General features: G+C 36.0%; 4 protein-coding genes and 1 pseudogene across 4 annotated transcripts in view; 2 read left to right on the top strand and 3 right to left on the bottom strand.

The window, feature by feature from the left end:
* Positions 1 to 23,574, bottom strand: part of LOC142543016 (endoribonuclease Dicer homolog 3a) — a 24,701-nt gene extending 1,127 nt beyond the window's left edge. Inside the window, 24 exon segments of the mRNA XM_075649974.1 lie at positions 319 to 645; positions 790 to 1,059; positions 1,511 to 1,978; positions 2,532 to 2,741; positions 2,832 to 3,067; positions 3,434 to 3,528; positions 3,600 to 4,114; positions 4,221 to 4,492; positions 4,581 to 4,846; positions 4,975 to 5,177; positions 6,402 to 6,417; positions 6,522 to 6,682; positions 6,754 to 6,946; positions 7,060 to 7,165; positions 15,092 to 15,221; positions 15,508 to 15,657; positions 16,096 to 16,227; positions 16,332 to 16,398; positions 17,401 to 17,468; position 20,140; positions 21,095 to 21,228; positions 21,606 to 21,721; positions 22,303 to 22,484; positions 23,303 to 23,574. Coding sequence (XP_075506089.1) covers positions 319 to 645; positions 790 to 1,059; positions 1,511 to 1,978; positions 2,532 to 2,741; positions 2,832 to 3,067; positions 3,434 to 3,528; positions 3,600 to 4,114; positions 4,221 to 4,492; positions 4,581 to 4,846; positions 4,975 to 5,177; positions 6,402 to 6,417; positions 6,522 to 6,682; positions 6,754 to 6,946; positions 7,060 to 7,165; positions 15,092 to 15,221; positions 15,508 to 15,657; positions 16,096 to 16,227; positions 16,332 to 16,398; positions 17,401 to 17,468; position 20,140; positions 21,095 to 21,228; positions 21,606 to 21,721; positions 22,303 to 22,484; positions 23,303 to 23,415 — 4,431 coding nt within the window. The 5' untranslated portion in view covers positions 23,416 to 23,574.
* A 14,000-nt stretch (positions 23,575 to 37,574) lies between these two features.
* Positions 37,575 to 39,743, bottom strand: LOC142543015 (uncharacterized). The gene is made up of 6 exons (XM_075649973.1): positions 39,476 to 39,743; positions 39,337 to 39,396; positions 38,938 to 39,091; positions 38,272 to 38,369; positions 38,110 to 38,175; positions 37,575 to 37,909 (listed from the first exon to the last, which is right to left on the bottom strand). Exons 1-6 carry the CDS (start codon positions 39,602 to 39,604, stop codon positions 37,871 to 37,873), a joined length of 546 nt encoding a protein of 181 aa, XP_075506088.1. The 5' UTR covers positions 39,605 to 39,743; the 3' UTR covers positions 37,575 to 37,870.
* A 5,090-nt stretch (positions 39,744 to 44,833) lies between these two features.
* Positions 44,834 to 47,061, top strand: LOC142543014 (aspartyl protease family protein At5g10770-like). Its single transcript, XM_075649972.1, has 2 exons — positions 44,834 to 45,089; positions 45,604 to 47,061. Exons 1-2 carry the CDS (start codon positions 44,933 to 44,935, stop codon positions 46,869 to 46,871), a joined length of 1,425 nt encoding a protein of 474 aa, XP_075506087.1. The 5' UTR covers positions 44,834 to 44,932; the 3' UTR covers positions 46,872 to 47,061.
* A 5,804-nt stretch (positions 47,062 to 52,865) lies between these two features.
* On the top strand, positions 52,866 to 56,838 carry LOC142541804 (aspartyl protease family protein At5g10770-like; annotated as a pseudogene).
* A 1,175-nt stretch (positions 56,839 to 58,013) lies between these two features.
* Positions 58,014 to 59,234, bottom strand: LOC142543012 (protein ENHANCED DISEASE RESISTANCE 2-like). The gene has a single exon (XM_075649967.1). The coding sequence runs from the start codon at positions 59,067 to 59,069 to the stop codon at positions 58,173 to 58,175; it is 897 nt and encodes a 298-aa protein (XP_075506082.1). The 5' UTR covers positions 59,070 to 59,234; the 3' UTR covers positions 58,014 to 58,172.
* Between the last annotated feature and the right edge of the window lie 216 nt (positions 59,235 to 59,450).

Genomic DNA, 59,450 nt, shown 5'->3' with positions numbered 1-59,450 from the left:
TGTAGAGCAGTAGTCCAAGTGCCATATTTCATAATTGTGCTGCATAGTCAAGTCACACAAAACAGTAGGATCAATTGTTTCCCTCCATAAGTTACCAATAGGGGTACTTAAGGTGGTAATAACATGACAACATGCCCAAAGAAGTTGAGGTACATGTAGCATACAGCGACAAAATATGCATCTTGCAGATACTGTATTACCTCTGTGCTCTTTGCTTACTGCATTCTAGAGTTGGTAGAGTAGGAAAATGTGAAAATTAGAAAATAAATTATAGTATTTTGAAGAGTAAATTTTTTATAAATTCAAGCAGAAAACAACCTCTAATTTCTTCAACAAACGAAGAGCTGCCATCCCCCTTGCAGCTTTCCTGTTGGGCCCAGAACCTTGCCCATTCAAGAGCACATCTTCAAGCAGTAAAGTAAGTTCTGCATGTATGACATCTCCTTTTGGAGGATAATTTTCTTTGACAAAGTAACCAAGAGAGTCGCATAACTCAATTAGCTCGCGGAAAGGAGGAAGTTCGAGCTTTTCGGGAGTCACAATCGGTGATAGAAGCGGTTCAACAACCTTCCAAACTTCATCCAAATCTAGTTTAGAATCAATAAGAATAGCCCCAACTATACTTTCAAACAAGTCGCCAAGTGCCTAAGACAGAAAATGAAAATAGTCAAGAAATTAGTAAAACAAATGAGAATAGGTTAGATAAAGATCAAACAGTAAAAGCATGTTCTGATGATTGGAAGTCAGTATTCATTAGTCATTAAAACTTTTACATTAAATAAACCTCACCTTAGGAGCTATGTTTTCCGGTGTTAATGTCATGCTGCTCATACCAGAAACAGACTTGACAAATGATGATATTTGATCTCCGAGACACTCTGAACCATGCAGAAGGTGTGGATGAAGGTTGTGTCTCACAGCGGCAAATGCAAAGTTGTTGTTATTCACAGATGCGGAACGTAAATCTGTCAACTCCCCTGGATCGATATCTTTATGATTCTCATAAAGGTGCCTCGTGACAAGTATGTCCAGTACAGAGTCACCCAGAAATTCCAGCCGCTGTAAATGTTAAATAGCAGAAAACATAGATTTTAGAAGATTTAGTTGTGATGTAAATTCTCTATAAGAAATGTTGTGTTACTTTCCACAAAATCTTTTCAGAAAATGTGAGATATTACGATGAGTTTGAATTTACTAAAATGTGTATTTTAACTTCGTTGTTTCTTATTCTCAACTAGTGGTAAGACAATGAAGATAAAGTAATTCGGTAAAAAAAATAAAATGAAACTTGAATTTGATGACCCTACTTCTATAGGTCACCTTGTTCAAATTCCATTTTTCTATCATAATGCTATATCAACACAGGTTTAACATTTAGGTAAGTTTCACAAGAATTATCTGGCTTTTAACATATTTTCTTACGGGATAACTGATATCAAAGCAAAAAACTACGATAACAATCAGAGCGCACAAGACATTATATATATATATATATATTTTGGATTCAAACCTGGTAACAACGGTCAACACCTTTAGTTGCATGAGTTATGGCCTCTAGCAACAATCCCTTGACATTAAATTTATAGCCAATCTTCGACTCTAGAATGTTGATAGCTTCAATATGTGGAGCATAAGAATGTAGAGAAGCGGCTTTAATGGCATCATCTATCAATGAAGGCTCGTGTCCAGTCTCTATGCCTAGCCACTTCATCAAACTAAGGGCAGCAGTTAACCCGCCACCAACATAATATGCTCCAATTAGAGCTTCAACACAGTCGGATATGGTCTTTGAACCCATCCATCGATGACCTCTATTGCACGTGTTTCCAACCATTATTTTTACATCCTCGGTGAAAAATTTGTCATCCAAAGGAACCTCCCTTGTATCCACACAGTGATTGCATGGAGAAGGCCATATTGAGCGTTGTCCTGGAGCGGTCCACTGACGTGGATCAAATGCACAATCTCGTATATATTCCTATAATAAATTAAAGAAACAGTGCACAATCTCTCATATATCCCTATAATAAATAAGAGAAACAGAAAAATAAATGAACCGACAACCAAAGTATAAAAACATAAAACTTGTTCGCCACCTCCCATGAGCACAAACTTTTAGAAAAAAGATTCCGACATGCACAAACTTTTAGAAAAAAGATTCCGACATGACATTAAAACCAAGAGATCATAAGTTCAAGACCATTACAGCACAATTCCCTTTCTCTTTATCGAATTGGTCTTGAGAGATTATTTTTAGGCATTTAATGCCCAATGTCTGACTAACATCCACATGACACCTAGAATATTAATTTCAAAATATATAACACGAAGAGCGTATTAAAGCATAAAACTATTTTTTGGTCACCTCTCATGAGCTTAGACAATGTTTTTCTATGTTTCCGAGAAATGTTTTCATCTCCAGGAATAATAAAATACACATTTTTCTTCAAATTCTTCCACAAATATATTTTCATCTTACTTTCATAGTTCCCAAAAGCTAGCAGCATATGACAAAGAAAATTAAGTTCCACCTGCAACTTGCGATCGACTCCGAATTTATGAAGTGCTGAGTTACTAACAATCTTGGAACGATGAGAAGATAATTGTCCTTCGTGCTTCTTTGGATACTTGAGAAAGAAGTGGCAGCTTACAGCATACTTTAAAAATGCATCTCCGAGTAATTCCAACCTCTCCATGGAGAAACGTTCCATACATCTTAGTGTAGTGAGAGCTTCCAAAATCTGATCATGAATGAAATTATTAGATTTAATCATTAAATACCAAAGGAATTAGCATAAAAGTCAATCATTAACAGCTATACAGGCACATACCACCGAGCTAGGTATATTTAATTCGCCAGTATGATGTGCTATTTCTTCCCTAAGCTGGCTGGCCAACATCAAAGACCCCATTCGGTACATTAGTGAAGGTAACAAGTAGAATGACTTCATTACATCTGTTCTGAGGTCAGTTCCAACGAGAAGTTCTGGCGGTATGCGTGCAGGTTGTTGTGGCTTTTGCACGACAATTTTCCCACCACCTTTTGGTTTATGTTTACAAAAAGCAACTGAAAGTTAAGAAAATTCTCACAACGGAAGTTGCAAAAAGGTGTATGAATAGTTGATTGAAGTATATTCACAGATCTCAAAGAAACTTAAGCAACCAATAGAAAAATGCAGATAGGGTCCAGGTTAAAATTTCCAAAGTTTAATCAGCTAGGGTTATGGTCATAAAGGAAACAATGAGGAAAAGAGCAATGTAGTGATCCGAGAACATACTAAACAGGAAAATTACAGAAAAGGAGTTAGAGTGGATCTTTCAGTTCATGAAGTTCTAGCCACACAGCAAATGAGTCAATTCAAACATACAAGGAAACCTACAAAATACCATAAACAAGTAAGTGGTAAAAGTTGCAACGAGAAACTTCACAAACCTTCGTTTCGAAAGTCCACAAGAAGATTGTGTGAATTGTGGCTCTGCTTTAGAAGTAACAGAGGCTGCTCTGGATATTTTAGAAGAATTTTATACCTGATCAAAAGTAAGAGTAAATAATGGGAAACTAAGTGTGGAATAGAAATATCAAATCACTACAGACCCACTTCTTCTTATAATAATCAGCAAAAGATAAATAGTTTGTGTCAGAGCCTCTCTCAAATGGGCTTTCAGCAGACGTATCAGCAACTGCATCCAAAATAGAATAAATTCTTCCAGTATGGATGGCAACAACTATCATCCCCTTGAGGTTGTCCACTGAAGCAGATCTGTTGGCCAAGTGAATCACATTGCCATCTAATTCAGTAACAACCGAATCTCTCATATGAGCTGATGAGCTTTTGTAAATGGCTTCAGATTGCTGCAAATTTAACCAATCATTTTTTTTCAAAAATTCTACTGCTGAAACACAAGAATCAATCCCTGTCCAGTTAATCATCACACATTCCTGACTAGCCTTATCCACTGAGTCCAGGGGTAATAGTAAATAATTATTAGACAAATCCCATAAGGATTCCTCGTTGTTAAGCAAAACCCTCCTCTGTCCGGATGATGATTTAACAAACAGTTTGCCAAATAAACTATTAAATATCAGTTCTTGAAAGCATTTTGCTTTTCCCACCTGTTGGAAAAACATATTGTTACTAAATTGAATTGGTGGAGTAGAACAAATAGTGGAATGACCATATAGATAAAGATGGAAATTATTTCAGATTTAACTTAGAAACCTGTTTAGCATCCAAATTTGTAAGACCGGAAAACGACACAGAAGATCTAACAAATTTTGCAATCAAGTACAATTCCACTTCAATGTTTCCCACATCACCGTCAAGCTTTGTCTCCAATAGAAGCACAAAACTGGAAAATTTTTCTTCAGTAATGTTACAAGAAAAGTCCATTTTGTAAGCATAAAAAGTGGCATCATCAAGTTTAACTCCCAAAGTTCCAGACAACAAGCGTACGCTAACTGAACCGTGTAACTCCTTTCTCTTTGTTGTTCCTAGCGCATTGCAAATTTGCAACAGGCACAAAAGGCATTAAATACTATAAAAAAATTAAAAGAAACTTAGGAAATCAAGTAACCATACCTGGCCCTGAAGATATTCCTTTGACATCAGTCATGCAGTCTTTCTTCGGAGAGTCTTCACTATAAGGAAGAAGATGATCATTAAGATCTCCCATCACGTGCAACTTCTTACACGCATCCAAGCAAACAAGCTGTTTAGACATATGGCTATTGCTAGCTTCAGGGCCAATCATAGTTTGAAAGGCCGCATTGGGAGGTAAAACAAGTTTACACCTGTACAAGTTACCCTCCTGCAAAAACTCAAATTTTGGCTCTGGAACGAAGTATCTGCACAGGATTTATGAAGTTTAACCCAATCAATTTATGTCATAAATGCGGCACAATGATGAAACCAAAGCATAAAATCAGAAATTCTCCATTTTGATTAAAAAAAAGGAAAAGAAGAACTTCCATACTTATCTCTGGGGAGTTTTTTGCAGTATCTATCTATAAGACTGATGCTAGAATCTGCAGTCACCGATGCCCCAGTCACATTTACAGAATACATAGCTTCTTCATTCATAATAGAAGTTTCTATCACGCAACCATCAGGATCCCTATTCATGCCTGTATGTGCCGTAGAAATCTCACTCCTGGTAATGTAGGACACATGATCGATGTGAGAGCACATTTACCCCAGAGCCCAAATACAAAACCCCAAAGCCCAGCTCATTTGCTCTTATTTATTAATTAAGTAAAAAACAAATAGATATAAAATAATATAAAAAGGAAAAAAAAGATCAGAAGCGCTTTTCTCTTTCCCGTAACTTCTGTCCGTAAAAGTCAAACGATTTTCATCAGGATTGGATTCTACGAGAAATCCTTAAGATATTTCAGTGGTAAATTAAGTATCAGTTGAGGTATGCATGAACTGTTTTATTATGACGTCTATAGTGATGTGAAATGACGTTAAGTATTATGTATGAGTTGTGGCGTGTTTTATGTGCTTTTGTGAATAACGTGATTGCATTCACACATTTATTTGAGTTGATCTTATTAGTGCATAGCATTTCGAGCCGTGACTCCTTTGATTGCTATTGACATTGATATTGATCTATCGAGTTGTTGCGTCATCGATGGAGCGGGTGGGTAGGATTAGCACTCCTGATGACTTGCATGAGGGCTGAGCGGGAAGCTCCCATACCCTCGATGCTACGTGCATAGATGAGCGGCGGCATGATATTATGTTGCTGCATTCCTTGCACGGGTGGTCACTGTTCCTGTTGCTGATGCGTTTCATTTGGACTCCGCTTTGGTATCTGTTATCGGTTGTTACCTTTCACGCATTGCATTACATTGCATTGCATCGCATTTTACTTGATTTTATTTCATTTCAGTTATATTTGTCATAATATTTCTGGTTCGTCGTACTGGAGCCCGACCCCTCGTTTCTTTTTATGTTGTGGTTGTTTTTGATGCCATAGCAGGTTATCTAGGAGGATTTGACGCGTCTGGTGGAACGTCAGTTAGTGGTGCACAGTCGTCGAGTCATGGTTGAGAGTTCATACATTTATCGGAGAGATGCCCCGTGTAGCTGTACTGTTACTTTTACGATGTTTTGAATTGATAGTTGTGTGATTGAGCCTTGCCGACTCTGCATGTGTTTAGTCCTGGCCAGTGCGGCTATAGATTGTGAATTGATGCTATGACTTTATTTCGAGTATATAAATATTATTTGTGATGTTTTGATTTTTTTTTGGGATGTCCTATTTACGAATAGGTCATGCTGAAATTTCTGTAGGCCCAAAATGGAAAATTTTAATCGCTTTCGCTGTTTACATTAATAAATCTTGGTTGTTTGGTCATTAAATATTAATCAGGAGCACGGACCCCCACAATCGATTTGCTTGTTGTTTCCTCTAAAACATAAAAGCATGGTTCTTGCTTTCAGTATGAAGTAGCCACATATTAGAAGTCAATACCATGATCAAAAAGCTTGGAAAATCATGGATCATTATGTCACCTTTCAAGCAAGATGATGTATTGAGAATCCTTTAGATGAACTTCTCCCGGTGATTGAACATAACTACAAAGAGTTTTTGGTAGATCAAAATAAATGACATAGGAGCACTTGGGCACTTGATATCCCTCTTCAACCACATCAGTTGAAAATAAAAAATTGACCTAGAAAAGTTTACACATTAACGAGAAAAAGATAGAGAATAAATCGAACTTTCTAAATCTAAAATGACTACCTTCCCAGAATGAAGTGATTCTAGTGCTTCATTCTGTGCTTTTGGTGAAAGTCCACCAACTGCAGAGTTACTTCCAGTTATATATGTAACATTAACATGGGACAGATATGTAACCTTCTTTATCGCTCTTTCAATCACTTCAGCAGCAATTATTCTTTCAAAAAATACAATACAAAGGACTTCTGCTGCTTTTCTGCATTCGTAGATGAAACAGTGTGAAAAGCAAAAAGGTAAATTTTACATCGAACAGATTAAAATTGGATACTTATTAGTACAGATAAAGAATAAAACTGCTAGACTTGTTACCCAAATGTTCTAAATATTTCGAGTAGCTCGTGTAGTTTTGAAGATATTAGGCCAATGTCTGCAGCATCTGACCCGCCATTTACAACATCTACAAGCCTCTTATGCTCTGAGATGACAATAATAAATGAGAACAGTGAGAATCAATGAGCCTGGCCCTTCCTTTCTTTGGTTCTTAATGTCCGAAACTTAAAAAATAAGGTGATATTTCATATTTTCAGATGCTAACTTTGAGAGGACAATCTCCATCACCATCGGACTAGTAATCGAGAAATTTTTTTAAAAAAATGCTCATCTCGTCCATTTCATATAATTAGCTTCAAATTTTCCAATTTATCCACCACAGGGAAGCTACCATCTTTTGAACAAAAGCAATATATATCCCTTCAATGAAGAGAATTTTCAATTTTGAGTGGAGCATCCAAGTCGTACAAGATTTAGAAGTCAGGAAACACACATGAATGATATTCACAGCCGTACAGTGACCAATTAATTTGAACCACACTTAAGGGATGTGGTTTTACAATTAAGCATCAAAATTGTGTATTTTTCGAATTTCAATGCCCTTCGTTAAAGAAAGCCCTAATCTCTTCCTTTCTTGCTTGATTCTTCTAGTTACTTCTTCACTTAATTCTTTTTTTTCGTATGAACTCTGCAATAGATAATATCTGAGACGTAATCCATATTTCTTAATCTATGTCTCTCTTTCCATCAATAATGTTCAGTATACATCTTCTATTGCACCATTTTGCTTCACGCCGGACAAGCTTGACTTAATGGGTGTCAAGATGTTTCGGTTTTAGACCATTTGATTGATATGTGTGAGAACCCAAATTTTTGGGTCCGTAATTAATTAAATATAGACATGTATAAGAATTTATTTTCGAGTTATAATAAATTCGAAAATATAAATAATTCATGGAATTCGAAATCCAGTGTAAGTTACACGATAAATAAGGTTGGATATCCAAATTTGAACGGAAATATTACATACAATGTAGATTTTCTCAACAAGGAAGTATATCAATATTTATGGAATGATTATCTCAAATTTATGGAAGGAGCATATCCAAATTATGGTAAGATATCAATCGAATTATGGTAAGATTTTCACTTCACCCCTATAAATAGGAGGACCTCCCATTCAAATTTCACACCTCAATTTTCGAGTTTTCTCTCTATATTTTCGAAATTCCTCTCAAAAATTCTGCACGAGTCATCAAAGTTCTGTCCAAGTTCAGAAATTCATTTCTCTCGCTCGGATGCTCGGAATCCGATCTCCACTGTTCAGAATATGCTTCTATATGTTTTAAATAACATATCCAAATTTCGGCCAAATCCAACGGTTAGTTTTTTGTTTATTGACTTCTCAAGAAAACTGCTCAGATTTTAGGCGAGAAACAGCATATCCACGGTTTTTCGTCCATAAGCAGGTTAAAACGACTTCCAAACTCTATCTCCACCGTTCATAATTTACTTAACGTACTTGTGAACGCACTGTAAAATTTGAGCCCGATCCAACGGTCCAATAAGGTGCAAGGAATTTTACAAGACGGTTGATTTTTCGATAGATGTGCTGTTGATTTTTGAAGCATGATTCTTCTATGGTTTCCGAGTTCTTCACGTTTTATTCTAGTCTAAGGTAAGTGGGCTTGTTTTAAAATATGTTACGTACAAATTATTTCGTTTTCGAAAGTTTCGGTTGAGCACCTTCATTCTGTTTCTACGTTCTTTTTTTTGTACGATTTTGATACATTTATGTGTTGGCACTGTGAGGATTCACCGAAAATGGGTGGGAATCCTAACATATGGCCCTTCATGGTGGGATAGAACTTTTTTATGGTCTCGCCCCCCTAGAAGATTAAAAATTAGGGACTGATATCAGTAAACCATAGAAGATGGAAAAATCACAGTGCTGCTATGATATGAATATGATGATATGTTATGAAAAGATGATATGTTTATGTGTTATTTTTGAAAATTGTGTAAATATTTTATGTTTTGCTCGAACGGCCCCCACTTGCTGAGTATTTCCCAAAATACTCACTCCCTTACTCTACCCTTCTCAGATAAATCAGAAGAAGAAATAGAGAAAGAAGAATCGGACACCAGTTTTTGGACTGATAGTGGACGCATGTAATAATTTTAATTAAGGATATGTTATTGTGAGTTTTTAATTCAAGTTATAAACGCTTTCGCAGATTTTTATCGTTTTCAGAGTTACTATTGTAAAGACGATTCTATTTTTATGGTATTTATGATATATAAACTGGTTTTGGTTTATACTATACTACGAGGCTTGTTGTTTAGCAATTATGTGATTGTCGAATAACGTCGGTGTCGACTAACCCCGGTCTCGGGGCGTGACATTTAAGTGGTATCAGAGCCGCCAGGTTCATAATCCAGTTGAGAAGAAAAATTTGTCAGATTATGGCAAAAGGCTGATGCAGTCCCCTTCAGAACGACCAACGAGTAATATCACAACTTTTTGTGAGGCCTGGTCCGAAAACGAAAAATTCCTTCATTTAGACCTCCGAAATTTTGTTTTTGCTATTTTAGGAAAGTTTCATAGAACTCATAAGTTTTCGTAGGGAACTCAAAGTTTAATTATGTCAACTATTCTAGAATCATCTCGACGTATTCTTTCTATCCATGGGTCAATGTCCAAAGTTTCTATTTTTGGAAAAATTCTGGAAAATTCCCGCTCAACGCATTTTTGGTACCACTTGTCGAATTTTTATGGAATTGCATTATGAGGACAATTAGTATTTGTCTACATTGTTGGGAATATACATATAAGAGATATATTGACATAAGCTTTCAATTTAAGATGAAATATTTGACTCGGGAATGATAAGTTAATTATGAAAACTAATATGAGAAAAGTTGATATAAGAATTATATCATAAGTTTTGGGTACTTTACTATAAAAGTTGATTTTGTGTTAATAGTTAATTGTGTGGGCATTAAGTTTGAGTTATTAAGAATGCTAAGCGTTAGCTTTAAATATATAGGATCTTGAAATATCTTGTATAAAATGAATGCGCGAAATAATATCTCCAGGTTAAGAAATTTATATTATTTTGGGATAACTAGTAGGCTATGATCTTATGTAAATAAAATAAGTGATGAGATCGTGGTAGAAATCAAGAAAGGTATAGTACAATAAGTTTTGACTTTTTGTGGTACTAAGAATGATTAAACAAGAATGACATTCAATGAAATCTTTTGTGTTACAGCGTGATAGGCTCATAATCTTGATGAAAGTAAGATTTAGTAAAAGTATAATTATTTGAGGTAACGATTAGGTTATAATTTTCGGGATTTAAGTCAATAAGCTATAGATCGATATTGAGTTAAGTTTCAATATTCTATATGAGTTTTAATTTTTGAGATAGTAATCAGGATAATTTCAAGATAGAATAAATCAGTATCTATTCGCATATGTTTAGCGTCGACTTGATTCAACTCACTTCGGTAGATTTCGACGTCATCCTAGGGATGAATTGGTTATCTAAGAGTCGCGCAATAGTAGATTGCCAGAGTAAGAATGCCAAACTCTGAACCCCGAACCAAGAAGAAATCAGATACCATGGCAATGCCAAGGAACAGAAATACATTTTTCCATTTCCCAGACTTGGAAAGCAATAATATCAGGTGAAGAAATTTACCTAACAATGGTAAACAAAGTATAAGAAGTTGGAAGATATTCCAATAATACAAGAATTTTTGGTCGTTTTTCCAGAAAGGCTTCTTGAATGTTCTCGGACTAAGAAGTAGAGTTCGAGATAAATTTGGTACTGGTGATGCACTAATCTCCAAAACACTGTACCGAATGGCTCCATATGAACTCAAGGAGCTAAAAGAAACCCTTCAAGAGTTGTTGGACAAAAAGCAGATTAGGCCAAGTGCATCCCTTTGGGGAGCTCCAGTCCTATTTGTAAAGAAAAAGATGAAAGTATGAGATTGTGTATAGATTATAGAGAAATCAATAAGATCACAATCAAGAATAAATATATTCTTCAGATAATAGACGGTCTTTTCGATCAACTTAAATGAGCTACAGTCTTCTCTAAGCTTGACCTGAGGACATGCTATCATCAGCTAAAGATCAGAGCAGAAGACACCCCGATGTCAGCATTCGGAATAAGGTCATGTAAGATCGAAATCAAGAATATCGGTGGAACAAAGATAGTAGAGGCAATTCTAGATTAGCCGAAACATAAGAATGCAACTGAAGTTAGAAGATTCTTTGGATTAGCTGAAATTCGTCGAGGGCTTCTCTTCAGTAGTCGATAGTATCACTGAAGAGACTTGAACAAAAGAACTACGAATTCAACTGAAGAGAAAGATGTGAAAAGAGCTTTCAAACACTAAAGGAAAAGTTAGCATTTACACCAATGTTGGTATTATCTACTGAGGACAAGTATTTTACCATCTACAACGAAGCATCAAAGGAAGATTTCAGAGGTGTACTCATGCAAGACAGACAAGTCAACTGAAGCCGCATGAGCAAAACTACCATACTCACGATCTCGAGTTGGCAGCAGTGATCTTTGCTTTGAAAATTTGGAGACACTATCTCTACGATGCCAAGTGTGAAATATTCACTCGCTGGCCACCAAATCTCAAATATTTGTTCATTCAAAAAAAATTAAAAATGAGACAAATACGGTGGATAGAGTTACCCAAGGACTGTGATTTGACAATAAGCGACCACGCCAGCAAGGCAAATATGGTAGCCGATGATTTGAGTCGGAAAACATGAGTAAGATAACCCTAGCATCACTCTCCATGCAACCATGTTTTCGAGAAGCAGTCAAGTTAAATCAGAGTCGAGACACGAAACTAGAGAAGTTCAAAGAACAAGCCAAGGAAATAAAGTCGTCAGATTTTCAAGTGGACCCAGACGAAATCCTAGTGATGAGAAGACGATTATGTGTACCAGACATCGACAATCTTCGATAAGAAGTGATGTAAGAGACGCATAAGTCAACATTCCCAATTCATCACGTCAGTACAAGGATGTATAAGGACTTGAAAGAAAGTTTCTGGCGAATCAGAATGAAAAGAGACGTCGTCGAGTTTATAGTGGCAAGCATGCCAACAAGTGAAGTGTCGATCATCACTGTATAAGGAAAAAAAATAAAGGAGACAGTCATAAATGGGCTAGAACTAATCCAAGAGACAATGGAAAAGTGGCCATCATCAAAGACAGACTCAAGGCTGTATAAGACCAGCAAAAGAGTTAGTCTGATCTTAAAAAGAGAACAATGAAATTAACATTATGTGAAAAAGCTTATATAAGCGTCTCACTAATGAAATAATCATTAAAGCTGAAAAAGTGAAACATCGGTACGTATGACTATTTGAAATTTTGGAGAGATTGACACATTGGCATACAGAATAGCATTGCCACCAGATATGTGTAGAATCTGCAATGTATTTCACAAGTACAAATTAAGGAAATACATCCTGAATCCAAGCCATATTATGTGAATTGAACTGCTCATGATCAAAGGTAACATGGGGGAAGAGCTGAAATATGAAAATGCCTATATTCATATTGTGGACACCAAGGACCAATTACTGAGACGACGTATCATTCTCTACGTCAAGGTACAATGGTCAAAACATATAGAACGAGAAAACTACTTGGGAGTTGGAAGAGAAAATGCGCAAGCAATATCCCTACCTTTTCGAAAGTCAAGTCGACTTAAGTTTCGAGGACGAAACTTCTAATAAGGAGGGAGGGATGTGAGAACCCAAATTTTTGGGCCCGTAATTAATTAAATATAGACATATATAAGAATTTACTTTCGAGTTATAATAAATTCGAAAATATAAATAATACATGGAATTCGAAATCCAGTGTAAGGTACACGATAAATAAGGCTGGATATCAAAATTTGAACGGAAATATTATATACAAGGTAGATTTTCTCAACAAGGAAGTATATCAATATTTATGGAATGATTATCTCGAATTTATGGAAGGAGCATATCCAAATTATGGTAAAATATCAATCGAATTATGGTAAAATTTTCACCTCACCCCTATAAATAGGAGGACCTCCCATTCAAATTTCACACCTCAATTTTCGAGTTGTCTCTCTATATTTTCAAAATTCCTCTCCAAAATTTTGCACGAGTCATCAAAGTTCTGTCCAAGTTCAGAAATTCATTTCTCTCGCTCGGATGCTCGGAATCCGATCTCCACTGTTCAGAATATGGTTCTATATGTTTTGAATAACATATTCAAAGTTCGGTCAAATCCAACGGTTAGTTTTTCGTTTATAGCCTTATCAAGAAAACTGCTCAGATTTTAGGTGAGAAACAGCATACCTACGGTTTTTTGTCCATAAGCAGATTAAAACGACTTCCAAACTCGATCTCTACCGTTCATAATTTACTTAACGTACTTATGAACGTACTGTAAAAGTTTGAGCCCGATCCAACAGTTCAATAAGGTGCAAGGAATTTTACAAGACGGTTGATTTTTCGGTAGATGTCCTGTTGCATTTTCGAAGCATGATTCTTCTATGGTTTTCGAGTTCTTCACGTTTTATTCCAGTATAAGGTAAGTGGGCTTGTTTTAAAATATGTTGCGTACGAATTATTTCGTTTTCGAAAGTTTCGGTTGAGCACCTTCATTCTGTTTCTACGTTCTTTTTTTTGTACGATTTTGATACGTTTATGTGTTGGTACTGTGAGGATTCACTGAAAATGGGTGGGAATCCCAACATATGGCCCTTCACGGTGGGATAGAACCGTTTTATGGCCTCGCCCCCTTAGAGGATTAAAAATTAGGGACTGATATCAGTAAACCATAGAAGGTGGAAAAATCACAGTGCTGTTATGATATGAATATGATGATATGTTATGAAAAGATGATATGTTTATGTGTTATTTTTGAAAATTGTGTTAATATTTTATGTGTGCTCGAACGGCCCCCACTTGCTGAGTATTTCCCAAAATACTCACCCCCTTACTATACCCTCATCAGATAAATCAGAAGAAGAAATATAAAAAGAAGAATTGGACACCAGTTTTTGGACTGATAGTGGACGCATGAAGAATTTTAATTAAGGATATGTTCTTGTGAGTTTTTAATTCAAGTTATAAACGCTTCCGCAGATTTTTATCGTTTTCAGAGTTACTATTGTAAAGACGATTCCATTTTTATGGTATTTATGATATATAAACTGGTTTTGGTTTATACTGTACTACGAGGCTTGTTGTTTAGCAATTATGTGATTGTTGAATAACGTCGGTGTCGACTAACTCCGGTCTCGGGGCGTGACATTTAAGTTCTGTCACGCCCTGAGCCCAGGCCCGCGCCTGCACGACTGCACAATGGGTCCCTATAGCAACTACTTCGTATCCTTCCTCGCTTTACGAAAATGATTAACCCAAGTTGCTATAGAAGTCCATTGTAGCCCTTTATAAACTCATTTTTAATCTTTAATTTTTACAATGTGGGACATGGGATATCATAATCACCCCTCCTTCAGAACGCGACGTCCTTGTCGCGGCCTGACCACTCGATCCACCAGTACCGAGAATCTAGAGGTGGTTCCTACATGTTCAAGTGGTGGCTCCCGTCATGTAGCACTTTGCCCCGCAGGTTCAAGAGGTGGCTCCCGTCATGTAGCACTTTGCCCCGCAGGTTCAAGAGGTGGCTCCCATGCACGTAGCACTTTGCCCCGCATAGCACTTATTTCCCGGTGTTCCATGCCGGTGACTGGCTCTGATACCATTCTATCACGCTCCGAGCCCAGGCCCGCGCCTGTACGACTGCACAATGGGCCCATATAGCAACTACTTCGTATCCGTCCTCGCTTTACGAAAATAATTTACCCAAGTTGCTATAAAAGTCCATTGTAGCCCTTTATAAACTCATTTTAAATCCTTAATTTTTACAATGTGGGACATGGGATATCACAATATGGATACATGATAAGAACAAGTGAAACCATATTATATATATTTTCTTATTCAAATACCAGAAAAGATGAAATCAAGAAAAATTTACCTCATGTGCATGATTCTTCGATAATTGACAAAGCCTCTTGAAGAGAACTTTCATATTGTGTAATACTTTTGCTATATAATTCACACTTCTCTAGAACCTTAGGAACATTCTCTAGGCAGACTTTAACAGCCTACAGCATAGAAAGCTGACATACTGGTTAAAACCAAGAGCAAGAACAGAGCTAGTTGATAAAGCTCAGAAAGTCACTGCCTTCTTATCACGGAGCACTTAATTATAAGTAGATACTACATTAAATGCTAAAAATAGAAAAAATATATTTTATATGGCGAAGATCAATTCGATTTGTTCATAACTGTGACACCTTTGCTAAATTCAGCAGGTAAGAGATCGTGAAAAGCTGATTAAAGCATGGAACTAAACATCATCTTCAAGAGAGAAGGTATTGACATTCATACCTCATAAGCACATATAAACCCAAGATTTCTTAGGCGATACAAAATTTTTGCATAATCATCTGCCAGTCTCTCTCTCAGCGTCTTATATTTATTGTCTGTGTCTTTGTACTCAGTCGTCAACTTTTGCATGTCAAGAAAAACAGCATCAAACTGTCAAAAGATAGAGAAGTGTTATGAGTAAGAAGCTGCTATTTGTGTACAAGAAAAAGATTTAATAATGATAATCTAATCATCATATAAAATTTATTTTTAATTCTGCACATCCACACAGAATTAAGGTCATCCACACCTATAACAAATAAACTAGACAAATTAAACATACCAAAGAAAATTTCAAAAGCTGAACTTATAAACACAACAAGAGTAGGGAATTCTGCCATCTGTAATCTGAATCCATTTGGAACAATTTTTTATTCAATCTATGATGTTAACCCTTGATTAAAATAAAAAAAATTGTCCAGTAATAAAGTATCTTCACTGTACTGAAAAATTCAATTGTCCAACTTCATTCCTTTAGTTTTCTTTTTTTGAACATTAAATATATGCGTGCCCGAATATGATAACAGTAATGCACAAAAGGAAAAGCACCTTCTGTAATGAAGATTCTAGTTTTGCTGTCACTTCCATAGGGGGCGGCAGTAGCGGCTCATAAAATCTGCATGTCTGCTTTGGTGCCCAGATAAATTCATCAAGTTCCATTGTATCCTTTGTAGTATAAACCTGTGTAACCAAATGGGACACAGTCACGAGTCAACTAACAGGTGGCACTGGACACAGAACAATGATACTTTCCAACTTTTATATGTGTTGTAAAAAGATGGTACCCGTGAATCCAAGAGAGATTCAAGCTCCATTATTTGGTCCCCAGAATCTTTGATGGAGGAGACACCTGATGAGCAAAGAAGCAATTACAGGCACACAAATTCTTGAAAATAGAGATAAAAAATTGGTACCAAAATTAAATGGGAAAAAATGTTGTTTAGCACTAGGGTAAATTATTTTAAAATAACTGAGGTTCTTCGATTCAATTGAGACAGGGCAAGAGAACAAGTTAGGCCCAATTTAAATTGCACAGAAAAACAATTCATTAAGACTATGTTTGGTTTAAATGATAGGATTACAGAATGATTAACACATAAATGATAAAAAGAATGATTGAACTAGATAATGATAAAATAATATTATGTTTAGTATGATTATTAAGAATGAGATAAATAATAATCTTTTGATGAATTGACGAAATTGCCCTTCCACTTTTGCGGCGGTGGTGGTCGGCCAGCGGTGTGATTGCCGGTCGGAGGCGGCGGCGGCGACGGATGGCCGGTGGCGGTCGACGGCGGCCGAGGGGGTGATCGGCGGCCGGAGGTGGCGGTGGTCAGCGTGCGGCGACGATCGGCGGCGTCGGGCGGCATCCGGTGACGGTCGACGGCGGGGGTGGTCGGTGGGCGGTCGGTGGAGGGAAGTGGTGGTGAGTTTGGATTTAGGAGAAGGGTAAAATTGGAAAAATATGATGGATTAAGAGTAGGATAAATAATCCTAGGGGGTGAGGAGTGATTATTTTATCCCAGCTAATATAACCTAATCATTCATAGGAGGGATTGACTTGGTCAAATAATCACTCGTACCAAACAAGGGATAAGGTGGGTTAGAAATTCATAAACCCAACTTATCACCCCTACCAAACACTGCCTAAAGGTTTAAGATATCAAATCATCTACATTAAGTAAGTAAAGTAGATAATTAAATGACTCCGTCCTTTTCATTACCAAATTACATATCGAATAAAGACAACTGAACAACAAAATGTTATCAAAAGTGCGATACTGAAATCTGGTTTATCACGATTTTATATCCATCAAAGAGTCCCCAATACAAATAAAATAAAGGTATACCTTTTCTATTCACTGGGAAGCAGTCATCCCGAAAATCTTGGGCATATTTGTAGATTTGTGATAAAATTCCTTCATAATCATAAGTCCTCAATCGGTAAAAATAAATTGTGGCAAATGAAAAAAAAATTACAAAAAATTATCAAGTAATGTCAACATTTTTTTTTGGTAGGAAACAGAATATTTTACAGATATAATTAAAGAGTACAATTAGCGGATAAGCAATCCACACGATAGAAAGGAAAAATAACCGAAACTACAGCGCCATAATCACGCCCATACAAATTTCCAGTCCCTAACTAAGTCTGAGATACACAGATGCTTATACTTTGGTAGTATTGTCGACCAGCTCGCGACTCTGAATTTTATATTTTCCCAAACTTCGTCGACCGATTCCGATTTCTCTTCAAAAATTCTTGTATTTCTTTCCAACCATATGAACCAAAATATACAGTGAACTATCATATACCAGAACCTCTGATGTTGTCTCCCTGTTTGCAAACTCGGTTCCAAAATAAACAAGTCCTTTGCCTTATTCGGGAATACCCATGTAAAGCCCAACTCTTTTAACACTTTCACCCAAATGTTTGTTGTGAAGGAACAATGCAGTAGTAAGTGATCCTGGTTCTCCTCTTCTTTTCGACACAAACAATACCATTGTGGGCATAAGACACATGTCGGCCCACCTTCTTTGCAAAGAGTCGCAAGTTTTTAACTTCCCCAAAGCCATTATCCACGAGAATACTTGTACCTTCGGTGGGACAGGTACTTTCCAAATTGTGTGACAGCATGAGAATGATTGAAAAGTTGAAACCGGGAAGAAATAATTATAAAAAGATCTAACAGAAAACACCCCTGAGGAGTCCCCCAACCAAATTCTATAATCCTCAGCACCTCACTCCAACCGGATGGCCTGTAGTACCCCTAAAAGAACAGTGAACTCACCCTCTTCTATTTCATTAAAACTTCTTCTAAATCGGACATTCCATCGGGTAAGAGAATTGACGGTGATAGTGACTATATCTACGAAGCTATTGACAGGTTTGTTAGTTAAAGTGGAAATCTGAAATAATGATGGAAAACGCTCTTTAAACGAGACTCCCCTACCCACTCATCTCCCAAAAACGAATGATATTACCCTCTCTGAGCACCCCCCTAAACAACTGATGAAAGGCCAAGAAAGATCGAGAAATACAATTCCAATGACTTCTGAAGATCGTATTCCCCGCCAACCCCACGTCCCATCCATTATCTTGTAGCCCATAAATGCTGATAATCACTTTTTTCCACAGAGCCCCCCTTTCCACCGAACCTCTCCACCATTATTTCCCAAGAAGACCTTTGTTCCTTAAGCATATATTTCCCAGTCCCTGAAGAGCTTTGTTCCTCAAGCATATAGTTAGAACTCGTAATTCCCGTTATAGGTGGCTTTTCGAAATTATTTGGTCCTTTTAATGGTGAAAACATCCCTGCCAGTGCCTCGTATTCTTCTTCCTTTGTAGCAAACTGTTCTGATCGGATAGATATCTGACTTTCAGTTTCTGAGTAACCTAGCTCGACCTCCAGCAGTTCATCTAGTGAATCTTCAAAAACAGCGTCATCTCTAACATCCGAATCGCATTATCCCCTTCTTCGTGCTGTGGAAACCCATGAAATTAATTCCATATATGTCAGATACATCCTTATTCTCAACAACCCCTATTTTGCTTTTTCTGTAATAGGTTTGCCCATAACTAAGCATTAATTTGTTGTTATTTACAACACCCACCCCGCTATCATTCACCTCGGTCGTCCTATCATTCATAGAGTTGATTGGCGAAGTTCCAAATTTTGAGTGTTCTTTCAGGACGATTTTCGACAAGATTTTGATCACCTTGCCTCCGGCATTTAATGACGATTTTTTGCTCATGCTTGCTGATATATTCTGTTTTCCCTTCCGAAATCTAGACCCATGAGAGTCTTCCCTCTGTTTTGGTATATTACCCGATCCAGGTTCTATTCTCAATTCTTCTGTATTTATTGCATGGTCTGGTAAGACTTCCGTATCCTGAAATGCTAAACTATGTTCGCCTTTGAATTCCTCCTTAAGAGCTTCTTTCCTGCAGATGTTTTTGTTGCCCCACCCCGCCAAGATTTTCTTACCATTCACCACAACTTGAGCATAACTTTGCCTTTCGTATTGTTCATAAGCAGTAGGATCAAACGTTTCTACCCAGATACTTATCTCTCTTACTCCTCCTTCTAGTGGAATCTTCAATCTGCTTAAGATGAACCCTCCTTCAATACCCTTGACCTTGATTTTCACTGCTATGAGATCACTGAATGTTAAAGTATCAGCGCTGATTTCCATCAATCCTCCACATTGCTCCCCAATAATTTTAAAATTAGCCGGCAACCATAATTTCCAAGGTAAACCGTAGATGCTAATCCAACTATTGCAGCATTTTTCTACAACATCTTTTGTGTTAATATCATTACTCCAGCCCTCAAAATTCAAAGAAATCCCATCGTCGAAGAACCCTCTTTTCAATTTTAGATAGAACGAGAATTCAGCAGCATTTGAAAGCCACCACACCGATTTGTTTGCTTGGAACGGAAAAAGTTATATCTTCATTTTAGCGGAATTCCCGAGATCATTTTGAATTTTCTCCCAAGAAATGTTCACCCTTCCTCTAGTGACAATGAGTGCTTCATCCCATTTCCCGCCTAAAAATTGTTTACCACTGTCGTCCAAATTCTCCACCCTCCCTCGGCTTTGATCTCTCTGTAGCAGCCTATCATCCTGCTAATCGCTAATGAGCTTCCTCTGATTTGTACCTTGATTAACTTGTATGTTATCCATCTGATTGTACCTCGTCAGCAATTTCCCAATGTATTAGATATAGTTCTCCATCCCGCTGAGTTGGTTCAGCTGGCCACAATTGTGGTCTGTTTTCTTCCTTGTTGACAGTATTTTAACAACTCCAGAAATCTTCCACGCTTGTTAGTAAATTTCTGAATCGTGAATACGACATTTCTTCCCCTAAATCTATAAAATGTCGTGTCTGACAATGGTGCATTGATGGAGTCTTTGAATCTTAGACTTATCCAACGGGCCTCATCACGCTCGAAGTCCAGCATATAACACGAGGTCCTGGTTCTCTTGGACCACCAAATCGACCGGCCTCCATTTCCCAATCTCAATGTGAAAACTTTATTTTCAATCTTGATCACTTCGTCTCGATTTCCTGTCCTAGTAACCAATGGCGCCTGCCATATTAAGTTGCGATTCCTGGCGTACATATCTATCTAAAATAGAATCGGCGATAGCCAAAAAATGCCGATGTAGAAGTAGATGAGTAGCACTGGCAAAGCGAAGCAGCTGATGACTTGAAAGAACGTAGGATGTGGATAAAAAAACCGATTTCCTATGGACGGCTCGTGATGCTACTCCGATAGGAAGATATCTATAAATAGCGGACTAACCGACGGCTAGTGATCGGCGACGGAGCAGAAGAAAAGTGAGGTAGACGGAGGTTAATGGTAGCAGGCGATGAACGAAAGTGAAGGAGCTCAAAAGAAAGGAAGGCGAATGAGATAGAGCATTTTTTGAAAAATTCTTTCTCTAGGACTCAAGAACTTTCTTTAGTTTTTTAATGTCAACATGAAACTGTCAAAGAAATAAAATATTGATAGGAAATAAAGCAGATAAGTTCAACTTCATTATTTTCGCATAAGGGTGATTACCAGTCGTATGATGACATTCACCTAGCACAATCAAGCAAAATGTTTTAAAATTCAAGAATGATTTCCTCAAAGCATCCAGTAAAATTTGAGGTGTCATGACCAATACCTGAGAACAAGAACCATGGATCAACATTGCCAAGAAACCAACATCCAATTTAAGACCTCATTATAAAAGTATTATTATAACATACTAACATTTGAAATGGTTCACGATTATCTTTAAATTATTTCCCAAAAAAATCAAAATGTGTTCAGCAAAATCATTTAGCGATTTCTTGATGTGAAAGGTTACTAACTGCAGTTTAAACATTTATATTTGACTGCTAACAAGTGAAAACAAAAGACGGACTTCAAAAGCACTTATCTTTCCCCAAGGTCATAAGACATCATTTAAGCACGTGTTAAACAAACGCTCTCTCTCTCTCCTCATAGTCAAGCATGGAAGAAAAAGATAATGAATCGTGTTACTAAAATTTTACTAACATCGTGCTCGTTGATTTGATTTTGTCAAGTCTCTGCATTCCAATCATCAACCCCTTTAGCCCCATACTATTCCTCCACTTCAAGCTTTGTATGTGATTTTATCTCCTTACATTGTTTTCATTCAACACCACAAACAATTAGATGAGCGGTGCATGCAGAAAACAAGACTTTCTAGAAGTCATAATTTTCTCGAAAAAATTGTAAAAACTAATAGAAAACCAAAGTCATTTGTTTTAGGTAAAATGGGTTCACAGATAAGAATATAAACAAAAAAGGACCACTGGAACGTGTATATTTGCAGTGCCAAGGTGGCAAGGCAATAATGTGTTGGTCATTTGAAGAATGAAAATTTTCAAAGGGCGGAAGATATTTCTCAATATACATATAAAAAAAATTGGGCCAAAATGGGGGAAGGGAACGCCGGTTCACCTAGTGTAACTTCACATTAACATATATCACACTAGTATTTTGTCTAAACAATAGCCTCAAACTGGAACCAAAATCAAGAAACTTCTACCACAATGCGCAAAAAATTTTCCTAATTCCAATTCCAATCTCACAGCACCAAACACGAAAATTCATCCAAGATTAATTTCAGCAAACCATCACCAAATCAACAACATACGGTACAAGGGAAATAACCCATTAATAATCAAACTTAAAATACCGAAACCATCACCAAATCAGCAACATACCTGATGTACAAGATGAACAGTGGGTGCCAGGAAAACTATCAATTTTTTGTCACCAATATTACTATTCAACGATTCTCCAATCTCCTTGATCAACATTACCGACATCATGATTTTTCCAACCCCAGTTTCCAAAACAACAATGGTATTTCTCTTCATTGCCTCGATAACAACCTTCATTTGATAACTTATGTGCATGCACACAAACATACCAAACTCAGAACCAAGAATTTCGACAACTAAATGAACATTAAAATAACAAACTTGATTTCATATCAAGAAAAGCAACATTTGTAGAAACCTCAGAAACAATCAAGTTAAGAGTATCGAGAATTCAAGAAACGATAAAAAGGGGGGGAACCCCATACAATTTCAAGGGTAAAGGATAAAACAAGGCACGTACTCCGTTCGTTCGAGGGAAGCGTCTATATCCATGGGTTCATTTTCAGGTAGAGTACTCATTACTTCAGAACTTCTCTATAATGGGTTATTCTTCGTTCCCTCAGCAGATTCCATGGTGTTATCTGGTTCTTCAAAACACTACGCAACAATCATACATTGGGGGTGCCCAACACACACAAGAATAGTGTGTGCAGAGAAACTAAAAAGAGCTTTACATATGAAGTGATCGAGTATAAAGAATCATTTGAATTTTTCTGAGCCAAAAAAAAAAAGCATAAAAAATTCATTCAACGGGGGGGAAGACTAACCAGGACGACTTGAGTTTCACGAATTAAAGAGACACTTCAAGACAACTTCTTTGTTCCTTAGCAGATATACAAAATTGTATTAACATTCAAGGCCATCCGCCCCTTTCAATCGGTGCATTTAGTGTGTTTTTTTTCATTTCATAAAAATGGTTACTTCTTTCTTTCTTTTTTTTTAGTGACTTGTGGTACTTTTAATTGAATCTCAAACTCGAAATCTTTTTAAAATTTAAGATTTAAAAAGGGGGGGTTGAACCCCATACAATTTCAAGGGAAAAGGATAAAACAATGCACGTACTCCGTTCGTTCGAGGGAAGCGTCTATATCCATGGGTTCATTTTCAGGTAGAGTACTCATTGCTTCAGAACTTCTTTTTAATGGGTTTTTCTTCGTTCCCTCAGCAGATTCCATGGTGTTATTTGGTTCTTCAAAACACTACGTAACAATCATACATTGGGGGTGCCTAACAAACACAAGAATAGTGTGTGCAGAGAAACTGAAAAGAGCTTTACATATGAAGTGATCGAGTATAACGAATCATTTGAATTTTTCTGAGCCAAAAAAAAAGCATAAAAAATTCATTCAACGGGGGGAAGACTAACCAGGACGACTGGAGTTTCACGAATTAAAGAGACACTTCAGGACAATTTTTTTGTTCCTCAGCAGATATACAAAATTGTATTAACATTCAAGGCCATCCGCCCCTTTCAATCGGTGCATTTAGTGTGTTTTTTTTTTCATTTCATAAAAATAGTTACTTCTTTCTTTCTTTTTTTTAGTGATTTGCGGTACTTTTAATTGAATATCAAACTCGAAATCTTTTTAAAATTTAAGATTTAATGTCAGATACAATGGATTGTTCGAAAGAACAATTATTTTTTTTAAAAAAAAAGGAAACACAATGTCTCCGTTGGCCATAATTTTCACAAAAAAATTTAAAATCACATGTTTTAAATTCAATATGAAATAGTTTGATTTTTCTTATTATTAGAGATTAACTTTCATATCTTTTGTGTATTATTTATGAATTTACCAAAATATATATATCTTTATAATTTTTTGAAAATTTTGCACATTGTAAGAATAAATTTCCAGTTTGCTGAACAACCCTTTGATGAATGAATTAGAAAATACATGCATATGGTCAACCTGAAGGCCCAAAGATGTGCATAAAATGTTAATAATCGATCCAACTAATTTTTCTCTGAAGTTGTCAACCAAATATTCATTCATGGAGATATCATCTTGGCATTAAATTCAAGTCAATCTCGTTGATGATGATGCTTTACAGTTTATAATGCAATGTGACAATATGCATATGTTGCATTTATACGTGGAAGCAAATTCAATTGAGCATCATATTGGATTTGATGATCCCGAATCCTACGTTCCTCATGCATCAGATTTAGGGTTCAATAATCAACCCAGTACTTCTACATATGGTGGTTTCCAGGATCTAGAATATTATCTTCCACAGGTTACTGAAGGACTCGGTAATATAAATTTCGATGATGTAAGTGGGTCTTGAGATCAGTATATCAATGTCTCGTCGGAACAAAATCATGCTCCATATTGGCCGAATCCAACATTAGATACGAGTGATCATTGTCCGGATCTGGCCACTAATGATAATATTCGTAGGAGTGATTCTGAACCCGATATAACATATAGCGAGTCTGAAGAAGAAGAAGTGAATGATGATGATGAAGTGAATACATTTTCAAATCCTGATGAAGGGACATCATTTCGACAGCCACATCGTGACACTTTACAGAGGCAGACCGTACCATTTCTTTCAAACATTTCTAAGATGCCATCATTTTTCAATAAATTTTTTGGGAAAGAGCCTTTTGATTCTGTCGATGTACTTTTTAGAATGCAAACAAGCTGCTACAATCTGGAGAGAGGTGAATTATGCGTTAATATGTTATTTAAAGATAAGAATGATATTATTGCATCTGTGAAGGATTATTCAGTTAGAGTTGTCAGGTGTGAGTACCGTGTCGTGGATAGCACACGCAGTTTGTGAAAATTATGTTGCAGAAATCATTCTTCTGCGGTCATTTGTCGATGGGGACTACGCGCTTCTTTGAAGGCCAAAACTGGTTATTGGAAAATAACAAAATATGACGGATCTCACACATGTATATCTACCTCTGTTGGTATAGACCATAAGAACTTGAACAGTGATATGGTGGCACATACGCTATTGGAAGTTGTTCGTTGTGATCCTTCGTATGAGATTAAGTATATCATTGAAAATGTGAAAGATAATATGGATATCAAATCTCGTATACGAAGACATGTCGAAGTTTGAAACGTGCTACAGAAATTGCTTATGGTACATGGGAGAGCTCAGTTCAATTACTTCCAAAATATATGTGTGTTTTGTCCAAATATAATCCGGCAACAGCTGTGGATTGGAAGCTTCTCAAAGCCAACACTGAAATGATTAAGACACTGAACTATGTTTTCTGGGCATTCAGGCATTGTATTGATGGGTTTCGGCATTGTCGAAAAATAATTAGTGTCGATGGTACACACTTATATACAAAATACAAGCACAAAATGTTGATCGCTGTCACTCTAGATGCGAACAATCAGGTTCTATCGCTAACATTTGCTATTGTGGATGAAGAAACATCAGATTCTTGGAAATGGTTCTTGGAGAATCTAGGACGACATTTTGTTTGTGGTGAAAATTGTGTGTGCCTAATTTCTGATAGGCATAAGGGAATTGTGCGAGCAACTGAAGATCTACCATATTTTCAACCTTCTTATAGTGTGCATCGTTTTTGTTTGAGGCATGTGTGTTCAAACTTTAATGCTAAATTCAAAGACGTGCATTTGAAAGATTTATGATGGGTGGCAGGCACACAAAATCAAATTTGTAAGTTTGAAGCAACAATGGAGGCAATCAAGCAAAAAAACATTTTGGCGCACAGATATTTGGCTGGAATTGCGAAAGAAAAATGGAGTTTGGCTCATGACGGTGGTTGGCGTCGTGGGGTGATGAAAAACAATATGTCGAAGTGTTTAAATAGTGTGTTGAAGGGTGCTCGTAGACTTCCTATATCTACCATAGTACACTTGACATTTCTGAGGTGCGTACAATATTTCATTGAACATGTGACAATAGGTGGTCGTATGGTTCAGGAAAATCAGCTGTGGTCAGATTATGCATGTCGGAAGTATGAGAAATGGGCGAGAAAATCTAGTGAACATCGTGTTGCCAAATATGATGTACGTGAGCAAACTGCTTCGGTTGTAACTGTAGGAAGACCAAGTCGTGGCCAACATATGCATGTGGTCAAGTTATCAACGAGCGATTGTTCATGTGGTAAATGGACGACTTTTGGCATCCCATGTTCCCATGCTATTTACACCGCTAAGTGGCACTCGTTAGATCCCACGACACTTGTGTAGCCATGGTATAAAATATCTGAGTACTTAGCAACGTACGAGGGTAGATTTCAACCTCTTACAGATGAGCGATACTGGGATCATCCAATGTTCGAGTTGCACCACAACCCGGTTAGACGTGAAAGAAGAAGAGTTGGTAGAGACAGAACAACTCGATTGAGAAATAAGATGGACAGACCGATAGTTAGAGAGAGACAACAACGATGAAGTTGTACGTAAATCACCTTGAGCAATAAGAAATAATTAATGTCGACTATAACGATGTTCAAAATTTTTTTTTCTTAATATTTTTAAGTTTTGTGGAAATGAAGTATTTTGTTTAATTGTGAACCACTTAAATTGTTAGGTTGTTATATGTAAACCACATAAATGTTTTTTAAAAAAATTTAAAATCATCGATCGCGGGTGCGGTCGAGAATATACCACGGGTGCGGTGTAGTCTCTGGAAATTTTATGGCTTAGCATTTGTCGACCGCGGGTGCGCTCAATAAGGTACCGCGGGAGCGGTGCACTCTCTGGACAATTAGTGCGGGTGCGGTACAATATAGACTGCGAGGGCGGTGATGCTACTGGACATTCAAGAATTATTGGCCTTCAGCTACCGCGGGCGCAGTGATGATTCTACCGCGGGTGCGGTAATGGTTCTGGAAAATGATCGCGGGTGAACTGAAAAATAGACCGTCGGTGCGCTTCCCCTACTGGAAATTTTTAGTTTTCAGTCAGCAGACACCACGGGTGCGATGAAAATCCTACCGCAGGTGCGATCCACCTTTTGTCAACCCAGCGCGGGTAGCGGTAACGTTTTCACCGCAGTTACGGTATGGCTACAAGAAATTTTTAATTTTCTGTCTTCAACTACCGCGGGTGCGGTAGATTTCCAGCGCGGGTGAACTCTTTGAAATTGTTTTCTCCTCTAATTTTTAGTCATGAAAAACACAATTGGGAGTCATAAGATGTGGGAAGATACAAGAACACACTAAACCAAAAATACACAACCAAAAGTAAGAATACAAGAATAAAAGAAAAACTGAAAACGAAATGCAATAAAGAAACAAAAATTTGGGTTGCCTCCCAATAAGCGCTTGGTTTAACGTCGTCAGCCCGACTGCCACCAGTCTAAATCAAGTTGATCCGCCCAAAATAATGTTGCCAAGAAGCCGCACACTAGCGTCTTGATGAATTAGAGCGCGTGATGAGGAGACAGTGACGGATGACACGCGAGCACATGGATTACGTGCATGATTTTAATCGTGTGCTTGCGCAGCGCTTCCCTGCGAATAGCGCCTCCGACGAGCCATTTCAACCCATGCCAGCATTTTCACACGGACCCATCGAGGACGATGTTGAGTCTGATGAGGATGAGGAGGTTGAGCTGTCAGGCGAGGACAACGATTCCTGATGCTCGCTGAAACGAAGAACGATGAATCTGCAGACAGAGACGCCACTTCTAATTTGTCATCTTATCTTTCGCTTTTGTAATTTCTTGTGTTGTGATGTCTAAATGTTCGAACATGTTTTGTCTTCGTTTAAATTTCGTTATGAACTAATTGTTTTTTTTTGTTTTTATTCGAATATATGATAACTATAGTTCAAACTCGAATACCTCTTCTGATGTCAAACAAAACATAGTGTACTTTATCTCAATCTATTAAAACAACTTGTACAATTAATACATTTTAAACGATCCAACAATGCAAATGGTACAACAATACAAATGATATAGTTACAATCATGTAGAATAATCATCATCAAAATTACAATGATACAAATGGCTCCCTGTTCCACAATCGGGTGGATTGCGTCTTTTCATCCCTCTACGCAATCCAACATCTTCAGGATTTTCCTCATTTGAGTAACCTGGAAAAGTGATAGGTGAAATAACATCCCTCTGTGGTCGCATATCATGCACAAGATGCTGATGACCAGCATTAAGCAGATTTGTGAAACTTTGTATGTTCGACCAAGATGGAGTTTGATAATCCTGCTTACCAAACGAACGTAAGTCACCAATCCCTGAATCACTGAAAAAACTAGGTTGAGTAGTAGAGGGTCCTATGGTATTCAACTGAGTTGACAGAATATTAGTGAGAAACCCACTTGGTTGCCTAACCATGTCACTTCCCCACCCGAATGATGACTGATGCGAAAAAGGAGAAGGCGCACTGAAATTTTGGTGGACATTAAATTGCCCTGCAAAAGTATTGTACGAATATGGTTGAAAACCAACGACATTAACTGTAGGTGATAAGGTGCGAACAATTATTCGATTATACCATTGAAAGTAGTCTTCGTCAGTTTGCATCAATCGCTCGTGTCGTACCCCTTTAGCAACATATCTCAACCTACTATTACACAAACCAATTGAATTTTTATGATAATCTTCCCAATTTGTGTTTCGATGACATATTCTCGTGATATTATGCAGATTATCGTTGTCGACGGCAAACCTCGGAATTGATTGTCGTCTTCTGAATTGTCGCATCACCCGATTAGGACGATGCATCTCCACGATGTCAAAGCAAATAAAGGGACAAACACATCGCCATATTTTGTTGTCGTATGAATCAATAATCGTCTTGACATCTATGTCATTCTTCTGGTAAACGATCCAATTAAACTGTAACAAATATAAATGTTAAAATTTAACATTCATTTAATCATAAGAAACTTTAATATTCATTTAATCAAAATAAAATATTAAACATTCAATAATAGTACCTCATTATTATTCATACGATCTAGAGAATCCCTTATAATTCTTACAGTATGTGTGGACGAATGCTTGTAACTAAATCCAATTTTCACCTACAATTTAACAAATACAATTACATATCAAAATATTATAAGAGATATACATGATATTACCACAATAAATTTTAAATATTACCGTACACCATATGAAAAAACTGGAATAATAGCATATGGATCAATGCGAGGTACAACTAATGTTAACCCATCTCGGTCGGGGTTAACACATTTAATCCTGCTTCATGCCCATATCTGCTTACAATAATAAAAATAGTTAAACAAAAATAACAAGAAAATTGTGTTAAATAATCACATTACATTATTTATACATGCAGGATATATAAAGGTCCAGCCATTGTAGTCTTCTCTATAAGTGTTGCGTTACACAATTCACGGTATAGAAATGCTAAAACTGCACTACCCCAACTGTAAAACTTTATGTTATCAATATCCCGTAGCAGTTGCAAAAAATGAGTCTAACAGATCCTCCTTGATAGTCAGGAAACAATATTCCTCCAATAATTATTAACGCAACACAACTGGTATATTTCACAACATCTATTTCTGAACTATCATCATGAACAAGGTTAGACATGCAATGGTCGTGTAGTGCAGTCATAGACAAATGAGCACCTTTCAAATGTTTTGATGATGGTACAAATCCAAAAATATGTGTTGTCATTCCTCAATTGTAAGTGACACATATATTCCAGTGACTGCTTGACCATCAATTGTTAGACCCCAAATGATTGAAATATCTTGTAACGTGACAATTGCTTCACCACATGTAAAATGAAACGTGTGTGTCTCACGCCGCCAACGTTCAACAAGAGCAGTAATCAAATGATTATCAAAAACTTGTGAGTCACATTCTAAAACTCCATAAAAACTCATATCATTCAAGTATGCAAGTACACGATTGTGTATGTAATTATTTGTGTATAACTTCCAAATCAAATTGTCTGACCTCTTCACTTTGACAATATCATCAATGGTTACGGAAAAAACTATAGATGACATATGTGTCGCTTGTAAATAGAGGACACTGGGATCTTCTGGACCTCGATTATCTCCCATTCTGAAACAAGTTGTCGATTTTCTAAACTGGTAAGAAACGAGCTTGACAGTTCTCGAGTGAGGAAGAGAAAAATTTGAAAGATAATGAGAGAAATAATAATGTGTGAAAGAATAAGGGAAAGAGGAAGAAGGAGAGGAGAAGGAAAGAGATAAGGTGGGGTGGAGAGGGATACTCCGCGTGGAGCGTCCGTGCTTGGTAAGCACGGATTCTCGCCCAGGTGGAGCGTCTGTGTTTACGAAGCACGGATGCTCACCCACGTGAAGTGTCCGTGCTTCGTAAGCACGGATAATGCTCAGGTGGAGTTAGAATCCGTGCCTACGAAGCACGAATTACAGTATATGTGAATTTTTTTTAAAAAGTTATTTCTGAAAAAAAAATTATTTTAAATTAATTATAAAAAAAACCCTCTCCATTCATTTATATTTGCATTTTTTTATCTCCTTTAATAATGAAAGCAAGAGAGCGAAAGGTATCTTGGATGATATGGTATGATGAGCTCTTATCAAAAAGTATAAGTTCAATCTCTCTACTTCTGTCATCTCAGCTTTGAGTCCGTCACATAAGGCTTGTCTAATTTGGTTTATTTTGTCACCGTAGTTTTCAGGTTACTGCGTTGAACCTTTGGGTTTATCCACAACACATAAAAGATAGTGGATGCATGTTCTCATAGTTAAAAAATAAAAAATGTTTGTTTCAAAGGAGATTTTTTTGTTGTTAGACTTTATATTTTCTTCCTAAAATTATCTCTATTAAATTTACCATTTTTTTGTATGATACTGCATTTATGAGAGATGATGCAAATCGACATCAAAAGATGAAATAACTAATATAATTTGGATTAATATTCATTTCTTTAATTCTGTTTGGTATCAATGTATTATATTGATACTAATTAATTATATAATAACAGGCAGTACACATTGGTAAACGCTCATTATTTCCTATAAAGCTAAGCCTATGATAGTACCGACTCCAATATTCATGTATCCACGTTCTGGAGTACTCTAATATGCAAGATCCAATCCAAATCATTCCGAGTATATTGATCAATCAGAAATCCACTTGACCAAAAGAGAAGAAGACGATACGAATAATCTCGCAGAGAAATTCACAAGCAGAACCATTTATGATCCAATCTTCTCCACCATCCTCGAACTATTTCAATGGCTGCAAACGCTATCTTCCTAGGCTAAACCCCACCTTCGTCCTCGGGGTAGTCCTGGTCTACGGCCTGACCAACCATGGATTTCCATGGTCATTATTCAAAGTGGTGTCGGATTACTACTGGAAAGGAGTCCAGAAGATACAACCATCGGAGGTATAGCTCTTCATAGGCTTATACTACATTCCATGGGTGATGAAGCTTATCTGAGGTCTGCTGATAGATGTCAGTATTTCATCGTGTCCGTTGTCGCCGGAGCATTTTATCCGATGACGATTGCCTCTGGCAGCGGTGGCATTGGCTTTGGGTTGCTTGATGGGGATATCCGAGGTGTGGCCAGGGCGGATGTGGTGATGGATGCGTGCATAGCAAGAAATAGCATCGAGATAAGGTCTCTTGTGTCGGCAAAATGGGGCCAGTCGAGAAAGGCAGCAAAACGTGTTGCATTATTTGTCAAATTTGGATGAAGGCAAATACAATTGATATTTTCCTTCTCACGTTCACAAGCTAGGGGAGCTCTATAAATAGAGCCCTCCTTCATCAGCTGAGATCATCTCCTCTTGAGTTTTCTTATTCCTCCTATTAGTTCTATAATATTTGTGAGGTGTTCGTTCTCATGTATTAAGAGAGTGTGTGTTCTCTTTGAAAACACAGTGAGTGAGTTGTACACCACAAAATATTATAATGGAATTCTTTTCATCTTGCCCGTGGTTTTTACCCTAATAATTTTTAGGGATTTTCCACGTAAATCTCGGTGTCCAGTTTATTCTTTATTTTCATATATTATTATCTCAAATTGCAGCACGCGGGACTAACAAGTGGTATCAGAGCCTTGTTTTAAAATTTCTTAAGATTCTGAGTATGCTCTGTGGTTGCAGCTTAGCTGATCTTTCACATCAGAAAAGGTTTTTTGAGATTTTTTTTAAAGGCGGGATTATTTTTTCAAGTCTACTAAAATTGTTGTAGACATAATGGCGGGCAGGTATGAGATAACAAAGTTCAATGGAAACAATTTTATGCTGTGGAAAATAAATATACAAGTAGTTTTAAGAAAGGAGAATTGCTTGGCGGCTATTGGAGATAGATCGGTAGAGATTACGGATGATAGAAATTAGAATGAAATGAATGATAATGATATTGTCAATTTACACTTGGTTATAGCAGACGAAGTATTGTCAAGTATCTCTAAGATAAAAACAGCAAAAATTATCTGGGATACTCTGACAAAGATGTACGAGGTCAAGTCGTTACACAACATGATTTTTCTAAAGAGAAGGCTTTATACTCTTTGGATGGTGGAATCCTCATCGATGACCGACCATATCAACACACTAAATACTCTATTTGCCCAACTCACTTCCATGGGGCATGAAATAGGGGAAAATGAACGTGCAGAGCTTCTACTTCAAAGTCTACCAGATTCATATGATCAACTTATCATCAACATAACAAACAATATTCGTATGGGCTTTCCAAAATTCTACGATGTCTTAACTGCAGTTCTCAGAGAAGAAAGTCGGAGCCAAGAATAAGGAAGATAGGTTGATAACATCGAAGCAAACAGAAGCTTTACGATGATAAGAGGAAGATTTATGGACCGTGACTCCAGTGGGAGTCAAAGACGAGGTAGATCAAAGTCGAGAAGTAAGAAGAAAAATATTTACTGCTTTAAATGTGGCGGTAAAAGACACTTCAAGAAAGATTGTACGAGTATCGATAAAAGTTCTCAAGGAAATGTGGCCAGTACTTCAGGCAGTGGTGAAATATTATTCAGCGAAGCAGCAACAGTTGCAGAAGGTAGGCACAAATTTTGTGACACATGGATTATGGATTCAGGAGCGACGTGGCACATGACGTCTCAGAGAGAATGGTTTGATCATTATGAATCAGTCTCAGGAGGATCTGTATTCATTGGAAATGATCATGCCTTGAAAATCGCTGGGGTCGGTACTATCAAAATTAAAATGTTTCATGGCATCATTCGCACCATACAGGAGGTACGACATATGAAGGAACTGACGAAAATCTTTTGTCCTTGGGGCAATTTGATGATATCGGGTGCAAAACACGTATCGAGAATGGAATCGTAAAAATTGTGAAGGGTGCGCTTGTGGTTATGAATGCAGAAAAAATTGCTGCAAATATGTATGTACTTTTGGGAGAAACACACAAAGAGGCGGAACTAGCTGTTGCATCAATTGGTTCAGGAGAAGACTTAACAGATTTATGGCATAGAAAGCTCGGGCATATGTCAGAACGGTGGTTGAAAATTCTCTTAGAACGGAAGCTGTTGCCAGAACTTACAAAAGTGTCACTACCCTTTTGTGAGCATTGTGTTACCAGTAAACAACACAGATTAAAGTTTGGCACTTCTACTTCCAAAAGCAAAAGCATATTGGAGCTGATTCATTCAGATGTTTGGCAAGCATCAGTTGTATCTCTAGGAGGAGCGAGATACTTTGTCTCGTTCATTGATGATTTCTCTAAGAGATGTTAGGTGTATCCAATCAAGAAGAAATCATATGTTTTCCAGATCTTCAAAGATTTCAAGGCGCGGGTTGAACTTGATTCAGAAAAGAAAATCAAGTGTTTGAGGACTGAAAATGGAGGAGAATATACCAGTGACAAATTTCATGCATATTGTCAACATGAGGGCATCAAAAGACAGTTTACGACGGACTTACACACCTCAACAGAATGGAGTGGCAGAGCGGATGAACAGAACCTTGTTGGACAGAACAAGAGATATGTTGAGGGCTGCAGGTCTAGACAAATCATTTTGGGTAGAAGCAGTCAAAACCGCTTGTTATATTATCAATCGTTCTCCTTCAATGGCGATTGATCTGAAGACTCTGATGGAGATGTGGACCGGGAAGCCGACAGATTATTCTCATTTGCATACATTTACAAGTCATGTGTATGTTCTGTACAATGAGCAAGAAAGATCGAAGTTGGATTCAAAATCCAGAAAATGTATCTTCTTGGGTTATGCTGATGGAGTGAAGGGGTTTCGTTTGTGGGATCCTACTGTTCACTAGCTTGTCATCAGCAGAGATGTTATTTTCAAGGAAGATAAAGTAAAGGGAGACAAAGACACACTGAATTCAGAAACTACTATATTTCAGGTGGAAAATAAGAGACGAAGGTCAAATTTCTTGTGAAGCAGTACCAGAGCACGAAGAACAAAAACATATTGAGTCTGAGGTTTCCAATGTGAGGCAGTCAACTCGAGACAGAAGACCACCAGGTTGACTTTCAGATTACGTCGCTGAAAGCAATATTGCATATTGTCTATTATCAGATGATGGTGAGCCATCGAGTTTCCACGAGGCTACTCAAAGCTCGGATGTATCCTTGTGGATGATAGCAATGCAAGAAGAGTTGGAGACATTAGACAAGAATAAAACTTGGGATCTTGTTACACTACCACGAGGAAGGAAAGCCATTGGAAATAGATGGGTCTATAAGATCAAGCGTGATGGTAATAACCAAGTGGAGTGGTATCGTTCTAGATTGATGGTAAAAGGGATATGCTCAGAAAGAAGGCATTGACTTCAATGAAATATTTTCACCTGTGGTTCGGCTTACAACAGTCAGAGTAGTGTTGGCATTGTGTGTGGTGTTTGACCTACATCTAGAACAGCTAGATGTAAAAACGGCGTTTCTTCATGGAGATCTTGAAGAAGAAATCTATATATTCCAGCCAGAAGTTTTTGCGGAAAAAGACAAAGAGCACTTGGTTTGCAGGTTGAACAAATCTTTGTACGGTCTCAAACAGGCGCCGAGGTGTTGGTACAAGATATTTGATTTTTATATCATGAGCCTTGGATATAACAGACTGAGTGCAGACCTTTGTACGTATCTCAAGAGGCCTGGTGATGATTATATCATTTTGCTGTTGTATGTGGACGACATGTTGGTAGTAGCAGGCCCCAACAAAGATAAGGTCCAAGGATTGAAGGCACAGTTGGCTAGGAAATTTGGTATGAAGGACTTGGAACCAGCAAACAAGATTCTAGTGATGCAAGTTTACCGAGACAGAAGTAACAGAAAGATTTGGCTTTCCCAGAAAAGTTATTTGAAGAAAATCTTGCAACGCTTCAACATGCAAGATAGCAAGCCAATATCGACCCCTCTTCCTGTTAACTTCAAGTTATCCTCCAAGATGTGCCATAGCAGTGAAGCAGAGAGGATGGAGATGTCTCGAGTACCATATGCATCAGCAGTGGGAAGTTTGATGTTCGCCATGATCTGTACAAGACCGAACATTACTCAAGCAATGGGAGCAGTTAGTCGGTATATGGCGAATCCCAGGCGAGAGCATTGGAGTACAGTTAAGAGGATCCTTAGATACATTAAGGGTACCTCAAATACTGCATTATGTTATGGAGGATTAGATTTTACACTCAGAGGCTATGTCAATTCAGATTATGCAGGTGATCCTGATAAGAGGAAATCTACTACTGGTTATGTGTTTACACTTGCAAGGGGAGCAGTAATTTGGGTTTCAAAACTGCAAACAGTCGTGGCTTTATCTACGACGGAGGCAAAATACATGGCAACTACTCAAGCTTGCAAGGAGGCAATATGAATTAAAAGGTTATTGGAAGAGATCGGGCACAAACAAGAGAATGTTTCTTTATTTTGTGATAGTCAGATTGCCTTGCACATTGCAAGGAATCCAGCCTTTCATTCCAGGACGAAACACATTGGAGTCCAATTTCACTTTGTGCGAGAAGTAGTAGAAGAAGGAAGTGAGGATATGCAGAATATCCATACAAAAGATAACATAGCTGATTTTCTGACCAAACCAGTGAACACTGATAAGTTTGAGTAGTGTAGATCTTCAAGTGACCGAGCGAAAATGTAATCAGCAGGGAATGACAAGACTGAAAGGATGTGTGGAGATGTGTTTGATTCTCAATCAAATCTCCAAGTGAGAGAAATGTCGGCAAAGTGGGCCAGTCAAGAAAGGCATCAAAGCGTGTTGCATTATTTGTCAAATTTGGATGAAGGCAAATACAATTGATATTTGTCTTCTGACGTTCACAAGCCAGGGAGCTCTATAAAGTATTAATAGAGCTCTCCTTAGAGCTCTCCTCCATCAGTTGAGATCATCCCATTCTCAAGCCTCCTCTTGAGTTTTCTTATTCCTCCTATTAGTTCTATAATATTTGTGAGGTGTTTGTTCTCCTGTATTAAGAGAGTGTGTGTTCTCTTTGAAAACACAGTGAGTGAGTTGTACACCACAAAATATTATAGTTGAATTCTTTTCATCTTGCCCGTAGTTTTTACCCTAATAATTTTTTAGAGGTTTTCCACGTAAATCTCGGTATCCAGTTTATTCTTTATTTTCATATATTATTATCTCAAATTGTCGTACGTGAGACCAATATCTTGCTGCTGATATGCATAGTCTTTATGGGTTCTGCTCGTCTGCTGGAGCTCTCTTGAGGTATTCAACCAGTGGGTTTTTTGTTCATCGCAATGGACCTCATGTCAGAAAGAAGTTAAAAAGAAGTAGAAATTAGAAGTTAAAAAGGAAAAGGGACTGTGAATTTCACATTTGCCGGTGTGTTTTGGCCTGCTGAAACTGAGGATGCAAATGGTGGAGAATTTTGTTGATTGCAACATTTTTTTCTCTCCTAATTATGATTGTTATATTTTAAAAGAAATTACAATAGTCAGTTGAGAAGATAAATGAAACCATAACCATTAACCATCGTTGTAATTCCATTGATTGTACCTTTAATAAAATTTGATTTGAAGGATACACGCTTGATCAGTTATTTCCATTTTTGAGGTTTGATGGATAGACTTCCATCCTACGAAATAAAAATGGAATAATTTAATGCATGGATGAGTTTATACATTATGTTTGTATCTATACAACAATGTAAGTTGCTTGAAATAACTACTTTTCAACAAAAGAGTCGGCATTTGGATTATAACTAATACAAGATATCTGCTCTATTTCACATACACGTTACCTGTGTGACTAAAGGAAGATGTTTTGTATGCATGCTTATTTTACATTTTCTGAAAAATTATGTGGGGATGTGAGTTTGATTGAATGGTATGGTAGACTGAACATGGTGCGGCATCGATACTGAGCAAACTTGTCAATAGTCAGACTCACAAGTCATTGCAACCCCGGGATAAAATAAGCACACATTTTCCTCCGATTCCAATTGTTTATGCTACTGCAGAAGTGGTAGCACTATACAAAAATTGGAAGAAAAAAACACATAAAGCTATAGATAATGCTCTGGCCACGCAAACTAAGCATTCTTGAGATTGGTTTTTGGTTATCGGAAGCATAAATTGTTTTAAAACAATAACAAGTTGGACAACTTTCAACCAAAATGATCGAGTAATACTACTACTTGTCAATCGCCCTCTTTCTAAGGCCATCCACTAAATTCATCGAAATTCAATCGTGTCCGAAATCAAAGTTAGTAAAGCGGAATACCTCCACCAGAATACTCCACTTCCTGCCAATCAAAATAAACCCTTTTAGTTATTTTGGCACAGCAATATAACAATAACAAATCCCACTAGTAAAAGATTAAGTAGTAGAGGTAGCAGTAGATCTGTAATGTGAAACTTTTGATTTGTTCCGGAAAATTTACTCTGCCGTTAGATTTTCAAGAGCAAAATTATAAACTCATACGAGCATGTATGATCGTCGAACCTGAGCAGGAGGCATGGATGAAACCCAATCTGATACATGGGTAGGAAGAAGACCCAAACTATTGAGCTGCAAACAGAAAGATAGTTTTTTTTTTAGATTTTACAAATGTTTTGCGATGCAATGTGAAAATACATTGCTTTCAAAAAGGGTCAGAGAACAAACCTTCCAGATGCCCAGTAATAAGCCTACCAAATTAAGCGCGATGAATACTAACTTAGGCACAATCAGGTCCACTTTATTGTCCTTGTAAGGCTCAAAAACTACAAATCCAAAAATGACAGTCAGCACAAAGGTTAATTAATTAATAAAATCACATAGTAGTGGAAACTTCTTTAGGTAACACAATCAGGATTCAAGCTGAATCAGACTTCACTCTGATAATCAAAATAAAAAAAGAAACAGCAATTGATTGTGAAACCTTAGTGAGGTTTAGGAACATGTGAACTTACATAAAGGCAGTACATAGACAAAAAGGTTGACATGCTAAAACTCTGAGATACAATAAGAACTACCATGGTACACACAGATTGCAGCAGAAAAGATCATAATGACCATAAAAGAGCAAAAAATATATTTAACGCCTCATCCATATATGCTTAAAACCTGCACAATAAGCCGAGAATTAAAAGGCACTTCGATAAAATAAGCGGGCATCAAGTAGTGATTAAAAACCAGAGCAACTTCTCAACAAAATATCTACAAGGAACCATTTACGGCTCAAAAACTGACAATTGAAAAGATCACAAATGGCTTCATCAAATACACAAGCACAAACAGCAAGGGGAAAAGTGTGAATCGATGAAGAGTGTAGATTTAGAATAATCTCACCTTTCCCAACCCCTCGGAGTGCATTGATGGGCTGGATAAGAGCTGAAAATGTTATACCGATGCTAAATAGATGAACCGTGCTTCCAGCCATCCACATCATGAAAGCCATCATGAGCAAGTTCTTGATCGGTGCTTGTGCAACCTCCCATGCTTTCTGTTCACATCAACCAGATAACAGTGACTTGTTGAGATTAAACAATAAAAAATTTCAGAGGTCAAGCCGAATTGCCAAAAATATTGAACAATACACAACTATCTTGCTTAAGTATGGCAAAGAAGAAATATATTGGTTCGGAGACCGGATTCAAATATATAAATTCTCAAAAATTTATGTAATTTTTCCAAACGTAGATACCACAAATAACCTAGAATCCAATTAATATGGAGCAAAATACGAACCTGAGCTTTCCAGTTAGCTTCAGCGTCCTTCTTCTGCTTACTCACTGCCGCCGAATCATCCTACCCAACACAGCAAGAGATCCAAGTAAACAAAAAATTAAAAATCTACAGAAACCAAATCCGGTGAAGTGAGACACACCTGTTCCTGAGACGCGCGATTGAACCCCAATGGATCAGGAATATCGCGCGATGAATTGGATGCAGAATTGTCCGTGAACTCAACGGCCCATCTGCGACCCGATCCCATTACAGCTTTGCCTTTGTCCATTGCCACACGATTGGGGAAAATACGAAGAAAATCAAGAATCTCACACACTCAGCGCGTGAAAATGGGGATGGGTAAGACGCCGGCCGCAGGATATAAGATAATAATATTAATTTTTATTTGTCTATAATCGGGGGACTTCTCCCAGCTTCGACTACTAGGTTACTGGCCCTGAATTAAAATCCGATGACGTTGGACTACAAAGCCCAACGGCCCAAAGGGGAATACATACGGACAAGAGCGTATTATGAGATTCGATATGCAATATCTATTTTTTTTTTTTTTTAGATTCAGTGATTAAATATATTTGGCTTATATAAATCTCTCTCATATCAATTACGACACATTCAAAAATAATAATAATAAATAAATCTCAGGTGAAACGGTCTTTATTTTCGTAAGACGAGTCGATCCATACCTACAATGAAAAACGATATTTTTTACATAAAAAAATAAAAATTTTCATGTGTCGGATCAGGTCGAAGATATATATTACAAAATTGATATAGGAATTGCTTTTTTAATATAACTCGACGTGGGACTGGTAGATATCGAACTTGAAAATTGTTTAATTTTTTAGGAAACCTGGTGACACTAAGTCGAGACAGTAAAAAACATATATATTCATCAAAACTTTACAAGTAGAGATGGCAAGGGTTCCTATAAGTGTGAAACGTATTTGGGTAAGTTAAATGGGTATTGCGAATCGACGATACTATCGTCGTCTTATCAAGTTATGCAATGTATATTATTTTTGTAGCTCGACGAGTTTGGGTCCATTGTTGCTTATCACTATCCGCAATAAAGTTTTTGAATAAGTTGAGTTTTAAGTATTTGACATTCACTTTTTGCCTAACCTAGAGTGGAGTGGCAGTATGGTCCAATTCGTTTTCTTATTTTCACATTGAAATGCTTTTGATCTTTGAGAGTCAGAGGGTAAATTCAAAAGTTTGGTACCGTTTAGTTCGTGGTATAAGACAAATAATATGGATTTTTAAATAATAAAATATATAAAATGATTTTTAATATAATATTTGATTTGATTGATTAAATTTGAGATAATGTGATATTACTGTTTTGTCCTTTTGAAAATATTTATAATATTATTTATCAAAAGTAATATTGAAATTTCAATTCAATGATTTGATTGATGTGAGATAAATGATTGGTAGATTGATAAATAATATGGTGCACCAAACATGATATTAGATTGGATAAAAATATAAATAAATAATATATCGAATCAAAGGATACCTTAAGGATTGGCCTCACTCTTCTCCCTTAAAAAAGGACTACCGTTAAATACATTGAATGCATCGACAGACAATTACATTACATGCTTAAAATAATTTAAAGCTATGATGATATATATACATGTATTTTCATAAATATTTTGTTTTTAGTCTCTCCCCCAAATAGACAATTGTTTATATATTTTATCACAGTTACTTTTATATTTCAAGATGAAACATGTTATATATTCAGTGTTATAAAAAACGATAGGCGAGCGACCACACGTCACCTAACGTCTAGAAGCTCAGATGGCCTCTTAGGCGATGCATAGACCTTTTTTGTTTTAAACCTAAATGTCTTATTTGTTCATCTTCGTATTTTTCTAACATTTTCTTTATATATGATTCAAACTTAAAATTCATGACATTTGTCTTTTTTTGTCTGACACAAATTCTTCTTCGTGAAGTTCTATTACAGAATGGAGAAGAGTCGATGGACAAATAATCTAAATATTTTTAAATTATCGTTGATGTTAACCCTTTAAAAATGCATTGGATACTGAAACTACGGCTGATTTATTGTTATGATCTATCTGGAGATGAAACAATAAGGGTTTCAGTTTGGAATGTATCTGTCAAGATCAAGAGGTGTATAATTTTTCATTATTAATCTTCTTTGATTATGAGAAAGTATGATTTATATTTTCTCTATTTTGCAAAGAAAAATAAAATGTCCCGCCTTGGACAAAGTGAAATTGATCTTCCAAAAAGGTCAATTTTTTTGCTATTTAAAATATTATTGTTGTAGAAAATCAAATGAAATATAAAACAAAAACAAACAAATATAAAATTAATTTAATAATTAAAACTCATATTTGTGAGATTTTCGACGATATTTTTCCGTCGATGATGCACGAATTCAAATCCTTTAGAGATTTGAAAAACACAAATGTCATTGACGAGACATCATATCTTCTATCATTTTTTTTTTTAAACTTATGAGTTTTATTTATTTATTTATTTCTAGATGTCATTGGCAAAATGATGGCACGAGACTCACCACAAAGTAAATAATTAGTGGGCATGCTACAAAACTTATTGATTTTATCATAAAAGATTTAGAGTAAACACCGTTTTACTTATTTTTATGATTTTATTTGTTGTGAATACAATTTTTATAATCACTGTTTTATAATATAAGTTTTCCTCTTATTTTCCAATGTTCTATTTATTTATCTGATTTCATTTCACATTTCTAATCTTCAGCAAATCTATTTACTAGTATTTCCCTTGTAAATTTAATATATATTTTTATTCTATGATTTATAATCAATTTAGTTCATTTACATGCATAAGATATTGATATATATTTTAATTACACTTCATCATGTCCATAAAAAATAAAAATAATCCCTAAATTGGTCAATTATTTTAACCATTACCTCATTTTGGATCTTTAACACTGCTCGTCCCTGTCATGATACGATCATAATTTTGACTTGGGTTGTACGTTCACACCTAAATTCTTCCAAATGTTTTATTTATTGGAAGAGTTTAATCATTCAGAAAATTTCTTCATAATTAAATACTTAAAATAACAATCCTCTCGAAAGTTCGGTTTATTATTTTAGTAGTTATTATTGTTTAACGGATCGCGTTCACTGCCGAAAATATCTTTTTAAACTTGATATATCGGTGTTAGAATGAACCACAAATCATCGACAATTCAACTTGTTATGCTAAGTATCGACGAGTGTATATGGAAAATATGCATGGATTGCTCGACTTCTAACAACAAATAAATATAATGTGATATAATTATTCAATTTTCTAAGAATATATAAATATAATATGATATAATTATACAATTTGGATATATTTATGTTTATATAAAAATTAAATCGGTTTACTCCCATACTCAAAATGAACGGTGCGGATGATTTGGGGTTAAAAAATTAATCGTTATTGGTTCTTTGTGGGTTGACGGGTTGACCCGTAAGATCCAACTATTTCTCGACTGAGTCCTTGTTGACTTGGTGTGTGTCATTTTTGCATACAGAGATACAAATATATAAATTAATGAATAATTTCTTTCTCTTACAGAAAAGATGAAATATTCAAAAATATATATGTAAGTGATACACCCAACATGATCATATTTTAAGGCTTAATCGCTTGTTTGGTTTCCGAACTTTCTTGTCTGGCACATTGATTAAACTATAATATATAAAAGTGGACGTGTCGATGTGCGTAAAATAATTCGGTTCGGTTTTTTACCTGATTTATTAGTAAAACATTTAAATATAAAGTCTAAATAAATTACATAAACAACAATCAACTAAATATTATTCAAAATAATTTATCATTCATTAATATCATCTCAAAAAATATATAATAAAAATAAAATTATTAATTTAATGAAATTTCGGTTTTTTCGGTCGGTTCGGTTTTGACATATATAATCCGAAATCGAACCAAATAAATTTCGGTTTTAACATTTATATCCGAATTATAAAATTCAGTTTTCGGTTCGATCCAGTGTTTGATTTTTTCGGTTTGTATTTTAGATTTTTTCGGTCTTATCCGAAGTTTGAATACGCCTAAAAATATTACTGAAGTTGATAGATAAACGTAAGAAAGTTAAAGAATAAAATTTTTTATAACGATAAAATCCGCGTTCATTACATTACTCTTCGGTGCATATTAGATATACATTTGGATTAACACAACAACACTTGTGAATATTTGAAATTATTAGCTTGGTATACTGGAATAATAATAAATTTATAGAAAATGTAAGGAAGAATTGAATATTTTCAGTTTTTTTTAATGAAAGTTATATTAGGTATGGATGTCGACTTGCATGCATTATATAGAGGAAAATATAATAATAAAAAAAAACACATCGCTGTTTTACAAAACTGTGATTGGTTAATGGTTGGAATTTCACCAACCATTTCCATCATTAATCGCGGGACAAAACGCGTATTTTGGCGTGATGTTTTCCGGGAAAAAAAAAAAGAAGAAGAAATAATATAAATTAAGATTCATAATTAATATATATATATATAAATTAAATATATAGCATTTAATGTTTTCGTAGTGGTGCGAAAAAATTAAATGCACACACTAATAGGGAAGTACAGACAATTAATCTTACGTGGGGCACCGAAAAATATAGAAGAGACGTAGCGTAAGCAATTCATAAATTGAAGCATTTAAGTAAAAAAATATTCTAAAAAAACGTTTTCTTTTATGTTTGTCCTACTCCTGTCATTAATTTATTTGACTTTTTATAAGAAAATCAGGTTTAGATTTGGCAAAATTGTTGTTTTCTCTATTTTTATATATATAAAAAAATAGCTTCTTTTTTTTCGATGTGGCGCTGCAAATAAGTAAATATGTAGGATTGAAAATGAAACTTTAGCATCACCCATTTGTGATCCGAGACTTTTTTCCTCGTTTTTTCAAGTTATATAGTTTGCAATAATATTTTTTGGGACATATTTTGTTAAGATTGGGACTTGGACCTAACTCAAACTCAAAAATCTAGTTCTAGAGACGAGGATTTTCCAAGTTCTTATATGCAACTCCCAGATATTTTATCTAACCGACGTGAGACAACTAACACACCCTCTCACGCTCAGGAATAAACATCTAGAGCATGAAGTTTACAAATGACCCAACTATGGACAGAACGAGTAGCTCAATTATGAGCAGTTCAACACATAACGGTGGAACCTAAGCTCTGATATCATGTTAAGATTGAGACTTGAACCTAACTCAATCCCAAAAGCTAGCTCTGATTGTCCAAGTCTGTATACGTAACTTTCAGGGATTTTATCTATATTACGTCGGACAACTAACACATTTGAACTGAAAATTGTGCATTAATATCAGAAAAATCCCACGAGTTTGACACAGAGAACAATGAATAAATAGCCCAAATTATTAACCAAACTGCCCCACCTATATATCTATTTAAACGCAAAGATAATGAGAAATGCATAAACTTGCAATAGTGGGTGACGTGCTTTGTTGAAATTTTCTATTTAAATACAAAGATAGTTGTTCCCACCACAAGAGTGCTTAGCAGCTAATGGCCACTCTCAATTGCTCTCTTTTTCTCATTTTCCTTTCATGTTTTTCAAATTACATCCATGCTTTGCAAGCTTCCTCTCAAACCCATTTTCAAACTCTCCAAATAAGCTCTCTTCTACCAGCTTCTGCCTGCAGTGATCCCTCTACAACCAAAGGTTACGTATAATATTTGTTTTTTCCTTATATAATGATCGTCTGATCTTCATCGGTGACCATGCTAATCTGCTCATGACCTACCATGCTTGTTCGAATATTTTGTTAAATCAAATATGTGAATAGTAACTATATAAAGATTTTGTTAGCGTGGACGAATTTAGGAAAAAAATATTTGTAGTGAAAGCAGATTCATACATCTGTAGATCATCGTTTCGTCTCGTGGATAATCAACATTCATGATCAACTACGGATTTAATTAATAGTCTGTCTTGCTTTTGATCATGCATCGTGTTCTCTCGTCGGGTCGTTCGGTACCCAAACAAAGAGCATAATCAAATATATATTATTGCATCACACAGCTGTATAGACATGAAGTCCTTTTTTTGAAAATTATACATAATTGAGAGGTTAAAAAGTCAGACAATGAGTGGGAAATCTAAGCAAGATCGAATATTGGAACAACATTTTGCTGTGTTTAATTATTATCTAGTGTAATGACATAACGTGAAACAGGTGACAGCAAGAGGGAATCAACCATTAAAGTTTTTCACCGGCACGGTCCATGTTTTCCACAAGGTCCAGACAAGATCGTGACCGCGACGCCATCTCTTAATGAAGTCTTTTCCCAAGATCAATCCAGGGTAGATTCGATCCATGCTCGACTCACTCCAAAATCGAACATAAGCAAAGTAGAGGAAAACGAAGCCAACCTCCCTGTGAAATCCGGTCAAACCCTCAATTCCGGGAACTACGTAGTGACCGTGGGCCTTGGGACACCGGCAAGGACCCTATCCCTCATATTTGACACCGGTAGCGACTTGACATGGACGCAGTGCCAGCCCTGCATTCGGTCTTGCTACAAACAGCAAGATCCTATCTTCAACCCTTCCGCATCGAGGTCATACTCGAATATATCATGCAATTCGGCTCAATGCTCTCAACTGTCTTCCGCCACAGGAAACAACCCTGGCTGCCTTTCGGGCTCGACGTGTCTTTACTTAATACGATATGGAGATCAGTCCTTCACAATTGGTTACTTCAGCAAAGATAAACTGACAATATCAGCAACTAATGTGATACCGAATTTCCTGTTTGGCTGTGGCCAAAACAACCGAGGATTGTTTGGCAGCACCGCAGGAATAATAGGCTTAGGAAGAGACCCTTTATCACTAGTCTCCCAAACAGCTAAACAATATGGCAAATACTTCTCTTATTGCCTTCCATCACGTTCAAGTTCAACCGGATACTTGTCACTAGGCAAAAGTTTGGCCTCAAAAATCATAAAGTTCACCCCCTTCGTTCGCTCCCAGAGCACAACATTCTACTTCATAGACATTGTCGCTATAACCATTGGCGGTCGCCAGCTACCCATCAGCCAATCCGTTTTCAAGACTGCTGGAACCATTATAGATTCCGGCACTGTCATAACACGACTCCCACCCGGAGCGTACAGCGTGATGAGCTCGGTGTTCAAGCAGCTAATGGCCAAGTACCCGAGTGCACCAGCCTTTTCTATCCTTGACACTTGCTTTGATTTGAGCAGTTTCACAACCGTGACTATTCCAAAGGTAGTTTTCACCTTTGGTGGCAATGTAAAGGTTGATTTGCCTCCTTCCGGTATACTTATCGCCACGAGCTCATCTACGGTGTGCCTTGCTTTCGCGGCGAATAATGACGCCACTGATGTTGGGATATTCGGAAACACCCAGCAGAAGACACTGGAAGTGGTGTATGATGTTGCTGGAGGGAACTTGGGATTTGGCCCTGCTGGCTGTGGCTAAGTAAAATTTTACTACACAAACATAGGAAGTTGGAATTGGAAGTTAAGGTGTGTATACATTTACTTACCTTCACAGGAAAATTAAATAAAAAAAGTAATTCAACAAAAAAATCCTTACATTTCGAGACAAACCACGTTATGTTTGATGAGTTTCTCATGGTTAAAAAAATGTTCCTTCGACATTTTCGAAAGTATTTTACTCAGATAATCGATCTATTATCTATTACTACTATATATAAAATAATCGAGAATTGATGTAAATCAATAGAAAAGTGACACTAAGTTTTTTTTTCCCCATTTTTATATTAATTTTATAACAATTTTTAGTATAATTTTATAATAAAAATATATAACAATTCATTACATACATTGTTCCATCTGAAATGGATGTCCTTTTTTTTAAGCTTTTATCGACGACTTCAACTATTAAATATTTTGTCATTAGTGATTCATCACACATAATCAAGCGTGTTTTGCACAATATCTCAACAAGTCCGCTTAATTTTGAAGTTGTATAATAACTTTCTTAATGTAAAATTTCTGATCGATGTATGTGTCACTTGAAAATATTACAGCTTCATTAAATATTTAAAATTAATCTGAACTAATTCTAACAGACAATTTTTATGTGCAACCACTTTGAAAGTGGAACAAATCCAAACATTAACAATCAAAAAAATAATCAAATGAAGTAGGTTGATTAAGCAATAATCTTAAATAATATTTGTTTCCTTCTATCAGATCCTTAAAAAAAAAATATTTGTGACGGTTTTGCAAAGGAAAAAACGTCGCTAATGACAGTCGCTAAATTCGTCGTCGCTAAATATTGCGACGGTTTCTCAAAACTTGATATTTCTTATATTAAAATCAATATTATTAAATACAAAATTAATGATTAATTATCCATAAATCTTGCATAACCTTTGAGATAATCAAACTTATTTCATGATCAATTATATTTCAATTCAAATTGATTGCTTTATTTTAGGCTGTTGGTCATAGATGTGCATTACTAAGATGTTCTTAAATTATGTGTAATTTCGAGCCTATCGAACTTATTTCACGATTAATTACATTATCCTTCGTAATTTAATATTGAATTTATATTATTGTGTCATGTATTATTTCATTATTTACAAATACCAAAAAACAAATTAATTTTTGTCCCATTTTTAATATTGATTATACAATAAAAATAATTGGTAATATATAAACATTGTTTGAGAATTATCATATGAACTTATGTCTTGTTTATAAAACGATTGCGTTGAATCAAACAAATAAAGAAATTCAAATAAAAATGTTAATAATCAGGAAAAACAAAGGAGAGAAAATTCCTGATTTAGTCCTTCATGTTTTGACATGTTTCAGATTTAGTCCATTTTATTTATATTTTGACCCAAATTTAGTGTAACTTCCCATTTTGTCCTTGTTTTCATTTTTTATTTGTTTTTTTTTAAATCTTAGTATGTGGTGTTGTTACACATATTGATCATGTTTAAAGGCGTAAGACTACGCAAGATTTCCAGCATATATACCATAGATCAAAGTCTTTTTTTTAATGTTAGTACGTAGCATTGTTAGCTTGGCCAAGGGCACAAAGCTACACAAATTTTCCTGCCTATATGCCATAGATCTTTATCTTCCTTTTACTTTTTGTAAGGTAAAATAAATGTCATACTTTTTTGAACAAAATGTCATCGGATTGTGTCCATCGGATTTTACATACTACTCCTGACATCTTAGCCACAAAGTCGCAACTGATGATTTCTTATACAGCTGATTCCTTAAGAAATTCCTATCACAACATTATTTCATTTTCCTACTTCAAGGTATATATTAATAGATTTATTTTGAAAATAATATATGTCAAGGGCAAAAATTAGAAATTTTATTTAGACATACTAAATATTATGACAATCTCCTGTAGAGAAAAAAAACTTGTTTAACTACCTATCGTAGCTTAGGAAACAAAACACATAAACTAGGACGAGAAATGCTATAAATTTATTTGAAAGAAAATTGAACAAAAATATCGATGATTTCAACTTTCTTATGACTTGTATTAATAGAATTTTCTTCAGTTTCGAAACTCGAACTTCAAACTTGTGAATTACGTTTTGAATTATTGTTGCCATATGACTTGTATTAATAGAATTTTATTTGGTTTTGAAACTCGAATTTCAGACTTGTGAATTACTTTTTGAATTATTGTTGCCATATGTGACCAATATATGAATTATTCGAAAACCGAAAACGATTTCCTTTGTATGGTTCGTTTATTACTTTTTCTTCCAATATGTGACGTTTACATCAAGTACCTAAGCAAATAGAAATATTAAAGGGCTGCAATTTGTACATATATCTCATGGCACATGTAAATATATATTCTCGTTCTCTTTATTAAAATATACATTACTAAGTGACAATACAATTATTTAGTGTCACGCCTCGGTTCAATTTAGTGTCACGCCTCGAGACCGAGATATGGAACATCTGACGTTGTCAATAATCACATGACTATTAATGTAATCTCTAAAATACGATAACACAATCCAACTTCTTGCAAATATATGGAAAATAAAAAATGACTAAGTAAATCTGTAAATGGTTTTAATTGCATGCATTAATTATGGTGTGCATGTTTACATATTTAAAAATAAGATTTTATATTAGAATGCATAAAAATGTGTTTTAAAAGTTATTCAAGACGCAATCGAGGAGGAAGATAGGAGACCATATAAGAGAAAATATTTTTATTAAACGATTATTTTAATTATTTAATGTATGGTATATTTGAATTGGTTTTTCCGAAAACAGCAACTTTTGAGGTGTTTTTACGCGTCGAATCGTAGTTTAAACCAAAAATCAATTTTTGACGAAAATAGGGCATTTGGAGGCTCGGTTAATATTTTCGAAAAGTAACCTAAAAAAAAGATTTTAATTAACATCTAACGGGTCTAATGAGTCTATTATACTAGGTTAATAGGCCTAACATGTTACCATAGTATTTTATATCAAATAACCAAGCTTCCGAGCTCTTTCAAATCCCTCAAACTCACGCCCCACCCCTAGAAAACTAGGACTCTCCATTAGCACTCAACCACACACATCACACAAAATTTTGAGAAGGAAAATCACAAAATTTGAAGGGAAATTCAGCAAGGCCCTCTCCGTCAACGTCTCTCGCATCGCAAGTTGATTTTCGTACGTAATATACGCAAAGGCACGCATTAATTTTCTTTCACTCATCTTTCACTCCATATTACAAGATTTAATACATGTTTGCATGCAAATACGATACACTTTGTATATTTTCATTTGTATGGCTATACATGCACAAAACTAGTGTTTTCTCTCCTTGTAAAACTCTTGCTTATGATGCATAAGGGCGCTAGGAATGGATGAATTTCATAGGGTTTAGGAGCCATATAGGAGGCCACATAATTAAGGGATAGACACAAGGGAACCAAGGCTGAAAGAAAACTTGGAGTTCCATGGGCTAGGGTTGCAGTTTTGCTTCCTAGGTGCACACGGCTGCTAGCTGCTGTTAGGTCACGTCCAGGAGTCGTAAGAGGGCTGACCATGGCCCTAGATAGGTTACACGAGGGCTGGTTCAAGGGCAAGGGGCGGTGGCGTGGAGGAAGTTGTGCATGGCTTGTAGAGCGAAGGGCTGAGCGGCTGTGGATTCTAGGCTTGTTAGGTTCTGTCCAGTAGGGTCCCTAGGGGTCGGCCATGGTCCTACGGTTTGGTTAGGGTCTGGACTGGTTGTCTAGGGCTAGAGTCGAAGGTTGCATGTGATGGTAAAGTTGGGGTTTGAAAATAGGAGGGCATAATTTTCAGTAGCGGTTTAGGCTTTTTCAAGAGTTCGAATTGGCACGATTTGGGTGTATATGGTATGATTGTGTGTGAATAGGTTATGGTTCAAGTTTGATAAGATTTGATTAAGTTTCAAGTCGAATCGAGTCAAAACTGAGACGTGCGGTTAAGTTTAAAAACGAATTGAGAAATTAGTCGAGGAGCTTAAGTGTACGTCTAAAAAATATTTATGGGTGTATTTAAGGTGGCATGTTAAGTTTGGATGGATTTGAGTTGTCGTTTTAAGGTTTAAGTATAAATTGGGAAAGTTATGGTTTCAGGGGTAAAACAGTCATTTTACACCTGAAAAATGTTAGACGTCCTGGTAATGACCTGGATGCAATAATAAAGGTTAAAATGATTATTGTAAATGTTTATGAAATTTTATGACGAAACGCTCATGCTAAAAGACGTGTTGCATGCTTGGTTTAAAAGAAAAATAATTTATATATTCATGAATTTTTATAAGTGATGGAAATATGAAATGTTGAAGGATGTGAATTAATTGTAACTAATACGATGATACGATGATATGATGTTACGATGATATGTAAGGCCAATGCTCAGTTTATGGGTGAGAGTGTCGTTGATGTCCTCGCCGCCCGGTACCAAGGTTATACGTAGATGGATCCATCGACCTACAACTGATACGAAAATCACAATTAAGGATCTGAATTCAATAAAAAGGGAAACACACACACAGATATATATATATAATATTAAGTTTAATTTCATTAAAAGATATTTTGATTAAAATTATTCTCGCTGTTGCTTGTGAATGTATATGTATTACTTGCTATCATGGTTAAGGTTTGCGGAGTCAATAGACTAACTAGGTGTGATCGATTCAGGTGAGCATGATTTTAATGGAGGATTTGATGGTTGAACTAGCTGGACTTAAGGTGCACACAACCCGATGAACGTTGCTAGTTTTCCGCAGTTATGTTTATGATTTAAGTTTACTTTAAAGATTTTACTACTTTTGATGCTTTTAAAAGGTTTGAGAGGATTTAAAGAGTTTATTATTTATTTTGAAAGATGCGAGATTTAGGTTTGGTTAACGATTTACGATTTTATGATCTGCACTATGTTTTGGATTTTTAAATAATTAGTTAGTGAGTTATTTTTAAATAAAGCAAAATTTATATATATATATGTGTGTGTGTGTGTGTGTGTGTGTGTGTGTGTGCAAGCATATGTTCGTTCGAAAGTTTTTTTAAAAAAAATAAAATAAAATTCTAGTATTGGATATTTCAGTTAACAACAAGTCTTGTAGTAATCAAATATCCAAAATTAGTTTATTTCGCAAATCATATCAATGTCTTTACAAAACTTGAAAGAAATGTGGAAGTGTAAAAAATAATTATAATAATAATAAAAAATAACATGACTAGTCTCGTTAGAAATTGACATCTTCGTTATCCCCAGAAATATTCTTGTTCTTCTTCCCCAATTTGTTCTTTGTTCTTATATGATGGGAGGAAGTAAGTGGTGGGTATTTGGGTAAATACTCAACAAATAGGAATTTTAATTTCAAGAAATATATATATATATATATATATATATATATATATTATAAATAATACACTTATGAAATGCAAGTATACATAAAAGTATAGCAAAAACCCACTTACGATTTGTAAATCTTTGAGACTGGGAAAGGAAGGTTGCTCGAGTTGGAACTGAACTTTGATCGAAACTATGAGAAGGAAGGTTGTTCGACTATTGCTTCGAACACAGTTGTTGTAAGACTTCGAATTTACACATGAATTAGCTCGAACTTCGTAGTAACTTGGATTCGAAAATGGACAGCAACTTAGATTGAATATAGCTCCAAGATGCTGCTGATATAATGTTGCTAAGGAACTCAAAAATTTGCTATAGATGATTCCAAAGTTGGACATCTTTTGTGCTTGGTTTGTAGTGTGAGTTCTCTAGCCTTTGGCCCCTATTTGAGGGGCTGAAAGGTGCAACCTTTATTGCTCATTCAAGGCTGTTAATGTCTATTGAATGTATTGTTACAACTCACTCCTAACATTTGCATATGTCTTTTCAAATTCCAAATTTCGAGCTGCATTTCAAGACCCTTCTTTCTTATTTTTGTAGATGTTGCAAGCTCGGTCAAAATGCTGATTTAATGGCTGGTAATCTCGATTTTAAGGGCATTTAGTGACTATTAATGGTGGTGAAATGCTCATTAAACCGACTGTTACAACTCGTGGCTACTAATGGTGGTCAAATGCTCATTAAATCGGATGTTACAACTCGTCTCACAATAACAGATTTTTGGTCTTCACATTTAGAGCTTTAGCAAAATTGATGAATAATACTTAATTGGTGATAACATGTAATAGATTCCAATAAGGGATCAGTATTAATCAGCATGGTCTATGTTTTCGAACACTGCAAAAAAAGAAGAAAAAAGCTCAAATAGCGACTGAATTAAGAAACCATCACTAATTTTACCTATAGTTTATTAAAAATACGTCACTCATTTGAAATTAGTGATCGTTATTAAAAAAAACTGTCACTAAATTTACCAGATTGACATTAAAAATCGTCGTTAATGCCGTCAATTTTAAATAAACAATCGCTAAAATTAACGACGTTTTTGTCGATATTTATAAAATCGTCGCCATTAGCAACAATAATTTATAACCATCGGTAAATTTAGATAGCTTTTTAAACGTTGCTAAAAATAGTGACGTTTTTTTAAAAATCTTTGCACTTAAATAAATAGCAGAAATTTATGTATAGTCTCCGCCACTAATTATGACGAAATCTCTAAATTCAATTACGCCGCAAATCTGAAAATTAAAAAACCTCCTGAAGTTTGTGACAACTTTAATGACCGTTTTATTAAAACCGTCGTTAACTAGCAACGATTTTTTAAAAAAATGTCGTAAGTTTTCTATATATACCACATTTCCCCTCATTTTTTCAACGATTCTCACATTTTTCATTTGTTGTAGGTGAGTTTTTGGAAGTATTTTTTTTGCCAAATTTCATGCATTTCTAATTATTCTAGTTTGTGTTTTTGTTTAGTATTGCAAATCTGGTTCAAGGCTTCAACTTTATAAGTCGGCGCTTCAACCAGATTTTTCCCATATATAATTAATTTTCAGTTATAAATAAATATATATTTGTGTGTTATATAAATTTAATTTATTGCTATATATTTTGTATAAAAGTGCGTGCATGTTTCTATATTTTGTAATTATATGTTAGATGGGCATATGTAATGGAGAACTTGCATGTTATATACATGGTTTTATTGTTAACTAGTAGATTTTGATATGAAAATTCTGTATGCTAGATTATATAATTTATTTTACTATTTAATTGTATGTTAGATCTAACTAATATATTATGCATGTGGGTAGTATATTTCTTTATGTATGTTAATTTAATAATAATTATTATTATATAAATTTACAAGTACAACTATATATAATTACGTGTATAATTATCGATATTAATTATTATTTAAAGTAATGTACTATATTAATATTAAATAATAAATTTAATATTTAATAAAATTAGATATTTAGTTATATGATTATTTAATATTTTGAAAATTTTAATTTAGCAACGATTAATCATTCAAAAACTATTGCAGATGGAGACAGTTTGAATAAAAAATTGTCGTTAATCAACTGATAATAATTAAATATCATAATTATATGATTATTTAATATTTTGAAATAACGACTGTTTTTAAAAAAATCATCGCAAACGAAGACAATTTGAATAAAAAAAATTATCGTTAATTAGCGGACAATAATTAAATATCTTAATTATATTATTATTTAATATTTTGAAAATTTTAATTTAGTCGATTTTAATCAAAACCTTCACAAAACAATGTACATTAATTAAATATCATAATCATATTCTTATTTAATATTTTGAAAATTTTAAGTTATTGACGTTTTTTAACAAACTGTCATTGTTAGCGACAACTTGAATAAAAAATCGTCGCTTTCTTCCCAAATTGCTGCGAAAATCAGCGACAAGTTTTCAACGATGAGAGTTTTAGCGACGACATTCAAAACTGAGTCGTTTGTTGCATTTTTTTTAGTGGACGGGGTCAAGACAAGGCCACCACTATCGCTACCACACCATCCCTAAGTGAAGTTTGTTCCCAAGACCAATCCCGCCATGCTCGACTCTTTCCAAAATCAAGCACCAACGAGGAAAAAGTCGACCTTCCTGCAAAATCTGGCCGAAGCTTCAGCTCGGGGAAGGATGTAGTGGTGATCAGCCTTGGGACTCCAGCAAAAACCTTATAGCTTCGACACGGGCAGTGACCTGACATGGACTCAGTGTCAGCCCTACGCACAATCATGCTACAACCAAGTAGACCCATCTTCGATCCTTCTGCGTCAAACTCATACTCGAATATATCCTGCGATTCGCCTCAGTGCTCTCTGCTTTCCTCCGCCACTAGAAACGACACTGGCTGCCTTTCCGGATCTACATGTCTGTACATGACACAATACAGTGATAAGTTCTCGGTTGGATGCTTAAACAAAGATAAACTGACCCTATCATCCGCTGATGTCATTCCAGATTTGAGATTTCCTATTTGGCTGTGGCCAAAACAACCAAGCTTGTTTTGTACTACAGCAGGAATAATAGGCTTAGGAAGAGACCCTTTATCGATAGCCTCCCAAACGGCACAAATATATGGCAAATATCTCTCTTACTGTCTCCCATCAATTTCAAGTTTCACATGGCACTTGACGCTATGCAAAAATGGAGCCTCATGGAATGTAAAATTCACCCACTTTGATCTCTCAAACGACACATCACTCTATTTCATCGACATAATTGCTATAACCATTGGGGTTCTCCAGTTACCTATCAACCAATCGCTTTTCAAGACTGCAGGAACAATCATAGACTCAAGGACAGTTATAGCACGTCTTCCACCAGAAGCTTAGAGCTCAATGAAGTCAACGTTCCAGCAGCTTATGGCTAAGTATCCTAAAGCACCAGCCTTTTCAATACTCGACACTTGCTATGATTTCAGTAATTTCCCTACTATGACTATTCCAACCGTAGCTTTCACCTTCGGTGGCAATGTGAAGCTTGATTTGGCTCCCTCGGGGATACTTATCGCCTCTAGCTCATCTACAGCGTGACTTGCTTTCGCAGCGAATAATGCTGCCACTGATGTTGGGATATTTGGAAACACTCAGCAGGCGGTACTGGAGGTAGTGTATAATGTCGCTGGAGGGAACTTGGGGTTTGGCCCAGGTGGATGAAGCTAAGTATAAATCATGAAAATTTAGTATAAGAGCAAAACTTCGATCAGGGTTGGAAGTTGTCGTATCTATATTTACCTTCATAGCAAAATTTAAAAATAAAAGCGTGACAATAACGTACTGGTAGCATTTACATAAACTTCTCTATTTTATGTATGCAATAGAAGCTAGACTTCTCCTCAAGTCGATGCCACTTTAGTCGTGCTATTTGAAATTTCATGTACCGTCTATAATATGTTGCTTCCGTAATGCTCTAGAGGCAAATTTCAACACATTATGGCCACGTTAGCTATCGATAACTTGTTCCTATGATTTCTTGGGGTAAGAAGAAAGTCGAGACAAAAGCGTCTCTTTAAGTCTTTCTTGAAGTCTAGGTTTCTGGCTATCCTCCTCACCCGAGCACTACGTTCTAGACATGATCCACAAAAGATGGCATATTGAGTATAATAATTAGAGTGCCAACCAAAAAGGGTGAAAACGGACGAGATATGAACACTTAGATCAAGTGATGCAAGAATTGAAGACTGGGTCCGCAAAAACAACCCAACAAAAATGTACAAATTCAAGGCATTGGAACCTTCACGTCATCAGAACATGCACCAGTACCCTCCAACTAGACAAGACATTAAAGTACAGAGTCGTACAATCAACAGCTTTATGAGTTACTATGGGAAGCATCACTTGCCTGTCACCACGTGGAAAGCAATAATAAGAACTATACCAAAATATAATTGGATCATTAAAACTCAACTCAGATAAATTTAAACTTGGATACTCGTCGCACTAATCAAATTCGAATTCTGTTAAATTTCATCATTTATTGAATCATAGTCAACGTGTTTCAGATATCACAAACCAAAACGAATACACGCAAAGTACACACAAAAAGGACCCACGCAGTTATATATGCGTTTTATGTAATAGTCACACGCTTAAATCAATACATGCATAGACTTTTGAGGATACTCAAGTTTAATGGTAGAGCCAAATGGGTCGGACAGAGATGACCACCCCTCTGCTTTTAATGATTTCATAATTTATCGATTTTTATGTATGATATATTTACAAAAATATATAAACTTTCGAAGTGTTAATTTCATCCCCTCTGTGAAAATCCTGAGCCACAAAAATGGAAATATCTGCTTCGACCGCTTTATTTTGGAAGGAGTTTCAATATAAAAAAGACAACCCAAAAATTCAATACAATCATCCAATTCCATTATCTGTCACAAGTCATTACCAAACAAGAAGAAGAAAGCGCAACTGTTCACAGCTCAAGAAAGAAGAATCCCAACGTAAACATCTTTACAGCCAAACACAACACAAACAAACAAGTATTCAATTATTATTGACTTAGATCCCTCCAACCATATACAAAGGCAAATGATAATTTGCCCACCCCTTTTCTTAGCAGTACATTTTTCCATCCAAGTTTTTTGCTAATATTCACCATTCAAAAAACTTTGAGGAGTCAAAATACTTTGAAATTATGCATAAAATTAAATTTTCTTTTTTGTTTAAAAGGGCGAAACATACGGTAGGCCTGGTCATTATCAATAAAAATTGTAAGAGACCAGCCCAGCCAAACTTGCCAAACATTCTTTGCCCCAGAAGAGCATGACTGAGGATGAGCATGGAGATTGCAGATCTCCATTTTTATCGAAACAAAAGCATATTTCAAGCATGGATGAAATGTACAATAAAACAAGGTAAAATCACCAATGACATAATTAATAAACACCCTAAACCTCAAGTTCACGACAAATTGCCAGTATTTTTCCAAGTCAATAACTCTGTATTGAAAGCACTTTCTTGGATCCTGTTCTTCAAAGCGTTTGAATCCATCAACCATTGAATTGCATATAAATTACATGACTGACACATAAAACACATGCAACCCTGAAAAAGCCATAACTGAGCGGATATAGCCTTACAAGATATAGGTGTAATAAAGACAGGAATTTTTGAAGTTCTTAGGCTGGCAGTGAATGACAAGTAAAAACAATAACGAATAATTAAGAGATGAAAAGACGAAAGAAATGGTTGATTGATTCCATCAGTGGCTACTATCTACAATTCCCATTGTAAAGGGATTTCATCATTTTCTTCACCATCATTATGAATTTCAGAAACTAGCCTCAGTTAAAATTGGAAAATAAAAAATAATCGAAACATTATTCATTGTTATCATCATTCTCACTTTCACCACCACTGCTCATTGGTAAAACCTTACTCGTGGGAGTGGCGCTATCAACAAAAGTGGCAGAACTCATCTCCATTTGACATATCCTTACCGCACCAAACAACCTCTCCGGCAACTCCTCCTCCGTCTGTGACTCTACCAGAAAACCCATATCAACCGTCACTGACGTTACGCATCCCAACGCAAGCCGTAGAATCGCCGTAGCAATAGTCGAGCTGCCAATATCCACATCGATTTCCAAATAGTTTGGTCCCCTGTGATAGTAGCAATTCAAAGCCTTGCCCAGCAAACACGCCGAATAATTCCCGACAGCAGTTTTTACGATCCACGGTCCTTTCACAATTTTATTTACGATCTTGAACCGGCTATTGCGAAATGCGTCCGATCCGTTGATGAATTGATACAGCAACGGATGCGAGTTTATCGACTCATCCACTTTCGTAGCAAAATAAAAAACTGCGGAGTGATGCTCACGGCCAGGTACCTGGAGATTTATCGCGATGACGAAGGTTTTTGCCTTTTCATGACTACTGGAGCCACGCAACGCGTTCATAACGCGGTTATCGGGTCGCGCCAGAACGTGATCGAGTTTCGCGTTGGATCGGAGCCAATCAACCCCAGCCGGATTCAGCAGCCACTCTCCGGCAGGGACTTTGATTTTCTTTGAGAAATAATTTGGTCCACGGACGGAGAAAACATCGCCTGGAGGCGATGCCCATCCGTTAGATCCCCTGTGGAGATCGACATGGTTCAAGGATCCACCGTTGATCGTCCCATCTCTCCAATCAACAGTGTCACCGGCAGTGGAAGTGGCGGAAGAGCGGTGGCTGTGTTGGTGGTGTTTGTGTTTGTTCTTCGTAGGACACATGTTTTAGGCTGTATATTTCTATCCGCTGTGGGTTTTACAATCACTATAGAGTGAGCAGCTTCCGGTTAAATTAGAGGAGGTGGAGAACGCTTGCCCTTGAACGTAAAGGAAACTACGTAAATGTCATCACTTGCAAGTTTATCAATTTGAAAATAATTAAAAAATATCACGAATTTTATGACCTAACAAACTCACAATTTATATTAAAAAAAAAATCACGAATTTTATGGCCTAACAAACTCACAATTTAGTAGTCTGCATCGAATAAAACCGATTGTCAATACCAATACTAAGATATACAAAAACTTACACGAGATCGGTATAATTTTATAAGACAAGTTTTTTATTTGATCCGACTTATGAAAAATATTATTTTTCAAT

Source organism: Primulina tabacum, chromosome 4, assembly GCF_025594145.1.
Source record: "Primulina tabacum isolate GXHZ01 chromosome 4, ASM2559414v2, whole genome shotgun sequence".
In the NCBI taxonomy this organism is placed as follows: Eukaryota; Viridiplantae; Streptophyta; class Magnoliopsida; order Lamiales; family Gesneriaceae; genus Primulina; species Primulina tabacum.
Note: the sequence above shows the minus strand (reverse complement) of the source record. Positions and strands in the feature narration are given on the sequence as shown.

Coding starts and splice junctions, on each gene's coding strand:
- LOC142543015 (XM_075649973.1), bottom strand. CDS start 39,604: ATGGACAAAGGCAAAGCTGTAATGGGATCGGGTCGCAGATGGGCCGTT. Junction 39,092..39,336: donor AAGCTAACTGGAAAGCTCAG/GTTCGTATTTTG, acceptor TGATGTGAACAG/AAAGCATGGGAGGTTGCACA. Junction 38,370..38,937: donor ACTCCGAGGGGTTGGGAAAG/GTGAGATTATTC, acceptor TTGGATTTGTAG/TTTTTGAGCCTTACAAGGAC.
- LOC142543012 (XM_075649967.1), bottom strand. CDS start 59,069: ATGTGTCCTACGAAGAACAAACACAAACACCACCAACACAGCCACCGC.
- LOC142543014 (XM_075649972.1), top strand. CDS start 44,933: ATGGCCACTCTCAATTGCTCTCTTTTTCTCATTTTCCTTTCATGTTTT. Junction 45,090..45,603: donor TGATCCCTCTACAACCAAAG/GTTACGTATAAT, acceptor AACGTGAAACAG/GTGACAGCAAGAGGGAATCA.